Genomic DNA, 72,089 nt, shown 5'->3' with positions numbered 1-72,089 from the left:
AATATGTACAAATAAAATAGAAATAAATAAAAATAAAAATTAAAAAAAATGGCTAAATTAACAAATAGCAAATTTCACTCTAGTTTTCAAATAATTCCCCGGCAACGGCGCCAAAAACTTGATGTGTGCTACTTGTGTTAGCTACAATCTAAGGCACACCTATCGATGCAGTCTAGCACTAATGGCGAGTATCAAGGTCGTATTCCTCGGGAAAGTGAAAGCCCAGAGTTACTCCTTTGTTCTTTGTTATATTAACCTAAAATGAATGATGAATAATTTCTAAACTAACTAATAGCTACAAGCTAAATTCTAAGGGAGATGCAGGAGTAATTGATAAATAAAATAACCAAGACAAGAAAGCAAACCCAAAGGGAACCTAAACTAGTTGGCAATCAAACAAATGATAAAGGATTGGTGAGTCTAATTATGCTACCCGTGGACGAACTCTTAACTGAATTCCTAAATCTAATAACCTAAAGTTGGAATCTCTTCTTAACGATTGATTCTTAAATTAGCATTAAGCTTTAATCCGCCTCTATTAAGCTTTGTTAATTCTTAATCCGGCTAGTTAATTATCCTTATCTCTAAGCGATTATTAACGAGTTCTTGCTATTCAAAATTCCCATTGCCAAATGGACTTCTCAATCACACAAAGCAATATAAACATACAATTCACAACGTCTCATGAATAATGTATTATCTTATTAATATTGAAAGCAAGAAGAATACAAAACTAACCCAAACAATCCAACAATATAATATCAAGCCAACATAGTAAAGAAATCCCAATGGATTTAATAAATCTAACTAATCATGTTCATTATCAAAATCCACAAGAATTCAATTACAACAATGAGTAAAGGTAAAGAAACTCGATTACACCCTTAGATGAGAGTAAACAGCCCCAATTCCTCTTGCTCGAATTGAATCGATTCTTGTTCCTCTTGCTCGATTTGAAAACCAATCAACGAACCTCGCCCAATCTTCAATCTTTGAAGGGAATCCGATTGAAACCTTGATCCAAGTCTCCTTTTCCCTTGGTTCCAGCTCAGAAAACCCTTAGAGAGAGAAATATTAGGGTTTGGGACGTTCTCTCCCGCTCTCCTTCTTTCTTTCCTCTCTTCTTTCTTTTAATTAATTCCCCATGTCACCGCCAACACAGTCGTGTTGATGCCCGTGTTCCCAACACGGCTGGTGTTTATGCCCGTGTTACTCTTTGTGGCTGTGCTCCCTAAAAACTTCTTTTTCTTTGTTGTTTGATGCACCCAACATGGCCATGTTGGTCCCATTCCGCTTCCTCATGCGCTTAGCTTGTTTCGGCAGCTTCGACGTCCAGTTATGCTCCAATTCTTCCCTTTTTCATTCTTTGACTTCTTTTGGACCTAATGCACACAAACAGACACATAGGGTGAGTGTTGGGACCAATTCACATCCAAATGTCTATAATATCAATCTTAAAAACCTCATTTAGATGTGTGTATTTTACGCACATCACATCGTATGGCAGAAAGTGCAGATCTCCTATGTGTTGGAAAGAAATTGGTAAACGGAAGTTAGGAGAACCAGAGTTGGTTTAGATACCTTAGAAAAGATCCCTATTATCTATGAGAGACTGAAGATAACTTTTAATAAGCAGAAGAGTTATGCGGATTCGAAAAGGAAGTATGTAGAGTTCAGTGTTGGGGAGTATGTATTCTTGAAGATATCTCTTATACAAGGTGTGATGCGGTTTGATAAAAAAGGCAAGTTAGCCCCATGTTATATGGGACCCTTCGAGATTATCGGCAGAATTGGAGACATAGTATATAAGTTAGTTTGCCACTGAGTTTCTCGTATGTACATCCGATATTTCATATATCTATGTTGAGAGAGTATGTTTCAGATCATTCGCACGTGTTGCAACCTCAATATGTGGAAGTGAGGAAAAACTTAACTTTTGAAGAGCAACCAATTATGATCCTGGACACGCAAGTTCGCCAACCTCACTCTAAGGTTATACCGATGGTTTATGTGTTATGGCGGAATCATTCTATCAAGGAATGTAATTGAGAGACCAAGCAAGAGATGAGAGATTCCTACCCTCATTTATTTCAGTATTGAGGTAAGCCTTATTCATTCTAAAATTCTAGGATGAATTTTCTTAAGGGCGAGAGAATGTAATACCCGTAAATTTTTGAAATTTAATTTTTATTTATTTTTGGGGGTATTTTAGTAAATAAATATTTTTAGTATTAAATTGAGTATTTAATGAAATATTTTAATAATCGAGTAATATAAGTACCATTTAAATTAATATTATCTCTTAATTATATTATATAGATTTTTTGGAGAATCTTAAATATAGTTTTGTGATTTTAAATAAATGAGTCATTATACATTTATTTTTAAAATACTCAATGAGCCTACACTAAAGTTGGTTAGTTTGGGGGTAGGAATAAATATTGATATATATATATATATATATATATATATATATATATATATATATATATATATATATTCGGAGAAAAATGGATAAAATATTAAGAATAACGATTTTTGGTAGCGAATCAAAATGAAAATTTCCTACAAAAAGGAAAGAAAAAAAAGAAGAAAGAAACCAAACCCCCCCCCTTCTTCTTTTTCCCCATATATACCACTCTCTCAATCATTTTCCACCATAGTCACCATTCTCTCCACCAATCAGCCACCAAACCCATTTCCTTCTCCTGCTTTTTCACCAGCGCCACTCTCTTCCTCCATTAGTTCGCCGGAAAACGCAGAAAAGTTGGTAGAGGAGTTGCACTTCGGCTGCCACCTCTAGAATAGCCTCTTGCTGATCTTATTTTGAAAATCTGACATCGAAAACGGACTCTCCACCACTGGAAACATTAAGAATAGCCCTTCCCTCTATTTTTCTGTCGCCGGAAGCTCTATCCAAGACTCATTTGAGTCGAAACTTTTCGGCCTCAATTCAGTGGCTTCTAGTGAGATTTCGAAAAAGATATTTACATATCTAGACTCCACGCATCTCAAGCTTCACGTAGGCACCTCCGAATTCGAATTCCGACACTGTTGACTGTACTGACTTTCGGACCCGGTGTTTTCTCAATGCGCAGAATTTTAGATTTTTGCTCGGTAAAATTTATTTAGATCTTAAAAATCATTAGAAATTAATAACTCCATTCATCATTAATTATAAATAACTAATTAATTTAATTTAATTAATTGACAGTTTAACTATAAATATTATGAATTAATTAGTGAGATTAATTATTATCGATTTTATGATAATTGCGGTTGTGAATAATTAAATTAGATACTAAGAAATTATTTTTGGGTTGGTTGTGGAATAAATATTAATGACAAACTGACTGTTATTAATTGTGATCTGTGGTATGTTGCAGAGTAGAAAAAATAATGCAGTTATGGGTGACCCGACTCCTGATAAATATGTAATGAATATTTGAAGTGTTTTTAGCAGGTCTTGGACCCGTTTTGCTAGCGTAAACATTTGTATTTTATGGGAGGTTCTGCCGAATTTTCGGTAGAATTTTCAAGTGGAGATCAAACGGGTTTCTTTAGGCAGTCTAATCTAGGAGTTTAGGCCTATGATGAATTATGAAATGATTTATTAACCTAGTTATCTTAATTATTTTCGTGAATAGATAATCCATCGGCTCAATCAGCTCCACCCGAGGTGTAGGAGCAATTAGTGAAAATTCGACAGAACTATGAGTTAAAGTCATATAATCTATTGCATGTGTTATGATTCGAAATTAAATGCAAATTCTATTTACTTAATAAATATTATTATCTCCAATAATAGTATTAGTATTACTATATTTATTTTCGTTCTTTCCAATATTATTATTATTATTAATATTACTACTATTGCTTATTGTCATTACATTTACTATTAATATTTTCATCATTGTTACTATTATTAACATCGCATCATTAATTTATGTTCGTTATATTGGCGTTATTTAATTTTAGTATTTATTGCCAGATCGAATAGCATTATAAATCTTTATGTGTCATGTTACTTTAATTTTTATTGATGCTAAATATGTATTGTGGCTTGGAATGAGGCAATGGTAGAACATGCCACTTGATAGGCTACATCAGGATCGCTTGCGCATCAGTGAAGATTAGAATCAGGTAATAGAGAAATATTCGGTGATGTGCCCTGGTCGAGCACAGCTCTCTAGGCTTACAGGATTTTGATTTCCCAAAGAAATGTCCCTGGTTGAGCGTTACTCTCTGGACACCGACTGTATTGGAATGAGAGAGCCGAAAGGCTGCTAGAACTGGGGGTTTAGGATTCTGTTGAGGTACTCGTCCAGGATGTGTTAAAATTGCATTTTTTTTTAATTATGATAGGACAATGTATTTATTATTTTGTGATATTTTATACTATCCAAATAATTATTTTATATTTATATTATTGCTTTAATTTAGACTATATGATTTTAACTCACTCTCGAGACTAACAGTTTCAATTTAATATTTCAGGTGTCAACTAGGTCTTCTATAGCTCTTCTCCTTGGCAGCCCGCCTTCCTCCTTCTTCGGGCTTAATGTAATTGAACATTATTTAGAAATCTAGATTCTCCGCAATAGTGATTGTAAAAGATTTTATTTACTTTTGGCATGTTAAACCAATTGAATAGGTGTTAACTAATTGTGCTGACGGACTCATTAAAATATATAGTATTTGTGTGGTTGAGTGATGGCTCGCTAACACGTCTAGTAATCTACAGGCAAGTGCACCTATCGAATGTAATCTAGCTATGGCAAGTATCAATGTTGTATCCTACGGGAACTAAGAAACTACTGCTACTATGCTATTCTTATTATCTAACCGATCAAAAAGTGGTGAAGATTATTAACTAAAAAATGATTAAGAATGCAATTGAAAACTAAATTTTTAATAAAGAGAATGAAAGTTGAAAATGCATAATAAGATGAGTTAACCCAATTGGGGATCACTTTAGCTAGTCGGCTTACAAACAATAAATTATGAATTGATTTATTAAGAATTGCGATCTGTGAATAATTTCTTAAATGAATTGGCCTCTTTCTCGAGTTAATCAATTCCTAACCCTAAAAATCTAAAGTTGAAATCTCTTCCTAACAATTAATTTCAGAATAACATTAATCTTTAAATTACCACTAATAAGAATGTCTAGTTCTTAGTCCAGTAAGTTATTGCACTTATCTCTAAGATGCAAATCACCTAATCACACAAGCAGTTATTCAAACTCAATTGAATTTATCAATTACAAAGGAGTTCTCATATTGATTCAACAATGAAGAAGAAATAGTAAATTTTATTGTACTTTAATGAAAACTACAATCTTAAATCAACAATCCAATCAATTAAGCACAAAACAAGCCTAGCATGGCTAAAGATCACCCCCACATAGGTTAAATAGAATTAGTTACACATGTTCATGATTAAACTAAAACAAGAATTGAATACAAAGTAGACAAGAATCCAAAAGAACATGAACACCCTTTTCTCAAATGGTGAGAAGCTATCCCCTCTTGAATAACTCTATATCCAAACTCTACCGCTCAAGATCTCTTTCTTATATCCTTTGAATCTTTAATCTAATCCTTAGAGCAGCTATCTTGATGATGTTGAAATAGAATTCGTCTTTGTTTTCCTCTTCTTGATCGTTTGGAAGTTAGCTCTCAAAGTATGTCTTGAATACTCCAAAGTTCTCTTTCTATCTTTTTTTGTATGCCCTGCTCTCTTTCTTTTTCTTTTGTTTTAACTTAGGTTTCGACCAGCACGGCCTGGATCCATGCTGTGTTGATCTAGAAGTGTATGTTTGGCCTTGTTCAGCACGACTTGGATTTGGGTCATGCTCCTTAGCACAGACATGCTCCTAGGCCGTGTCACTCTCAAAAATCATATTGTAAATCGCTTATTTTTGCCATAGGTAAGGCATTTCAGCATGCCCTTTGACCCTGACCGTGCTGCTCAGCACGAGCGTGTTGAATAGTCTAAGATGCCCGATTCATCCGTTTCTTCTCGATTCTGGTCAGATTTCCCTCTAATTTTGATGATGTACCTAGAAAAACACCTGAGACACAAAGGAACTAAAATAAGGTGATTTTAATACAAGACATATAAATTGCTCTAAAAATAACTCAAAATCAAGCATGCAACATGTGTACTATCAAGGATATCATTGAGTTTTGGTAATGAAATATTGTTATAATGGATAAGATTATATTTTAATTGAGTTATTGATTATTCAGAGTTGCTACAGGTTTCAATGGTCTTATGCCTACCCATTCTTTAGTGCCAGTCACAGGCCCACAGATTAGGTCGTGACAGCACCTGAGGAGATACTCCAAGAGTACAAAAAGTGTCAAGAAGACGATGACAAGTTGTTTGTGTATTGTTAGGAAGTATGACTTCCGAACTATAAAGACAACATGAAAATATGGATGTTCAAACTATCATCTTACATTTGAAGAAAATGTTTGATCAGCAGTCAAGGACTGAAAAGTATGAGACCTCAAAGGAATTGTTCCGATGCAAGATGGCCAAAGGTGGATTTGTGAATGCACATGGACTAAAGATGCTTGGATATATTGAACATCTAGGGTATTTTCATTTTATGATGACCATGAATTAAGCATAGACTTAATTTTGCAATCTCTACTTGACAATTATTCGCAGTTTGTTATGAAAATTCATATGAATAAGTTGGATACTACAATACCAAACTTATTAATATATTTAAGACTGCGGAGGGCACCATAAAGAAGTAAAAGGGAGCAGTTATAATGGTATAATATTCTAAGGCTACTAAGAGTAAGTCTAAGAAGAAAAAAGAAAAGAAAGCCCATAAGCCCAAGAAAGCCTTAAAGGCTATTGGAGGTATCAACAAGGATAAAGAAAAATGTACTATTGTGGGAAAGGAGGACAGTGGAGAAAGAACTGCAAGGCTTATCTCGCTGCTTTGAAGGATAAGAAGCAAGAACCTAGCTTGAAGGCAATTGTTGCCATTTAGTTTAGTTATTAGTTTTATTTTTCTTACTTAGAATTTAATAATTGTTATTAATTCTTTTCCTAGAACAATTGTTGATTATTATTTCATTTAATAATATTTGACAATTATTTATCTTATTTAGTTAAATGATTTAAATATGTTTCTAGAATATCATACAAAAGGTTGTATGAAAGTAAGAAAAACATAACCCTATTGCAAGAGAACTAAAGTAATCCTAAATAAGCATAAGGATTATATTAATCATATTAAGACAAATAAGTAACATAAATAAGTTATGTTTATGAATTCAATATTATAATCAAGTTGTCTTTAAGAAAGACATATATGTCGAACTCCTAAGCGATACATATGATGTATGCTTGTTTTAGGAAGAGTTATGATAAAGTATCATATCAAGATTATATCATGATATGGAATACTTGGATCATCATTGAATGTCTATAACTTGCAATTACCCAAATTGATAAAGTTTCATAAGACGATGAAACCTAACTTTGTGAGACATAGTTATATCAATAAAGAGTATTGTAAGCCTTCTCATAGGATATATATACTCTTATAACCATTAACTCCAATATGTTCCATTTATGATATGATCATAATAAAGTCTATATAGGATATAGACTAGTATGTGATGTTTAGAAGAAACATACACAATTAGACAAAGCTAAAAGGCTTAATCTAATAAATAAAAGTTTGTGAGATATCCAAAAAGAGTTTTAGAATATCAACATTATCATACTCTTGAAACAAAAGTGTTAATTTAGAATATGTTTTCTTTCAAGAAAAGGAGTTTTCTGAAAGAAGTAGTGGGAGTTTGATAGATCTTGATAGAGATCAAGATAAACAAACTAGCATTAATATGGAATATAGCTTAAAGATGTTTAACATAAGATGCACAACCTTAAGCTGTTCATATACACAACTTTTAGTATGTAATAGGATACAACATATTTATAAAAAATGAAGATCTCTTATGGAATATGTAATTATATCTCTGTTACACTAAGAACTAATGTTTGACATTAACTCCTAAAGTTGGCATCAAGCTGTAAGATTTTATTGTGGATACTATATTGTTTAACCAAGTGAAGACTGTGATGGACCCATCTAAATGGATTAGATCCATTAAGGTGCAAGCGAGTTTTTTGAGAAAAACTAATATGGATGTCTTTGCACAAAGGTTAAGCAAACAAAACTTAATAAGTTACATACTTAATCAAATAGTTGACTAGTAATGTAATTATAAGTATCAATCCAAATAGAATAATCAAGTGTATATGCAGGGGTTAGTGGGAGTATAATAATGTTTCCTAATATTGTATGTTGTGGACATATAGATAAAGAAGTGACAAATCATTTATCATGAGTCTACCAAGAATTATAAATTCATAAAGAGTTAGAATATGCAGTTTAATTTCTTGGATTGAGATCTATAGAGATAGATGTTCCAAACTAAAAAAATGTTCTAAATTTTGAGTCCATAGACATATGTGTTAAAGGAGTTTAACATGGAAGAATTAGAGAAAGATTCTTGGCGATGTCTCATGACATATCTCTTTCTAAAGATATGTGACATAAATACTCATTGAGAAAGAGGTTATTAATAGAATGATTTATGCGAAAGCATAATATTCTATTATGTATATTGATCATGTTATATACTGGACTGTATGGCTATTCTAGATGTGGATTGTGAATCACATAGAATAAACTCACAAGATATCCAATTCATTTATATAAGAAAAGCATGAGTTTTGGAAAGAGTTCTAAAAGGATCATTCTTACAACTTAAGCTCAATACATCTCATTATATTTGAGGCAATATATGAGAGATATTTGGATCTTAATATTCTTTTTCAAAAATAAAGTGTGGTTCTTAAGTATTATTGATCTAATGAGTTAGATAGATAATAGAGCCATTTTCAAAGAACTAAGGTCTCATTTGCGATCCAAAAAATTGTATTGAAGCATTATCAATAAATGACTTATTAGTATATTATAAAGATAAAATAAATACCTATTGAGGATAACAAAGTCGATCCTCCAACAAAGTAGTTTTACCTAGAAAGAATATGATCATCACAAGAAAGAGTTGGATACCATGATGACTAGTTTTGATTGTGCTTTAGTGCAAGTGGGAGGTTATTAGAGTATGCCCTAAAGACAAAGAGTTGTCAGATGATTTGTGTTAATTTATGCATCACAATTGATGGCATACAATTATACTAAAGGCATTGTTCGACTCTAATGGTATGAGTAGTCGGGTATTGTTAAAGAATAATCCAAACTATTAGAGATAAACACTATGGAATGTAAACACAAATGTAAGAGAAATTAGAAAGCGAGTTTATAATGATGAGGTTCTCATTACATACGTTCCTAAACTTTGTTCATAGTTGACGTTTGATCAAGAATTAGATATTAATCGTTGGATATTGATCAAATGCTTGAGACTACTATAATGTATTATCACTTACTTGTGAAGTAAGCAATTTGTCTCATAAGATTGAGGAATAGGGATCCCGAGATAAGCATATGGTGCTTGTTACAAGAACAAGTTCATTGAACATGACCTTATTAAGTAGTCCATATGGAATCTACCCCAAGTGTCTATGGACAATACTCTTATGACAATCATATAAGACGTGATTCTTAGACTTAAGATAATAGTATATTATCTTATATGAGGTTTATTATACTTTGATGCTATCTTATGTTCTCCTATCTATGGAGCGCTCAAGGGATATTCATTGGATATACTAACATCATTCCCTTCCAAGCCTGAGATCTTAGCAGCACTTAGAATTTTCTTTACAAAATACGAGGCTTCCCAATTAGGCCTGAACTTCCCTCTGAGGTCGAATATGGTAGTTCTTGTGTGTTTCAACACCAAGTCACTGGCTCTAATTTTCCTAGGCTTTATTTTCTTATTGAATTCCCTAGCTATCCTTTTCTAGTACAGCTGCATATGATCAAGGGTGGGCCTTCATCTTCTTTTCATCGATCAGAGCCAACTGTTGGTATCTCTGCTCAATCCACTAGCAATCTAGTATTTCAGCCTCCAACACAACTTTCAAAGATTTCAACTCTAACTCAACGGGCACAACTACTTCAGTTTTATAAACCAAAGATTATGGAGTCTTTCCTATTGACGTTTGCTCAATTGTTCGATATCCCCAAAGTGCAAAAGGTAACCGAATCGACCAATCCTTATGATTCTATACCATTTTCAAGAGTATTTTCTTTAAGTTCTTGTTGGCTGCTTCCACCGCCATTTGCTTAAGGTCTGTACAGAGAAGACATGTAATGTTCGATCTTATACTCTACTAATATTTCTGTTGTTGCACCCATGAGCTGCATATCGTTGTTTGTCACAATGTGATGTGGGACCCCATACCTGTATATCAGGTTCCTCTCTATAAACCTAGCCATATGCCTCTTCCCTATAGTAGTGAATGATTCAGCCTCAATCCACTTAGAGAAGTAGTCAATTGCACCAACTATATACCTATGACCATTCAAAGAAGGCTTTATCTTTCCGATGATGTCGATTTCCCAAGCTGCAAAAGGCCATGGAGATGTCAGATTGTGAAGTTCAGTCGGAGGTATACGACTCAAGTTACTATAGAGTTGACACTCATGACATTTCATTACTAGAGCTATACAATCCTTCTCCATTGTTAAACAGTAAGATTCCTAGTGCATAACCTTTCTGGTTAATACTATGTCATTCATATGAGGCCCGTATACCCCTTTATGCATCTCCTCTATTCTAACCTGCGATTTTGCCTTAGTAACATATCAAAGCTAGACCTGAAGTCATCCTTTTATATAATATCCTTCATGGTTGAGGTAGTTTTTGGGCTGTGTCCGCAGTGCATACCTTTCCTTCACAATCGTTTCCTCAGAATATTCCTTGTCTTCTGCAAATCTCTTCAAATTGCAAAACCAAGGCTTCCCTTCTGGTCCCATCTGGACTTACATTATCCGGTCTCCCTGATAACAAGGTGCTCCTGACTTCACAATCACCAACGACTTCATTGGAAACTGAAAAGGGTTGTCCCATATGGATGATAAGGTAGCCAGTGCATCCGTCATCTATTTCTCATCTCATGATAAGTGTATGAATGAACACTTAGAGAAGTTGCAAACCAAAGTCTTAGAGTACTTGACATATGGCTTCAACCTTTCTTCTTTCACATCCCATTCTTTAATGGCTTATTGAATCACATAGACCATCAGTTACTTTGCTCCTGCTACCATAACCGCTTTTAATCTAAATAAACATGCTTCGTACTCCGCCATGTTATTTGTCACTTTAAAGTCCAATCTCTTAGCCATTGGCAGCATTTCTTCTTCTAGCATAATCATAACTATTCCTAGCTTTGCACCTTTTGCATTCACAGCTCCATCAAAGGACATCTTCCATTCCTAAATCTCGATTGCCCCTAGATTTTATCAGGAAACTCCAGATCCTAAGGGTCGTCTCCCTTGATTGCATTATGAGCTAAGAATTCTGCTACAGCCCTACCCTTGACTACCTCCTCAATTATGTACTCGATGTCAAACTATGTTAGAAGCACCAACCATCTTGCCAACTTTCCTGTAAGATATGAAGCTTCGAATAAATACTTTAGTAGGTCTGTTTTTGAAATTTCTTGCACTCTATAAGACTAGAAATAGTGTCTCAATTTCCTCATAGTCCATATCATGGCTAAACTCGTCTTCTCGACGAGGTCATATTTTGACTCATACGCCAGTAAATTCTTACTGAGATAATAGACCGCATGCTCCACATCATTGGCCCACACTACGCTACCATTGCCCCAATGGCTTCCTCTTCCAAGGTCAAGTATAGAATCAATGGCTTACCATCCTTCGGCGACTTCAATACTGGCGGCTTCATTAGATTCTCTTTAATTTGTAGAAGATCTTTTAACAGTGCTCATCCCACACAACAGGTTGGTTTAAAAGCTTGAATATGGGAACACAAACCATTGTGACCTTGAAAATGAGCCTGTTGATGTATTGCAGACGTTCTAGAAATCCTCTAACTTCTTTCTCTATGTTCGGCGTTGGCCTTTACCTTGTCTGGATCAATCTCTATTCCTCATTGGCTCACTATGTGCCCTAGTAGCTTCCCTGATGTTACTCCGAATACGCTCTTCTTCAGATTAAACCTCAAGTTATACCTTTCCATTCGTCCTAAGAATTATCAAGAGCATGTAAATCCCTTTTCCTTATTTTAGATTTTACCATCATATTATCTACATACACATCCACCTCCTTGTGCATCAAGTCGCGAAACAAGGTAGTGGTCGCTCTCTGATAAGTTGCCCTGCACTCTTTAGTCCAAAAGGCATAACCTTATAGCAGAGTGTACCCTATTCAGTGATGAATGCTATCTTCAGCTTATCTACTACTGCCATCATGATATAATTATACCCAAAGAAACCATCCGTGAGAGAATACACGCACTTGAAGCGATACTATCGATTACCACGTCTATGTGAGGAAGGGAAAAATAGTCCTTACGGCATGACCTTGTTCAGGTCTCGATAATCCACACACATCCTTACTTTTCCATCTTTTTTCAGGACTAGGATGATATTCGCTAACTATTTAGGATAGTCGACTACATCAAGAAAATAAGCTTTTACTTATTTGGTGACTTTTTCTTGGATCTTCTCTGCCCATTTCAGCCTTAACCTTCTCATACTCTACTTAATTAGCTTGATGTGTGGATAGGTTAGAATGTGGTGCTCCGCTATTTTCCTATCTAAGCTTGGCATATCGTTACTTCTTTTCTTTTCTCTACTACTTTTTCTAATTCTTTCCTTTCCTCAGGAGTTATATCATAAGCTATCAAATATTCCTTGGATTTGCATTTGTGCTTAAATTAAATGAACCAATTCGGATGAAATTAACGTTAAACATGCACATGTCATGATTATTAAAATGCACATTACCATCAGGAAAACACATTGCACAAGTAGGCAAAATCGAAGTTTATATCATTAATCTTAGAAATAAAAGAAACATCATCCTCATATAGATGAGATGTGATTACATCATCACAAAATACATCAATGATATGCTTCTCTATCAGAGCAGCTAGCTCTTGTTGACTTAGCTTTTAAAGCAGAAAAATGAACTTTTCCAATTTCAACTCCTCTACCTTGGTGGTAACCTTCTCACGGATCTCCTTGATGCTTGTTGATGATTAGGTTCTTAAATATTTCAAATCCTGACACCTCAGTCCCAGCTACTGTAATAGGTTCGGGTTTGCCCTCATTTTCATCCTCATAATAACACAGCCCGTGTCGAGTTTTTTAGCCTTTAAAGTCTGGCAGCTCAGCGATACCCTATTGATTCTTTCCTAGCCCCATTCCAAGCATGAAGTCCATTTTCTTGAACATGATGGCTACTTTAGGATCCATATAGTCCTTATAGAAAATAACAACTTGGCATCCGATAAGGGCTTCCAGCTCCTTGAAAAATTCCTGGACAGCGAAAAAATTTTACCACCTTCGACGTTGACAGTCACTATTTTGCCTTCATTAGGGAACTTAACCTTTTAATGTACAGTGGAAGGGACTCCTCCCAAGGCATGAAACCATGGCCTTTCCAATAACAAAGCTCTGAGATAATGAATTCTACCCAAGATTCAATGGAATCCATTTTTACCAGTACTGAAAATATCCTTTTCATGACTCTCTTCATTTCGTCATAGGCTCTTAAAACCATATTCGAAGGTTTTAAGTCTTTCGCAGTCATCCCTAACTTAGGGAGTATGTGAAAGGGACACACATTGATGGCTGACCCATCATCCATCATACATGGAGTTCTTTTTCCTTTAACCTCTACTGCTATAAAGAGAGCCTTTTTGTGCTCTCTTCCTTCAAGTGGTAGTCTTCGTCCGAGAAAGTGATTATTTTGGTGGTTTTGTCAATTACTGTTTTGATAATCTCCTCAAGGGTAGCCACTATGCTAATACTTATACCAGATAAGGCTTGGATTAGAGTTTTTCTATGATTCAATGAGTGCATCAGCAGCTCCTAGATATCAGTCATCTTCTTATCCTTCTTTAGTTATTCTAATAACCCATTGTCCCCTTCTTTAGGTGCTTTCACAACTTGTTTCAACTCTTGAACTCTTGTGTCTTCACTCTTACCCCTTGGCTCGGCTTCTTTGTCGGAGGCATTGTCTGCCAAGATATCTTTTGCCCTAGTGTCTTGGACTTCACACTCATCCCTAAAGCTGTACCAGAAGTTGATGGCCATAATGGACTTTTTATTACCTTCCTTCCAAACCTCCAGAAGGCAAGGCTCACAAGCTGCTTGATCATCGCCTGATCCCCAACCATTCAGCACAATATTCTCAATTCGAATGTCAGCCAAAGAAGGCCTTGAATATTATACCTTAAATTCAAATTTGCTCGAGGTCTGCCACTATAGGTATTCATATTCACACCGAGGTTGTTTGACTTGCCATTCCCCATAGTCTATTAAGTCTTGAATCTCGTGCCTAAGATGGTTGCACTGATCCGTCACATGCCCAAAAGCTTGGTGATAGTCACAATATTGTCCATTGTGAGGATTATGACTACTTTTCGGTGATCGGGGCTTAAGTTTCCCGCTCCATTTTAGATGTTGGAACACCACAGATAATGGTGCCCCCAGCTCGGTGAAGGTTCTTTATGGGCTGTTTGGCTCTAGCTTTGGCTCGGGTTAGGATATGTCTTGAAAAGAGTTTATGACCTCCTCTTCGCTGAAATCAGGGGTGATCATGGAAACTTGGTTTGGGGGTGGTGTGTTGTTATAGTTTGATAAGAAATTTCTTCTAGTACTGGGTTGGTCTAGGTCAGTCAGTTTTCCAATATCGATGAGGTCTTATATTTTGTGTTTCAGTCGAATGCAGTTGTTTGTATGGTAGTCAGGTGCTTGGTGGAGTTTATAATAACTATTGGATTTATAACTGGGTGCATTAAGGTTATGTGGGTTTTTGAGGGTGGTCGGTTGGAGCATATGCCATTTTATACCAATCTCTTAAAGATCTTCAAGAAATATTGCTTGAAGTTGGAGAACTTCCTCGGTTGCTAGACAATATTCACATATGAAGTCTTGCTCCCTCTAGCCTAATAATTAAGCCTTTCTCTAGTTCATTCAGTCTTTCTCTTATCACTTTTAATTTCATTATATAGGTCCATCATAGTCTTTGGGTTCATCCTTTGAAGCCTTTTGACCCATCCTAAAAGAATATTTCAGACCACCATACGAACTTGGTCCTTCAGAGGGCTTGTTCTTCATCAACCTAGCCTTATTCCTCCACCTGGTCAAGAAATCAAAGAAGGACTCATTTAGCTTCTGCTTGGTGGATTCGAGGTCCCTAATTGACACTTCTAATTGAGTATTATAGTCCTATTGCTTAATAAAAGAGTTACATAAATTGCACCATTCAGCTTTGGTGGATTTTTTTCAAACCATGATACTAGTTTACAACAGGTCCTTCTAGAGACAATATAAAGAACTTAATAATTTGGGGCTTACTTAGTTGAGTAGTTCCTATGATGGTGACATACTGCTTTAGATGAACCTTCGGATCACCAGTCCTGTTGAACTTGTTCTTTTCAGGCATCCTAAACTTTGCAGGCAGCTTGTCTTCCCCGTCAGCACCAATTCTTCTAAATCATAAGTCGCTCTAACCCTTTGATTTCCAGCATGCCTTGCATTTTATCAAGCCTAGCACTTAAGCCACTCACAGCTTCATTAGTGACAATGCTAGTCTCCCTTTTAGCTTGGTCCAACACGAACTCATTAAAATCCTAAAAATTCTATGGCACACTTCTCCTAGTATGATCTTCAGTATTGCCATTGGCAACAACTGCAATAGTGGTAGCAGTTTCAGCAATAATTATGGCTGAATCAACAATTAATAGAGCAATTGGGGCTTAAAGCAACAGGTGGGGCTTGATTTGTAGCCATCCCAGCCAAAAGTTATTGAAGCTCCTATAAAATCACACCCCTCAGATTGCCGATGACAGGATTCTTGAGGATCTCACACCCTCAGATCGCCGATGACAAGATTCTTGAGGATTTTAACATCTTACTCATTAGTTCTTTCATTGGCCATCTCATATGTAGCTTTAATCTCACTAGTGGAAGCTTGATATCTTAGCTTTTGAGGAGCTCTAGTATGGTTCAGATTCTTAGTAAGATAAGTATTTTATCTAGCATTTCGCTCTCTTACCTTTTCCAACCTAAAAGAGTGTCTATATGGCTAAAAAAGTAAAGAGTTAGTGTGATGCATGTGATGCATGAGATACATGATGCGCGTGATATGCCCAAAGACAAAGAGAAAAGTTCAGTATTGCCATTGGCAACAACTGCAATAGTGGTAGCAGTTTCAGCAATAATTATGGCTGAATCAACAATTAATAGAGCAATTGGGGCTTAAAGCAACAGGTGGGGCTTGATTTGTAGCCATCCCAGCCAAAAGTTATTGAAGCTCCTATAAAATCACACCCCTCAGATTGCCGATGACAGGATTCTTGAGGATCTCACACCCTCAGATCGCCGATGACAAGATTCTTGAGGATTTTAACATCTTACTCATTAGTTCTTTCATTGGCCATCTCATATGTAGCTTTAATCTCACTAGTGGAAGCTTGATATCTTAGCTTTTGAGGAGCTCTAGTATGGTTCAGATTCTTAGTAAGATAAGTATTTTATCTAGCCTTTCGCTCTCTTACCTTTTCCAACCTAAAAGAGTGTCTATATGGCTAAAAAAGTAAAGAGTTAGTGTGATGCATGTGATGCATGAGATACATGATGCGCGTGATATGCCCAAAGACAAAGAGAAAAGTTAACATACAAAGAGTTATTATACAAAGCATCCCTCCAACCTTGTTTCTCCCACACACAGTTCGTAGTGATTTTTTCTTTCCTAAGATTTTGGGTATAGGCTTTCTATCGACAAGGAATAGTAGGCCCAATTATATGATCTCAAATCTAATATGACCTAATTAATTTATTCAAAGCATGGCAAAACCCACTAGGTCTATATTGATATTAAATTTAGCCCAATTACCATCTGATTAACTTAATGGACTACAATTTTCATGTTGTGTCTAATTTTTAGGGCCTAAAAAGTCTATGTGTTCTGTTTTAATTTGGCAATCACATCATAGCTATTTGGCATATATCAAGTATAAAGGCAAAAATAAAAGTACAGAAAATTAAATCTAGCTATTACAACTCCTTCTATAACTAAAAAAAGAAAGAAAAATGCCTAAAAACTAAGAAAGAAAAATGCCTAAAAACTAAGTACAATATATAAACACTACTAAAAATACATCAAAAACTTGTAAATCGGGTCAAAACATGCACAGCCGATCGGCTCTAGGGCTTTAAAAGGTCATTCTGCAATTTTACTTTGGTTTTTCACACTAAGGAGCCAATTTTACATGCATAGAGGATAAAACAATAATTAAAATATGTAAAATGTGATAAGAAACATAAAATAACATAAATCTAACAAAGAAAACCTAAAAAAATGTAAACCCTAGAAATCAAACTGACAATATACAAATATTTTAAGATAGATTCAAAATTTCAGTCATATAACCCCAAAATCTAATTCAGTTGCATAAAATACAAATTAATTATGTTCCCCTAATCATTTAACTAATCATATTCAAAACCCAATAAAATCACATTATCAAATTCAAAGCCCTACATGTTCCTATTATCATATTCAAAATCGAATAATCAACATGTTAAATCGAGAGAAATCCTAATCTAATCATGTGAATTATGTTATACATCCAAAAAATAAACCTAATCATGCTTCTAGATTCATAAATAAATATAAAGAAACCAGTAGGAAAAAGGAATATTGATGATGTGGATGTGGATGTGGGGGAACTCTCAGGTTGTCACTATAGGTTGTCACCATAGGATGCTATTCTGCGAGTCTCAAGAGACGAGGAAGCAGTTAAATTGAAGATTAACTGAGAATCCAGTTCTGCTTGAGATCTAAAAATTATTGTTTTTCTAAGAAAAAGAGTTTCCTAATCTAGAGTTCTTTTTTAGTGACTTTTAAAAGACTTTCTGTGTTTGAACATAGGGTTTTCTCTCAAAAAGAAAAAAAAATCTTTATATATTGAAAGAGTGTTGTTAATGCTTGATGATCATAGCTAATAATGGATGAGTGTTGCTAACCCTAGATTTAGGGCATAACAATGCTTATATAGAGTTAGGGTTTGGTAAAGAACAGAACGATAAACTTCAGTTATTATTTTAAAAAAAATATTCTTTTATCAGTCAATAATATTCAATAAATTTTTTTTAAAATCTCAATAATTATCACAAATACTTTCTAGGAATTAATTTTTATATTTTAAGGCATTTTAAAGTTAAAATACAAGTAAAACAACATTGAATCTAAAAAATGGCCAATCGGCACTTGTAGAGTTGATTTGGCTCTATGCTCAGCTAATCAACTCTGTGCAGAGCCAATTCAACTGTACGTAGAGTCGAATGGCTTTGTGGATAAAAAGTTTGTAAGACTTTGATAACTTGGTCCCTGAACTTGCAAAAACAACCATTTTACTCCTTAAAATTAATTCTTTTGAAATTAAATTCAAATTGATTCTAAAAAGTGAATTTGATTTAATTATTCTCAACCTTAACTTGGATTCGTCTGTCCTCAATCTTCAAAAATTTGAAAAAGATAATAACTTTTACCATAGGATTTTTTGTAATTCCATCGATATAGATCCGGAAATGGATGCACAGGCCATTTGTATATTATACCAATGATCAAAGGGCAAATAGTCTAAATCCAAACCTAATTAACAGTTATTTAACGAGAATTCTGATAAAAAAAATTTAATATAAAATTATAATATAAAAGATGAAAAAATATAATTTTTAAATATTAGAAAGTAATTAGTATAAAATAAAAAATATAGAAAACAAATAGTAATTATCTAATTTATAAATATCCCAATAGAAAAAAAAAAGTGAGAAACCGAATAAAAAGAAAATAATTCTACTTATATTGAGAAGAGGACTGACCTGAAACCACTATCGGTGAGATTGAGGAGTCGAAAAAAACAAAAAGAATGGCAGAGGCGGCAGCACCTACCTCCCCCGTGGATCCAATCTTCCACATCCTGAAAATCATACCCTACTCCATCCTCCGCCCACCTCGGCTCCGTCTGAAGCTTCCTACATTCACACTCCCTTCTCCTTCGACTGTCTTTGCCTTCGTCCTTCTCACCTACTTCATGGTCGTTTCCGGCATCGTCTATGACGTCATCGTCGAGCCCCCTGGTATCGGATCTACCCAAGACCCTTCTACCGGATCTGTCCGACCCGTCGTCTTCTTGTCTGGCAGGGTCAATGGGCAGTACATAATTGAAGGGTTGTCTTCTGGGTTTATGTTTCTTCTTGGTGGAACTGGTATTATGCTTATGGATCTTGCTCTTGATAAAAATCGTGCTAAATCTGTTAAGGTTTCTTATGCTTCTGCTGGGATTTCTTCCATTGTTATTGCTTATGTTATGAGTATGCTCTTTATTCGTATTAAGATCCCTGCTTATCTTAGGTGATAAGCTCGTTTTATTTATTCTAATTTTTTGTTTTTAATTTAATGCGTTTTCTTTTAGACTCCAAACAGTGATTAGTAACGTGAGATTTACTTTTGAACTTTCACTCAATATCTATTCACCCCTGTCACTCAATGTTTTATTGATCAAGTAATTTGAGTTGCTTATCTGATGCTTGCAAACCATTTATGTCTAACAATTTCAGAAAATTGTATTTTTATGGGTCTGCATTTTTATTTTGTTAAAACCAAGCAAGAAAAACACAAGCTTGATGGGATTGGTGTAATAATGAGTTGGGTGCTGTGAATAGTGGCTTGTTTAGTAGTACTTCACTTCTTTTAGCTTATGTTAATGTTGTCAAAAGTTAAGTTTTATCTGTGTTATCCTTGAAACCCATTTGTGAGATTAAAGGTTTAATCATCTTCACAATGAGCTTGGGGTTGCTTTAACACTATCCTCAAGAAACCAAAGTTGGTGGGAGTCGCAAGTCATTGAAAAATATTGCTAGATTTTCTAGCATTTTTATTCTCATGAGGATTTAGTTCTTAGACAAAACTAAATTGCTAAAGCATCTAACAACTCATTTGGTAGCTTCTTAGAAAGCTAAGATCACGACAGTGCTTTTTGACTTCTAGAGTGGATAAAATTCTTATGCGGTACCTCAAGTCCGTGAAGGTAATTTTAGACTAGTTTTAGATTATTAACCTTTGTTGCGGATCCTGATTACAATTCTCATCCTTAGGAATATCTGCTAAGTTATTTTCGAGGCATTAGAACTAACCTAGGCATGCTATATAAATGGTTTATACTGTTCATTGAATATGCACTATATGTCTTCTAGAACATGACATGTTCAAGCTCAAGTTAAAGCCTGAAACCAAGTACTAAGTTTGAGATTGACTTCTTTTCCGCTTTTGCTATAATCCATGTGTGCGCCAACTATACACTGCTGCTTAACTGCACTCTAACTTGAATCCTGCACCTACTGCATTAATGTGCTCTAACTTGAATCCTCAGTCTTGTGTGTACGGGGTTACACTTAACTTCTTTCACCTAGGTTTTATCTATTAGAACTGTTATTAGCAGAAACTGTCACAAGAAGTAATGTTTTCTTATGTTTGGTTTCCCATTTCATCCATGACTAAAATTAAAGGTAAATATTGAAGACAGTGGGAAGTCTCTTTTCATTTTTAATCTCCAACTCATTCCTTTCCATTCCAATACAGTAAAATTTCTTTTGGAACTGTCATATGCATAGTGAACACCATGTCTCTCTCTCTCTTTTACTCCATAACCTCTTGTTAGAGAGAAACTGTTTCAATAGTTGATTTTATTGGCATAAAACTGAACTGTATCATATTGTTGTTGCATATGTTAACTAGAGCTTCATAACTCTCCCAAAGTTTCATATTATAGTTTGTCAGTTGGAATTTGATAAATAGCAGCTTAGGACTATCTTATTCTTTGAGATAGGAACACATGCTATTCCTTCAACCCTCGAACATCTTTCTTCCCATCAATACATTTTAATTGGTGTTTGGAAAAGAAAAATCTAGGACAAGGGTCAAAGAATGAAGGGAAGGAGCATTTGGACGGAAAGCATTGAAAAAGAAAAAAAAACTCTGCAATTCTGGTTTAAATGTCTGTATTCTTTCCCATTCAAAAGCTTTCTTGCACGGCCGAACGAGATCCATTGGGAATTACATTTGAGTTGCAAATGAATTTTTATATTTTATATGTTAAATAATATATATTAAATTTTAATACATAAAATTTTTTTGACATGTGTTTTCAAAATTTTTTGACGCATTGAATGGAATTTTATTTTATTTGTAATTTTAGAATTTTTCTATTACTTTAATGATTAATATATTATATTTTTAATTAAACAAAGATTCTAATCCTTATTTTTAATATTATAATTATATTTTTAATGCTATATTTTTTACTAATGTTTCTAATACTATATTAATTAAATAAATTGATTTGCTAATTAGTCAATGATTTTAATTTAAAAAAATATTTTTAATATTATATCAAATAATGAGTTATTTTTAATTATTGCTACTCATAAAAAAATTAGAAATATCAACGACATTTGTAATATTAATTTATGTAATACAAAAAATCAATTAATAGAAATGTCCAAAGATAGTATTTTAAAATAATTTTTGTATTATTGCACTAGTAAATTTTAAAATATTAAAATCTTTTGAAAAATGCAATTAAAAATATCTAATTTATTATTATTTTTAAAAGTATTATAAATAATTATAAAATATTAAAAATTCTATTAAATTTTATTTGTATATTTAATTTTATAATTAAAATAATAACAATCCTCGTACAAACAGTAGTATATATTGAAGTAAAAATAAATAAATAAATAAATAATTGTCTTCTATTATTTATTATTTAATTAATAAATTTCACTTGTCCTATTAAAAAATTTTGATTATTTAATCTTTATATATATTATTATAATTTATTATTTAATTAGTGAATTATACTTATCTTATTATTTTCAAAAAATTTAATTATTTAATCTATTTATGATTTATGATTATTTAGTTAATAAATACCATTTGTCCCTCCATTATATTTTTTAGAAGTTTTCTAATTATTTAATCTATTTCTTTATTTATTAATTATTAATTTGAATCAATTGATAAAAAAGATTCTCATTTACAAAATGTAATAAATATTAAATAAGAAAATAAATAATAAATAATAAATAATTAGAGAACATATATATGTACTATTTGATAAAAAAAGAAAAAATAGAAAAATCAAATAACTAAATTTCAACTAAAAAATAAAAAAACAACTAATTTGCTACCATTTATATTAAATGTTTGACTTTATGAACAACTATATTAATAATACATTGATGACATTTGACGTTTTTCATCAAGTACATTCTAGCAACCTCGTTCATTTGTATCTTTGTATAACATTTTTTCCTCTTAATTGTTAAAAAGATAAAACTATTTTTTGTCATTTTTGTCCTTCATAAAGTGATATTCTATATCACGATATACAATTTGACAAATATTTTCTGATTTTTTTCGGTGTTTAGAGATATTAGTAATGATAATATTTTCTTTGCACCTTTCTTTTTTCACATGTATGTAGAATAAGGTTTAATTGTAAACATAAATTTTTTTGAATTTATATATTGAGAGAATTATAGAAAATTCGGTGATAAAATTGATGTTCTTTCTAAATCATACAAAGGAATGAAAGTTCAAAGTCTTAGTTAGGATTGCACGTTGATCGAGTCAAAAAGTTATTTCGTGAAATATTTTCAAAGATTTAAAAAAAAATATCAAAATTAGGCCAAAATCGATTGAAATAGTTAAGTTTGAGTCCAAATTAGTTGAATAGTCAAAATGGGATCTAAATTGGAATTTTATGGCTTCCACCTGTATAGCCAATCGGCTATACACAGAGTCGATTGACTGTGCACAGAGCCAAACAGTTGTGCACACAGCTGGTCGACTATGTACTTAGTCGGTCGGCTATAGACTATATTTTTATAAGTAATTATCGATTATTTTGAAATTTAAACACCCGTAGGTATTATATTTATTTTTTTAAAGAGATTTTCTTGGTTTTTATTGATATTGTATAAAAGTTTTTTTATGTATCGATTATTATATTTGATTTATTGAATATTATCTGAATTTAAAAAAAAAATCTCTTTATTTATTGGTTAGGAACATATATAATACACCAATAATTATTTGTAATCATTTTAATTATTGATAATTAACTTGGCACTGATTCTTGCTCTTAGGGTTTCCTCACCTTTTCTATAAATATAAAAGGGAACTCTAAGCTAAGGGATTGGCGTTATTGGTAAGTTTTTGGCAAATACACACTAGAACGAACTGTGATTTTCAAAAAACCTAAACACTTTGGAAGACACTAGTTCCTACTATGTTTTGAACATGCATCTCCTCCTCCTAAAAAATTCAAGAGACTGCACAAAACGGTAAAACTCTAAGACTTTCTCTATCACAACCATCCCATCATATTTACTTTTTATTCTTATGATTACTGCTTTTGTTATTTGATATGATTAAATCTATATTTTCACATGATTAGTTTTAGATCTGTTAGATTTTGCCATGATAAATACTGATATACATGTTTAGAATTTTTAATTCGATTTTACCATAGTTAAGATTCGTTGATATTCTAATCTGCTTAAATTAAAATTGTTGTTCAATTGTGTTTTAGGTTAAGTTTCCTTATTTGATATGTTATATGATTGGGTATGTCTATTTAGCCAGTTTGTACTTTTAATCATCAGTATGTTTAGGATCTTTAGTTTTTTTTTTTTTGTTATTCAAATGAATGTTAATTAATTTGGTATGATAAATGATTAAATTTCATATTTGTTTTGATTTTGCTAAAATTATAGTCTAGTTGCCTTTTTACCATATGTTTCACATGCTAGAGTCCAGTTCTTATGTTCTAAGTATTTATTGTTATTAGCCTAATGCTATGTCATAAAGCACAAGGCTTTAATTTTGATCTTGACACACAAATTGAGATCTTGATCTAATGTCTCCTTGAGTTTTGTTGTTGCAGTTTGATCAAAGCAAAGAACTTAAATATGCCTTAAAATCATAATAGCATCCTATGCAGGCGCAACGGCGAAAATGTGATGTTTGAGGAGAAAAAGTTTTAAAGACTTAAAATCAAAAATTGCGACCGCACCAAGTCAGGCGCGACCATGAAAATCAAAAGTTTCGAGGCAGAGATGAAAGGCTTGCAAAGTCAAGAATCGTGCCACACCATAAGCAGGCGCAATCACGAACTTTATAGAAGTTAGTAACCATTAGAAACTGCCAACAGTCATTTCAAAAGCCACCAATGCCTTGTTGCCATGTCAGATATCCGTTGGAAGCTTTTCATATTTCACGACCGCGATTGCACTTTGACAGTGCATTTAGTGCACTATTCTAAAGCAAACTTTGGTGAGTTTTTGGGGATATATGAGTAACGGCTCTTTGAGGTTTTTATGATATCAAATGGCCATTAACAGTTGATTAACAACCTCCAAAAGCTTACATTATTGTGAATTCAGTTCTATTTTCTTGCAATTATTTCTAACAATCTTGGTTGTTGTAAAAGCTTGAATGATCTAGTGAGGTTTGAGTGTTAACCAAAACAATTGGGTTTGGATTTGAGATTTAGCCTAGGTAAAACTCTTGTGAAGGTTGTGTGTGAGCCATAAAACATAAGTTGTAAGGTTTAGTATGAGCCCAAAAACACTAAGCTAGGAGTGAGCTTGTAAAAACTCTATTTGTAAAGATTGAAAGTATAGTGAATACCCAACTGAAGATTGGAGAGTGGATGTAGGGTTTATTAACATCTGAACCACTATAAGTCTTGTTTTCTTCCCTTTTGTACTTATTCTTTACCTCTTTTAATAATTTTTTATTTTCCATCGTTCCTGCAATTCACCAATTCAATTCCCCTTCTTGGTTCATAAGGGCAAACAAGTGGTATTAAAGCGTGGTTCTCACAAGTCAACTTAATTGTGTGAGCTAAAGATTCAGTGGCCAATAAAGGTATCTACCATACTTTGATAGATCTGATTATGCCTATTGGATGTACAAGATTGAGATATACTTGGATAGCGACATGGTGGATGTGTGTGATTGTCTAAGAAAGGAATAGAAACTTCCAACAAAACAAGAAGATGGTGTAAACATTCCACTTAATATAGATAAATGGGTGGTGCTCATAGGAAAGCCAATATGAAGAATGAAAGAGCAATAATCATCCTTCTTAGCTCACTCTCTAGAGAGGAATGTTTGAGAGTTCAACACCTCCCAATCGCTTACAAGATATAGAAGATGTTGAAGAACTACCATGAGGTATAAAGCAAGTCAAATCCAAGAAGATCCATTTACTTGTGGTAGAATATGAACTCTTCAAAATGAAGCCAAAGACCAACTAGCTTCTCACCATCATCAACAGTCTTCGAAAATTGGGTAAGCACTTTGAGCTTGTTGATATCAACAACAAGATCCTCAAGGCATTACCACTAAAGGACTATGGTTCAAGAGTAGTAAATATAGAAGAAGCCAATAAGGACTTGGAAAAGTATATATGGATTAGCTCATTGGGAAGTTACTCACCATGAGATGGCTATTAGAAAGAAAGAAGAGCAAGAAAAAGAAAGGGAATCAAGAAGAAAACCATTGGCTCTCAAGAGCTCCATTAAACAACAAGAGAATGAAAGCTCTAGTGGGTTTAAATCTAGTGAAGACAAGGATGAAGAACTAGCAATGCTCTCTAAGAGGGTCAAGGAGATCATGAAGAATAGAAGAAAAGAAAAGAGACCCTTCAAGAAGTCTTTCTCCAACTCTAACACTAACCCAAATTTCAAGAGAAACAAGAAAAAGAAAAATGATTTCACTTGTTATGGATGTGGGAAGCAAGGACACCTCAAGACCGATTGCTTCAGGAGTAAAAACAAGAAGAATTTTGAGAAGGAAAAGAAGAAGAGGAAAGCTTTTAAAGCCACATGAGATGACTCCTCATCAAGTGAAGATGAAGATGAAGAAGTAGTCAATCTATACTTCATGGCACAAGAGGATGAATCAAATTTAGGTATATTTTATATTTCATTCTTGTGATGATCTTGATTGTGATAGTGATTTGCATTGTATGGATGATGATGAATTACTTGAAATCATGAATTTAAAAATAAAGGTTTACAAAGAAAAATGCTCCAAATTTAAGCAAGATTTAAATAAATTTCAAAAGCAAATTTCTTTGTTGACTTCTTCAAATGATACTTTAAAGAAATCTTTGAATGAACTCTCATCTCAAACACCGCTTTAAAATGTCTTTCAGAGAGAATGATTCTAAAGGTGGAGGTTGGGGAGTTGAGAAGCTCAATCTCAAAATTTCATAAGAGAAAGGAAGCTTTGGACACCTTAACTGTGTCTCAAAGGCCTTCTTTGATCAAATATGGATTAGGCTTCAATGCTGCATGATCATCTACCTCATCTCTTTCTACTCTTAAATTCATTAAGATCTCAACACCATAAACCTCTTCAATGAGGGTGTTGATAAAAGGGCCAAGGCATACACAAAAGCAACACCTCCCAAAAAGAAGGCTAAAACTTTCCAAGTTCCAAAGATTAAACCAAAAGGAACTAATCATGCATACATGTATAAAAAAAGTGCTAGAAACCATACATCTAGAACTTGTCCTTATATGCATAATAAAATTAAAGGTGCGTGGGAACCCAAGCCTCAAGTAAAGAGACGCTTGAACTAAAGAAAAGTCAATCCAATTTTCCAACGTCACTATTGTATGAGGAATGGTCATATAAATATTTTTTGCTACATTAGGAAGGCACATCTCCAATTAGGAGAAACCTTCATGGCTAACCCTCAAGGACCCAGAATAATTTGCATACCTAAAAAAAAGAAACTTAATTTCACTTTTATAGGTATGCTTCAAGTCAAACTTGAAAGAAGTAGATTGACATGTGGATAGTGGTTGCTCAAGGCACATGACCGGAAAATGTTAACTTCTTCTCACACTTAAAGAAGATTGATGGAGGAAAGGTTTTTGAAAACAATGCCAAAGGTAGTAGGCATTGGCTGCATTGCTAAAAAAGAGCCTTCTCTTATTGATAATGTTCTTCTTATTGATGGTTTGAAGCATAACCTAATGAGTGTAAGTCAATTATGTGATAAGGGTAACAAGGTCACCTTCGACCCTAAGGGTTGCCAAGTCACTTCTTAGGAAATGACAAGAAATTTTTTAGGGGAGAAAGGTTTGGCAATATATACACAATTAACTTACAGAAGATTGTTAATGAGTCTTTTGAGTGTCTTGTTTCTTTTAGTGAAAACTCTTGGCTATGACATAGAAAGCTTAGAAAGATGAGTTAATGATTAGATCGCCCAAAGTGAAGCTTATAAAGGAAAAGACTTATGCACCTTGCGAAATGGAAAAGCAACAAAAAGCCTCCTTCAAAGTCAAAAATATTATAAGTACATCTAGACTTCTTCAATTAATTCATAAGGACTTATTTGGCCCTGTTAGAGTTGCTAGTCTAGGAGAAAAATATTATGCATATGTCCTTATTGATGACTACTCTAGTTTACATGGCTTAGTTTCTTAGCTCATAAGAATAATGCTTTTTAAGCTTTTAAAAATTTTACAAAAAGAGTTCAAAATGAAAATGAATTTTGTGTTTTCAAAATTAGAAGTGATCATGAAAAAGAATTTGAAAATACTTTTGAATTCTATTGTGATAAAAATGGTATTTCTCATGATTTTTCATCTCCTAGAACACCATAAAAATGGTGTTGTAAAAAGGAGAAACAAAACACTTGTAGAGATGGCTAGAACAATGCTCATGAGTATAATTTATCCACTTACTTTTGAATCGAAGCCATCAATACATCGTGTTATTTAATAAATAGAGTTTTCGAAAGACCCATTTTGAACAAAACTTCTTATGAGCCATGGAATGGAAGAAACCCTAAAATTTGATATTTAAAAGTATTTAGATGTAAGTATTATATCTCAAACACTAAGGACAATCTTAAGAAATTCTCATCCAAAACTAATGAAGGTATATTTCTATGCTATTTCTCCTATAGTAAAGCTTATACAGTGTTTAACAAAAGGTCTATGGTAGTTGAGGAGTCAATGAATGTTGTCTTTGATGAGTCTAGTACACTTCTCTTGACAAATTTGTAGGTGACTTTGAGAAGCTTGACATTAATGATGATGATAATTAAGTGAGAGAATATTCTCAAACTCAACTTCAACAAGTTGAACCTCCTCTACCTCTTGAAGAGGAAATACCATACTGTTTTTACTTATCAAATATTCTTTAAATGAGTGGGCTATTTCCATGACTGCATCAGCTAAAGGATCTTTTTTAGCTCTTTTAGTTTTTTCTAGAATTTTGAGATAGCGTTCTTGAAATCTTTACTATTCCAAATTAATATTAAACTGCACTTCATTCCCTTCTTGATCCATTGCTTCAGTAGCATCTTTAAATTTTTTTGTACCATCTTCGGTGGCTCTGTCGCTCCCGCATAATATGACAATATCATCCAAATTATTTATTATTTATTTTGATAGTTATGTGCTTTAAGAAATGTCTAAACAAAATTTAAAAGAATGAGAATCAATAAAAAAGTAAATAATCAATCAAAATTTTTACAACTGTATATGATAATTAATTTCACCTATAAAACTCTAGAATTCATCTTTTATACTTGTATAAAAAGAATCACATAGATAAATATACAATAGATGGTCAGTTTAAAAAAAATAAAAGAACATCTATATATAATAAAATCATAATGCAATAAAACTACCATACATAAATAAAAAATCATTAGTAATCATGATGTAACTTAAGATATTCATTTCATTTCACAATATCATCTATTGTGAAACCCACCATCTTCTTATGTCCAAAATTAAATAGCTCCTTATAATTTATTAATGTGTATCCTCTCTACAAATTAAGATGATAATGCATCCCTCGGTAAGGAGCTAAAAAACCAAAACCATTTGTGTACTTTGCATCCACAAAATAATACCTTTGTGGTTTGGTCTAATATATAAGTCGATCTTTATATTTTTTTATTACATTAAAATTTTATTGAATTTTAATAAAACTAATTACTACCTCATTTCCTGCTAGTCGAATGACTAAACTGGTAATTTAATATTATAATTGATCTTTAAACTTATTATCAAGTGTTAAAACTCATTCAAGATTAATTCTATCGTCAAATTAAAGTAAAATCTTATTTTAAATATAAATTAGTGTTAGTGTCTAATTAAAATAATAAATTTAACATTCTTGTCTTGCTTTAATTTTTTATGTTTAATACAATAAATTCAAACAAATTTAAATATTTTAAAACTACCTATGCTTATAATAATATTATTAGATTAGTATAGAATTTAATCTTAGTTATTAATATGAAACAAATATTTCTAGTTAAAAATATCATTATATTATTATATTATTATTATATATTATAGTTAAATTATATAAAAAGTAAAAATTAAGTTAAATAATATAAAATAAATATAAGTATTTTTAATATGTTTAAATTTTTAGAATTAAATTATGCTAAAAAAATATTAAATCTATTATTTTAATTAGATACTAAAATTAACTTGTGCTAAAAATAAAATTTCACTCTAATTTGATAATAAAATTAATTTTAAACGAGTTTGATACTTATAATAATTTTAAAAATTAAATTATAATTTTAAATTATTAGTTTAGTCTTTCGACTAATTAAAAATGAGATAATAGTTAGTTTTGTTAAAATTCAAAGAGATTTTAATATAATAAAAAAAATACAAAGACTGAATTATATATTAGACCGAATTTTAAAAAATAAATAATATTTTTTTTAAATTAATTATAATGTTACAATATTACAATAATATAAATAATTATTTTTTATCATTTTATAAAATAGTTATTTTGATATTTTTCTATTGGCTATTTTATTTTATAAGATGATAGAAAAATATCATTAATGTTATTAAAATATCAAAATATTATAATTAGTTTGAACCATAAATATAGATTATAGGCTATAATCTATAATTGTCTCAATTTTATGAAACTCGAATAAGGTATCAAATTAACAAAATAGAATTGACCATTTTATAATTTATAATTATCTTGGGAGGACAAAAACAAAGAAAAGGAATTGATATATCCATGAAAGGAAAAAAAGAATTGGCAATTATTGCATGCAATTCCAGCAGCAATGTCTATTTCTTCAATTCCTCTCCTCACCCCTCTCTCTTCCCCGCCCTCCCTTCCTCCGCATTTCCACCGTTACGCTATCTTCCGCCAAAATAAAAGGCAGCCTGTCACTAGTAACTGTGCAACGCTGGCTGCCAATTTTAATAATAATGATAATTCTGGTATTGAAAGGAGCCAGTCATCTTCTTCTGTTAATAGAGAGCCTATGGTGTCTCCTTACAACGTCCTCATCACAGGCTCTACAAAAGGTTCATTTCTCTTCTGATTTTTTTTTTTCTCAAAATTTCCCTTTATTATTATTATTATTATTCCATGAAATTGAAGTTGAAATTGCTTTTAAAGTGTTGATATAGAAAAGATACGAAATGAAACTAAATAGCAACCTGTGGTTTCTATTATCTTTAATGCTATGTTTATTTCATTCGAAAAAGAAAAGAGAGAACGTTAAATGGAAATGATAAGGTTGATAGAGATATTTTGGTTTTATGAAATATGTTCCTAAACTAGTGTAGGATTCATTTAGAAATACTATCTATTATGTTAGAATTTAGTTTAACTATAACCAATTCCATACAAATTTAATTAATTGAATTTCATATTAACTTTTCATTCAAAGCACGTAAACTTTGGATTTGCAATGAATTCCATAAATTTTATGGATATTAACCAAACATAACGTGAGCTATTATTGATGGGGATTGTTAAGGCTCCTGAGTTCTTAAGGTATCATTTGATTAACATTAATCTTTTTCTTTTTAAAATAATGTTGTAAATTAAGAGTATGAATTCCATTAAGGGCGAATTTTGCATTGAGTTTTGGAAAATGCTTTTCCAACCTCAATTTTCATTTTGAATATTTTTTGTTTTTTTTCAAAAAGCAAGTTAATAGATGCTTTTCCTAAGAGCAGGTTTGGAAAAAGCAGTTTATAAATAGATTAAAAAATCAATATTATTAAATAAAAAAATTTCCAAATCTGCTTTTTGAACACCCAACCGTAATTCCAAACACACCCTAAGTTAGTTAAGCTGGGAATGGTGCACTGTGTCTATAACTCTGATTTTTGTTGGGTGTGTTTGCAAGTAGGACTTGAGTTTATTATAAGACCATTTATAAGAATTATAAGCTTAAGGAAATGAGATTTGTTGGAGTGTTGGGTTAATTTTGAAGTAATTTTGCTTTCTGAATTCTACATTTGTCATTTACTTTGCAATTTTGTTGGTGTATTGATATGCAAAAAGATGTTGTGGAGAAGCTGCATAGCAAATCTGCTTCTAGAAACTAGAGGTGCAATATTTTTAAAATTTGTCTCTCCTTTGAGTTTGAAATTGTACAAGTGCTAACTCATTTACTTATATGGAGAAGTAAAATGTTATAAAAGGAAATGGAAATGGGGAAGAAACAGAAAGGATGTCGTTTCCACTTAATATAGCTGGATAGAACTGAAAGATGTTAATTCCATTCAGTCAGGTCAAGTGCTTTTAGTTAAGTTCTGTATAGTCGAGGGGCGCATGCAAGATATATTCTTTTCAATACAATAACTTTTTCTTGTTTTTGTAATGAGATGGCTAGATAAGTTATTGTTGAATTATTTTACCTTCTTGCCGCTCCTTTTGGAGATCTTCAACTTTAGTTTGACCACATCATCGTAGCATTTAATTTTGATACTGTAAGCAGTGCTGCGAATTTCTGGTAGATCTTCAACTTTAGTTTGACCACATCATTGTAGCATTTACTTTTGTTACTGTAAGCAGTGCTGCGAGTTTCTTGTAATCTTAGGTAAATGTACTTGATTTAAATAATGATGTCTTCTAAATTATTTACATTTAAAGCTTAGAGTTTTTGAGTGCCAAATTGGATTAATAACCAGAGTTCATTAGGAGTAGAATCTCTTAAAAAATGCCTATGTTGATATCGATCTCATCTTCTAATACAGCACTGACAGTAATTTTTATGGTGGTAGATTTTCATGATTTTACTTTTAAGATTGCTGTTTTGCTTAGAAATGTGAACTCACTTAGCTGGTAAGTGATTTATGTTGTACACATGCTCTCTCTCTCTCTCTCTCTCTCTCATTATCTCTAATCAATATCTTACTTTCTAAGTCATTTGTCAAACATTTGGCTTAACTTCAGGAATAGAACCATTATGTACTAGTGAAAAAGGTTTAATGTCTTAAATATCTATGTTTCTTGAACTGGTAGTTGTTTCTGTCAAATGAGATTCATTTGTTATGCATAATTCAGGAATAGGGTATGCTCTAGCTAAAGAGTTTCTCAAGGCTGGTGACAATGTCATGATTTGCTCAAGATCAGGTAAGGTCTCGCTTTCAATGCCTATATTGAAGTTTTGTGGACTAAATATTTGTGTAAAAGTAGTAGTTTTTCAATATCAATTTGATCTATTTCTATAAATGAACTATGCACCAGGATATTGACACTCTATGATTTTAAACATGTTCAATTAAGAGTTCAATAAAATTTAAACGGTGCTAAGTGCGATTAGTCTCTTCATGTGGAATGTGTAAAAAGCAAAGTGTACAGTCCCAAAGAAAGTGATTGATGTATATTTTTGTAACTTGTTATGGCGCAATATGTGTGTGCAGATGGCCACATACTTGCGGTGCTGTTTGAGGAGGTTAACATGCATTTCCTAGTCTAAATATTCTAATTCCTTTTACATTTTAGTGGACATCATTATAGCTCATGTTTCTGTCATGACACTTGTAAGGTTCAAAATGCTTTTTACCATTGGGTTGGGGACCAAAAGCTTATGCATATTGCTAAACTGTGGAATCTACTTTAGAGGTATCCTACATCCATAACTCAATAAATTCTAATTTAATAAGTATAGATTTAATTCATATATGCCTAATAGGTGGAGAATTTTGACTTTATGGATTTACATGCTAGATGCATAATGTTCCTAGGCAACTGGACTAATGAAATTTTTTGATATATTGGAAAGGAATCAATTGTTCAAATTGCAAGTGATGGAAACCTTGGTAGATATCAATAGGGAGGTAAATAAACTACATCAAGCAACCACTGAGGAGAAGCTGAGAGAAGGGAGATTGGGATGGTTTGGATAGCTGCATTATAAATCAGGTGGAGCACAGTGAAGTTGTAAGAGATCATAAGGTGAATGGTAGTCCTAGGATGACATAAGAGGAAATAGTGAGAAGGGGCTAAACATCCAATTGAAATGGAGGAGAAAAGTTAATATGGCAAATCCAATAGATTTTAGGGAATTGTTTTACGAGCTACTATGAAGTGGGGACAAATTGTTGCATTTCTAATTTAGTAGACATCTTCATGACAAAGAGCTTTAAGACACAGTAAAAGGGATTGAGATGAATTCCTTGTTATGTAGCTTTTATTTTATGTAGAAGTTCTCCAATTTGCTTTTTTGCAATTGCCATTCATGTGTCTGTTCCTCTCAAAATACAATATTCATTACTATTTAGACTGGCTGGTGATAGTGATAACCTGATGAATGATGAATGATGAATTAATTTTTCATTAATTGGGATTAAGTGCCTTGGAACCTCTTCTTGTTTACAGGATTCTTTTGGTAGGAGCATGGGGCATTTTTGAGATTTGTGAGTTCTTTCTAAAAGTATGGCGAATGTGGGGTAGGATAATAGGGTTTGTGGTTTTGTTGAGGGAAGTGTGGGATTCTCATATTATTTTCTTTGCTCTTGTTTGGATGACTGGGAACCATGGAAAGATAATTATTTTCTTTCCTCTATTCTTTCACTATTATCTCTCCAAATTAAAGAGATTGTTCTTAGAGGAAAGTACTTTGTTTTCAGTTGCACTTTATTTTCCACTTCTTCCCAAAAGAAGAAGTAACTTTCCTCTCCAATTTACTCCATATTTTCGTTTCTAACTTATTTATATATGGTTAGGGAACTAGGACTATAAGGATTTAACTTGGATGTGATAAATCTAAACTTATCAGGTCCATGCTCTTGGGCTTGATATCTCTAGAGCCATGAAGATCGTAAAATAGTTAACTTGACATGTATTATACCTGTGGCTTGGATCCTAACCATGAAGTCCCTTTTGATCTGAACGCATGTAATAGTTGTGCTTGACATATTTAGTTATCTATCAAGAAATATTCTGAGCTAGCAAACTACCACATGGCTAGTGTTCACTATTGTTTTTTGACAGCTGAGAGGGTGGAATCTGCTGTTCAGAACCTGAGAGAAGAATTTGGAGAGCAGCATGTGTGGGTACCTCCTCCATGACTTATTCCCCTGTTGTTGTTTCTTATATCTTTTTCTCCCTCCACACAGTTGTTATTTTCCTTTGTTTTTCTCTACAGGGTACAAAATGTGATGTAAGAGAAGGACAGGACGTGAAAGATTTAGTTGCATTTTCACAGGAAAACCTCAAATACATTGATATATGGGTATTTAACTTGGATGTTTCTGGACTTCATTTCCAGCTACTCTATGCTTTCATATTGTGTGTTAGACAAAAATATCCATATACGGTTGACATAAAAAATTGCTTGTCAAATACAAACTTTCCTTTCAAAAATGAGGATAGCCTATAATTATTTCAAATGATTCTTTTTCTTTTTTGAAATGTTTTAATCTGGTTATCTGACCAGTCTTAGTTTGGTTGTTACTCTTAGTGCTCATGTTGAGATTGATGCAGATCAATAATGCAGGATCAAATGCATATAACTTTAAGCCTTTGGCAGAAGCTTCAGATGAAGATCTTATGTAGGCATTAATATGTTTTCTTTTCTATTTTTTGCTTTTTGACTTTTATTACTTTGAATTTATTTATTCCTTGAACTTTTATGCAGTGAAGTTGTCACTACAAATACCCTCGGTCTAATGATATGTTGTCGAGAGGTAAAAGGTTCTTTTTGTTCTTAAGTGGCGTTTTCTGGCCTATATCTCATGAATGACGATTTTCAAGGCAATTAAAATGATGTCGAACCAACCACGAGGGGGTCATATTTTCAATATTGATGGAGCTGGTTCTGATGGACGACCAACCCCAAGGTATTTCTTTTTGATTTCCTTCTTCAGCATTAACCCTTTTAACCTCAGAAATTGCCAGTTCCTAATACATTTAACGTGCTGCTGCTTTGCTGTTATTTGTGAAGTGATATGATCTTCTTGGACAGACTATTAAAACAATATTGTTGTGGGCTAACAGGAAACTGATGTATATAGAATATTAGGTTATAAACCTATATTGCATCCCTGTTCTAGATGATGCTTAAAAAACGTTATGCGACATATGTTATGAGCCATTTCTGCACTTCTGGCGTTAATACCTCCACTCTTTCTAGCAGCCCTCAGTAGTGTGATGCAAATACTTATTTGTTTGTCTTTTTTCATGCTACCACCATTAAGGCCTTGATCATTGATAGCTTGGTGAATCAAGTTGTTCATCACTAATTGAAAAGGATTGGGAAATGATATTTGATTATAAATGAAACTCTCTGCTAGACTATGGCAGCCAGATTTACTAGAATAGTAGGGTTATCAGTTTGTACTCTGGATCTCAAGTTATATAGTGCCCTAAGAGCTGCACATGCTCTCTCTTTATTCCAAGTCACCTAGATGAAGATGAATGAAAATCTTGTTTTAAATTTGTCTGTTTAAATTGAAAGTAATTGATCAAACATCACGCTAGCAGCCCAAGTAGAGGCATGGACATGATAAGGTGATGTTTGGGACCCTCAATCCCACTAATGGGTTCTGGATTGAGTCTTCTGTGAGATTGTGTGAAAAGGAGGTCCTTGTTCTGTTACCGTGTGCTCTTTCCTACTTCCTGTAGCCACTGCCGTCACAGGTTGTTATTCGTGACCATTCTGCAACTGCTACTTCCGCTACTTGGTTCTTTAGTTGAGACAACTCTGCCTGTATTACTCCCTCTAGGTTAATGCCAAAAGTCACAGCCTCCACATATTAGTTACATCTTGTAATATTTTCTATATTACGTCCATTTCCAATCGATGCATCTTCGTTCTAGGACCAATTTTATGTATGTTCTTTTTTATCTTCATCTTGTGACAGGAGTATGATGTGCCTAATGATGTAGAATAGAATAGACAAAAGTAGAAATGAAGGACAAAACAAATTAGACTGGGGGGAGGAGAAAGAAGATGAAAATTAGGATATACATAAATGCGCAAAAAAAGATGAGGACTTTAGGAAAGAAGGGAAGAAATGAGAGGAGAAGTCTAGGAACAATTCTAATGGCCACCGGAAGAAAGCATCAAAAGGTGCAATAAAGGGCTTCCTACCACAAAGTAGGAAGCATAACATGTGCAGTGGTGTGACTAAGAGCTAACCAAGTTAAACTTAACCAAATCACATGTTATAAATCAATATGGCCAACTTATTGTGCTTCGAGTTCTTAATAGCACATTATTGTTTGCCCAAAATGGAGTTTCTGAGATGAGCTTAAAGTTTAGGCCAAGAAATTTATAAAAGCCTCATTCTATATAATAAAAAGAAAAATTAAAGGAACTTATGAATTATTTATAGAATGAAAGTCATTAATTTGGTTTCTTGAGACAATAAAACATAAAACTATCCAAATCTGAAAATTTCATAAATAGAACCGTACAATAATTTTAAATAAAGGAACCATTATAGCAAAATGCATCACTTCAAATGAATAACTTGGTTTTGACTGAAAATATTCACCCTTGATAATATCTATTTGCCTCTTCATACTGTCAAGCTATTGTAAGTAGTAACTGCAGTTTTCAATTTTCAATCTAGAGTTTGTTGACTATCAATCAATTGTTTGTTTCCTTTTTTCCCTTAGATTTGCTGCATATGGGGCAACCAAGCGTAGTGTGGTGCATTTAACAAAATCATTACAGGTACATGCTCAACTTGATTTGCAAAGTTGATTGACTTGCAAGCTCAGTATGGTGCATTTATGTTTGAAATTAAATATGCAATCAGTATGGTGCATTTATGTTTGAAATTAAATATGCAACTATGTCACATATAAAAGGTTGAATTTTGCAATCCTATACTTAATTAATGTTAGAATGTTATCTTCATTCTAACAAAGGAGGCCATTTGTTAAAAATTGGAAGCCATCATTGCCTTAGTTATATGTTAGTAGCTACGAATATTTTTTCTTTTTCATGTTGATTGCAATGGGTAAAGGTCACATCTGGGTGGAGTCCTAGAATTCCTTTTTCTTGGGGAAGATACTTAAAAGTCACAGTCTGCTGTTGCATTTTTGTAAAAAATTGTGCGAGAGATTATACCATCAAACAAAGCTTTTCTCCATGTACTCCACAGAACATTGGCTGTTTAAAGTAACCACATGGATTAACATTAATGCCAAAAATGGTTTAGAACCTTTGATATAAACAAACACGATTTTTTCTTTTATTTCTTTTGACATAAAAGTTCATAATGGGCCACTTCTATTACAGTGTGCTATTTTTGAATGAATGCATTTTTATCTACAGAATTTGGGATTAAACTGAAACAAAGTTTCAGTTATTGGGAAAAGAGTTTTAGAGTCTAGTGGAGGAAGAATGATGTTTGCGCCATGGCAGCATCTAATACATGAATAACAGTATTGGAGAAAACTGAAGACTAGGTTTAGACACTAAAATAAAAGTATTCAGGCAGCTCACCTTATAGATAGGCTGCATCTAGTGGCAGAAGACAAACAGTCAACGTGCTCAAGTGACTTTTTTTACGAAATGGCAAAAGGCTTATCTATGAAAGCTATTAACTTTCTTCTGGATCAACTTACCTCCTAACATGCTCAAATATTGACCAAGGCCATCCGAAATCTATGATATATATATAAAGAAGGCCAAGTTTTCCCATAAGACTTCACGTGGTAGAATTTTATGAAGTCATGTCATGTTTTTTTCCAATGAGAAAATAACACATGACATATTTATAAAAGTGTTAGTTATAATATTTATAAAAAAGTTAAATGTGATCTTAAATGCTAATGGTAAAAGTTTTTGACTTATTTAAATATAAGATCATTATGTTCTTAAAATGTAATTATAATAAATATAATAATTATCAAAGCTATTACTTATTAATAATAAATCTTATTATCTTCCAAATAAAATATATATTTATATATATAAAAATAAAAAATAATAATAGAATAGTAAAAGAATAAAAATTATAAATGTGGATCATAAAAAGTTTAAAGAAATTTGTGACACGTTTGAAAATTTATTGGTTGAATATAGTAATTAGAAAAAAGTTTCAATTTATATGTATGAGATATTAAAAAGTAATAATAATAAAAAAAACAAATAGCAAGAAACGTAACAATTTGATTTTTTAAAAATAATTAGTATATGGACATATGAGAATTTATTAGTATAATGAAATAGATACAAAATTGAAGTTGATAAATATATATACTTCTCATGTTTATTTGCCTTAGCATATAATAAATATAAAAATTTCACGAGACTATATTATTTGATTTTTATAAATGACTAATATAGATGTTAATAGAAATATCATAAAGATAAAAGTAAAACTTATATTTTATACTATATTAGTCATTATAAATAACATTATATAATAATATGTAAAATTAAAATTTTAAATATAAAATAAATAAAATAATCATACAATAGCATGAGCAAATTGCTAGTTATATTATATGTTCAAGGATGCTTTTATACCATCCATTTGGGGATTGTTTGTCCAAGACTGTGATGTTCAAATTTTTTGATTTGTTTTAGAGTGCAGATGGTGAAGGTTTCTTTAGACAGTTTGGTTAGTTCATGGGTATATATGCAGTGGAATTGAATATAATGGAGGTTGATTGTGAGGATGAGAAAAATATTTTAATGTTTGTCCCGATTTTTGATAGTTTGGTGCAGATCTTGTAAGCTGGTTAATATATTACCAAAAGTTGGTTTTTGTAATAGTTACTATTAATACAGGTTTTCAACCCTTTTTGCCCTTTCACAGGCAGAATTGCAGATGCAAGATGTTCAAAATGTTATGGTGCATAATTTGTCGGTATGCTTGCTTCCTTCAAGTTTTTTCTTTTTACATCAATATATTCATGTTGACATGTTGAGTGCTATTATTCCAAACATCTCTTCTAGGTCCTTGTAATGGTCTTGTAGGATCCTTTTTGTTGTGATGTCAAATCTCCTATAGTAGGCATTGCTATCTGATCATGTTTTAAATTTCAACTGTAGATGTTCATATCTTTTTCACCTGATTTGACAAGCATGTCCATCTGATGGTGTTTTTCAATATTTAAATGACATTGGAGATGGAACGCATTCGCATTCTCATCGATATTCATAGCAAAAAAGAGAGGGCTCGCCTGTTCTCTTTCTATGCTCTAGAATTAGTGTTGGCTAAGAGTTTCCATTTATAATTAGGTTAGTTTCACTCTCAGTGGCTAAACTTATATCATAAAATTGAAGCTGCTAAATTTCTTTTTTCTCTTCAAAATCATTGAAACATTTAATTTTGTCAGTCAAATCAGGAAAGTTAAATTCGCTGAAATTTAATAAGAGAAGACTTGGGTAACAACCATTGGATTTTGAACATATTATGTGCACCTAGGGGACCACCCAAAACATTCTCTCTTCTTATTCTCTCTTCTAATTGTAGAAGAGATAGGAGAGAGTTAGGATAAAAGAGTTGCAAAATAGGGAAGAGAGAAGTGTACCTGTCGGTGGAGTATAGCTAACGGCGAGTACCAAGTGTCGTATTCCCCAAAGAACGTGTGAACCTAAACCTACTCAATCTTCTCTGTTATCTAATCTTAAAAATGGCGTTGAATGCTAAATACAAAATGAACTAAAGTTACTCTAATTATTATCTAACTACGACTACTAGGGAAGGATTAATTCAAGTTAAGGAATAACCCCTTAGGAATAACCCCTTGGAATTCTTGTCTCTAGGGAATGGAAACTAAAGATGGAATTGATTGATTGAATTCAATTTTCGTGGGAAAAGCTCTACGCAATTAACACCTTTCTCAAGGACACTAACATCTTAACTTAGATTAATTAGGTTGAAATCTCTTCCTAACTCTAATTATCCAAATTAGCATTATGTACCATTTAACACTATTGAGAGTTGTTAATTCTCAATCCGGTAGAACGAACACCCTATCTCTAGGCGAATTCAATTCTAGGTTGCAAAGGACAATCCAAATGTAAACGTCTTTCGCAAGAACATTCAAATTCCAATAATCATTCAACAAGATATGAAGAACAAATCAATAAGCATTTCCATTGCAAACCAATATTGAAAATCAATACATTCAATTCAAAAGTTAAGTATAAAAATCCCTAGATAAAGAACCCCCAATGGGTTAACATGTTTAGCTAATCATGTTCATTATCAAAACCCATAAGAATTCAATTACAACAATGAGTAAAGGTAGAGAAACCCGAATACACCTTTGGATGAGAGTAAACAGCTCCAATTCCTCTTGCCCAATCTTGAATTGATTATTGTTCCTCTTGCTCGAATTGAAACCAATCAATGAACCTTGCCCAATCTTCAATCGAAGAGAATCCAATTGAAACCTTGGTCCAAGTCTCCTTTTTCCTTAGTTCCAGCTCAGAAAGCCCTTAGAGAGAGAAAGAATAGAGTTTGGGACGTCCTCCCTTCTCTTTTCGCGTTTCCCTCTTTTCTTTCTTTTAATTAATTTGTCCAGCTGGCGCAAACATGGCCCGCTTTGGTGCCCGTGTTCCTCTTCAGAACGTGTTGGGAACACGGCCAGCGTTAAAACCAACACGGCCGTGTTCAGCTTCCTCATGCGCAAACTTGACTTGTTTCGGCAACTTTGACGTCCAATTCTGCTCCAATTCTTCCCTTTATCACTCTTTGACTTCTTTTGGACCTAATGCACACAAACAGACGTATAGGGTGAGTGTTGGGACCAATTCACATACAAATATACATAAAATCAGCCTTAAAAACCCCATTTAGATGTGTGTATTCTACGCCCATCAAATCACCCCACTTAGCTCATTGCTTGTCCTCAAGCAATCAAAAGTAAAATAAGGAAAATAAACCACGAAGGAACAACACTTAAACTGATAAACAAGCTAGAGAGCCCCTGCACATATCCTTAACAAGCATAAGTCAAGCAAAAAGAAACGAAGCAATCAATTCAAGTATCACAACCAAGATGCTAATGATTCACAAAATACTATCTCAACAAAATTATTCAGAACTAACTCCTCACAAGATTCACTCTAAATCACTCAAAGTGTTTAAATGGTAGTGTTTAATCGCTCAATGCATCAAATACTGCCTTGCTTACTATATGCTTGCTCTTAAATCCTACTCCTACCACTTATGGAGACTCAACAACCATGTCAAAAGGTCTTTATAAGGGTTGTAATGGGGATTAGGTAGGGGTAGATAGATTTGGTAAAAGTTGAACCTATGATGTTCTGCAATGAGATAAATGACCTGCACACAAGCCACAATAATCACAAGGGATAAACAATGAACAGTAGTCCAAGGTGGGAAATAGGAATTAAGTCAAAATGTAAACTCCCAAAAGCAATTAAACAATATATAAGGGAAGAAACATTCACATAATAGAGTGAATTTCTTTTGGATTGATGGAAGCTACTACAAGTTTCCAACGCTATTCCCAAGATAAAAATTCCCAATAAAAACAACTCATATGCAAAATCATAACCCAAAACAGAATAAAACTAAGTGGTAATGAAATATGATAGAAATGATGAAAGAAGGGGTTATCTACTAGAATGAAAAACCTAAGTGCCTTTATCATACTAAAGTGTTAAACTCTCATTGTGGCCCTCATTAGCATTACCGAGCAAATTCTAAAAGTAAAGACAATAATTGACACTTTCAACAAGAAATAAATAAAAGCATATAAAGTGTATGCTTACAATTGAGGCTCAATTTCTCACAAGTGTGCTTTTTGAGTAGGTTCCAAACAAAAATCATCAAAACAGAATTAAATAAACCAAAGCAATTTAGTGCAAAACTCAAACTAATTAACTTACATTCTTTCGCAAGACTCAACACTATCAGTTTTACCCGATCACATGGACATAAACAGGATTTCAAAAGCAAGTCAACAGTAAGAGCATCGAAATAAAGTGAACTTTTCAAAATTTTACAAAAAATTGCACAAAGAATAAATAAATAACTGAGATGGGATGAATGAAATACGATATATACACTAGAAAAGGATCCAAATTTTATATACAAGAAAAATAAAAACAAAATAAAAAACACACAAGATAAATAAAGCTAAAAGATAAACAAAATACAAGAAAACAAGTGTATATAAATATCATTTACCCTACACTTGAAGGACACACTGTCCTCAGTGTACAAAAAAAAAAAACAATATAAGAAATGAAAAAGGAAAAAGAACTAATACTGTCCTGACTATGGCTCCGGAGGGAAAAGAAGTGCATCATCAGGGATATCAGGGCGCTGGCTAGTCTGTGGTGGAGGAGTGGCTACTCGCTGAGGGTCGGAAGTAGTGTCACCTGCAGGAGCTGGTGGGTCAGCAGGAACAGTGTCGGTAGGAGGCTCGTCAGGCTGCTCTGGTGAAGGATGCTCAGTTGGAGAAGAAGGGTCAGCTGGATCATCCGCTAGAGGGATGTCAAAATGGCTCTGTACTGGAACCCGGCTCCGCGGACTGGCAGGGGCATAATCTGTAGCAAAAATATCATCAAAAATATTAGTGGCCATAGAGGCCTCTAACCTACCTCCCTGCTCAATCAGGGCCTGAAGCATAACCCTCTGCCTCTCAAACTGAGCCATCATCTGGCTCTGAAACTCAGCCTGACACTGTAAAAGGTCTTGCTGAAAAGCCTCTACTCGAATGAAGTGCTGCTGCTGCTCCTCTGCCAACCTCTGCACTCTAAGCTGCAGCTCTCTAAATTCAATAGGGGAGACTCCTAAAACAGCTGAAGAAGACCCAGAAGGAGCTGGAGTAGACGGTCTGGAGGAAGACTCTGGAATATCAGAAGAAGGAGGTGGAACATCCTGTGTACCAAGGGCTCGTGGGCCAGGTCGCTCCTCTCCGCGTGCTGCCAAGAGAGCACTCCTCAGTCTATACTCTGGTCCTAGCGGACCCCGCCTACGAGTCACTATCCCTATACTAACCAACTGGGGAAGTCCCAAAGTCTCCATCACCCCCAGCTTTGTCAAGTGTGGAACTGCCTCCTCCAAAACCCCTAAGCTCCTAGCCAGCGAGTAATGTAAGTCCCAAAACAGAAAAATACTTTCTTTGAGTTGTTACAGAAGGCACTGATCTGTCTGGCCAACCAGTATCCCATGTCGACTGACTGGCTCTGGTGCATGCCGTAAAGTATAAACAGGTCCGGCTGGGTTACTACACCACCGCTGTCTCCCCTGCTAGAGATGGTCCTAGTCAGCTATGCATGCAAGTACCGATGTCCCTCAGGCAAGTTAGACGCCTTGGACTGGCTGGCACTGTACCCCTCAGCGTCATCAGAAATCTCAGCCCACATCTGCAGATATGTGGTGTGTATACAGCCACTATATACCTCCCCAGCTACATCCTCCTCAGTCCACAAACCCAAGTGTACCCCAAACTGCTGTACATTCATCGTGAAAGTCCGCTCTGCTAGTCTGAAACTAATAGCATCCGGCTACTGAAAGTCCCGCAACTGGCTCTGCAGAAAGAAAGTGCTAGCAAACTCCACAGTCAACTCCCTATACGTCGGCTCAACTATCTCAAAGAAAAGCTAAAACGGGGGTGTCTCAAGGTATCGGCGGACTGCAGTTGCAAGTCCGATGGTCTCTAGTGCTGGCCAGTCTATCCTACGCCCCTTTCCCAAATTTTTGTGCCTCATCGACTGGTATCTTTGCTCGAAGGTGGGCTGCCCGTGGAAAAGTAGGAATCTATGGCGCTGCGGTGGTCTAACTGGGCCTGAACTAGTCGGTGCAGCGCCTGAAGATCGAGAGGAAAAGGAACCATCGGTTCGCCTCCTCTTGTAAACTCCTGATCCTCATCTAGTGGACATGGTACCTGAAAAAGAAATTTTTAGTGCTAAGGATCAACGAAATTTTGGCAGCATAACGGCATAAAATGGACAAAACGAACGATTTAACTCAATAAAGTTAAACCGTTCAATGCCTTGCAAAGAAAATTCAATCCACAACACTGGCAACCATGGTGCTAACCAATTAAATTCTCAATTCATCCATATCAAGTCTAAATTCGTCATAATCCATCACAAGGCAAACCAACAAACGAAATAGAACAGACACACTCAGAATTGACAAAATATGTCAGAGCCAATTGTTTAGCGACAACCAATAATAATAGAGGAAAATAAGGAAAGCGTACCTTAGCAAAAGGAATTCAGTGCACAGTCGGGCCGTGTTGAATGAACTTAAACGTGCTAACTTACCAGTTTGATGAAAACACCCGTGTTGAGGCAACACGGGGCCGTGTTGCCAACACGGTCTGGCATAAATGCCCATGTTACCTTCTGTGCACGTGTCCATCTTTAATTTAATTTTTCGTAAATTGAACACGGTCCGTGTTGAAACAACACGGGGGCGTGTTGCCAACACGGTCCAGCATAACTGGCCGTGTTACCTTCTGTGAACGTGTCCCCTTAAAATTTGTTTTTCTGCAAATAGAACACGATCCGTGTTGATTAACACGGTCAGCATAACTGGCCGTGTTACCAACATGGCCTTGGACACGCCCGTGTTGAGCTCCAGAAACTGCAAAACTTGAGATTTTCAGCACTTTCTCAATCTTTCTCACCTGCACAACCAATAAGTCCTCAACTCATACACTCAACATACATAAAACTTAACAAAAACAAACTGTAAAACCTAATCAAACTAAGTTCACACATAATTCAAACCAAAATCAATACCAAAAATGGAAAAACTAAAGAATTAGAACAAAATTAAAAGAAACAAGCTTCTTTAAAGTCATAAGCTGGACTTCAATCCTTTTCGAATCAGAAATGGAGCGCCAAATTCACACGCTCCTCCACATCCAGTGACCCTCCAAGATAATGCTTCAACCTTTGCCCGAGATAGGAGAGAGTTAGGATAAAAGAGTTGCAAAATAGGGAAGAGAGAATGCATATTTGGTGGCTTGCTAAACACCCAAAATTATGAGCACTATCTACTTAAAACCAAATTACTGAACTAACTGATAGTTAATTTTGTGTTGTTTGGTTTTGAATATACACTTTTTGGTTAATTTGGCCTGCTTTTATCCTTTAAGAACTGAAATAACTTAATTATATACTATGGTTAATTTTTAAATTACTAATAGTAAATTTATGTAATTTTATATCTAAAAATATTTGGATATTGAAAAAAAAGGAAACCTAGCAAAAATATATCAATTTTATTTTGGGAAGTATGTGGGGAGGAGCAAGCACATTTACAAAAAAGCCCATGTTAAATTCTTGCTTAATATTGTTGTATAAGATTTAGTTAATTGATAATTTATTGATTAGTATATTAATTAGATTTGTATAAATTAATGTTAAAAGAAACATAAATATAAATATAATATTCTATTTTCTAAAGAAAAAATGCTATCTTTAAGGACAAAGAATCATTGTTTAATTAGGACATAAATCTTCTACTATTGATAGTAAATCTTATAATAAATCACCAAAATGTAATCAATTTATATTTTTTTTAAGGATAAAGAATAATTATCTAATATGGAAATTAGTCATATATGTGAAGAAAAAGTAAATTATAAAAATCAATAACAAGAAAAAGAATTCTAATTTGGTTTAGATTTTATCTTTTCCATTTTAGTTAAGAGTATTTACAAGATTAGATCAGGAGTTTATGATATACAATGTCATCAGGTGAAGAAAAAATGAAAATGTTAGAGACAAAAAAATTAATTTGTCTCATCCATATAGGACATCTTGGTTTTGTTTTTTATGTTTTAAAAATAATAAGAATAATAGCTAGAGTACATCATGATGCTTATGTCAGTAGGCTTATCATTTTTCATTATTACTTTGATTTTGGATACTAATTCATAATTATATTTCTTAATATTTTTAGGCAACAATACATATAGGTATTATGAGATTTTTAATGGTTTTATATAGTGTATGAGTCACGTGCAAAGCATGTACATAAAAAACTATGAGATTTGTATAATGTACAATTCACGTGCAAAGCACGTTCATTAAAAACTAGTTCTAATAAAATTCCAAAACTGAATTAACTGATTGAGCCAAATTATATTATTTCGGTTTGATTTATTCAGTTCTAATGATTATGTTGATTATCTATTTATTTATTTTGATGGAATTGAAGGCAATAGTATGCAATTTTTTTGTCGTATATCTTTCTCCATGCAAAATATTCTAAAGATATATTTTACTTTTCTTGTATTGACTCGTTCTCCTTCTCTCACTTGGTTTGTAGCCTGGAATGGTCACAACTGATCTTCTCATGTCTGGAGCCACTACAAAGCAGGTCAAGTAAAGGGTCATTCATTAGTTGGCATCTCTATTCTATGAGCATCTGATTGATATTTTTCTTGTCCTTTTTCTTTTTTTGCAGGCCAAGTTTTTTATTAATGTTTTGGCAGAACCAGCTGAAGTGGTACTTCTTTTTTTATCCTAAACTTATGAGATCCAACCTGCTTCTAGGTGGTTTGAATATCAGATGATTGATCTGTTCACAGTATACAGAGGCCATATAGTTATCTATTGTTAGTACTATATCATGATAAGTCAAGTATGTTAAATAATTCAACTAAAATTCTGCAAGTTAGACTTCCAATTTTTCTTTATATAACATTCAAACAAAAGAAATATGCACACTCATGGCCTATTACTTATGAGTTCATTTGTTAATTTTGTCTTAACATGAGCGGGATGCAACAAGTAGACATTATTGACATACTTGACTTGCCTGAACATTTAGCTTCACTGAACCTTGTTTTATGTTCCTTTTATCCTTTTTAGTTGTTGGGGTGTTTCTTGTCACAGGTTGCAGCATACCTTGTTCCAAATATCAGATCTGTCCCTGCCAATGGATCAATGAGACCCACTTATATCCGCTTTCTGACAGGCATAAAAGCCTACTCACAGATTTTCTCAGTTGAGTGAAAAATTGTTTGTTTTTGTTGTTTCGAATACTCTCATATGTAATGTCAAATATGCATTTTATAATCATATTTTTTCTTATTTCTTTTTTGGCTTGTTTTTTTTCCTTGGCAGAGACTAGCTTTTGGTGCCAGAAGAAACAGACATGTACTTGAAGATTGAAAACCATTAGTAGGGAAATTTTTTTTCTTAAGAGAATTAATTACGCTCTCTATGCGAGTTACTCTATCCAGCCGATTCTTCCTTTCTCTAGGTCAATGGCATTTGCCTACAAGCCATGGCTTAGCTCACAAAAAGTTCCGGACACTCTACTTTGGACATCTGGAATCCATTGTATCATGTATTTTGTATTCACAGACACAATTAAGATATATTGATTGTGTTTAGCATCCAAATAGTTGTGCAGATGAAATCGAATTTAACCTTTTTAAGTTTTAACTAACTTATGAATCAAGTAGTTCTTTCTGTCAGGAAAGTGATTACTGGATTTGGAAAATAGGCAATTGAATGCAGGAAAAAGTAATAACTAAATGTTATTGATTCAGCTGTGAAAAGTATTGAAGTTATATACAAAATGACCCCCTAGAGCTTAAATAGCATGCCTTGACAAAATTGGCATGATTTTGTGAAAGATTTGTCTTCTATCCTAATCCATGTGTTTATGTTATTAACCAAAGGAAATTGGACCCAGTAAATTTGGGTTTAGAATTGAAAACCAGTATAACAAATAATGATGATAGCAAATAAGAAGCTCCATGCATGGTTGGGCCTTTAGCCCTGCTTTCTGGGTTTGTTGGGTTGTATATTTCTTATTTCAAAACCCTTGTTTGATATATTTTTGAGGCTTCGGCTCCAGATTTGTGCTCTATATTAAGCCTTTCAAATTTGTACACGTCCCCGATGTACACGTTTTAGCATTATGGCGTGTTTAATGCCATTGCCAGCAACGTCTTTCTACTGTCACATTACGCTTTTTCTCATAATCGTTACATTTTTCCGTTTTCTTTTTTAAAGTTTGCAGTTTTACTTTCTCCATTAACGTTTATACGCTTTTTTTTTTTTCTTTTTCTTGGAAGGGAATTTGCATAGTGGAAAAATCCTCTTAGGTCTCTAAATGGAAATTAATGCTACAATAAAATATGATTTTTAATATTTTTTTCTTTCTTTTTCTAAAAAAATTCATTATAATCAAGACCAGTTAATACCAATCTGGACTCATTAATAATAATAAAAAATAATAATAATTAACATACATTTAGGTCCAAACACATTTTTATGAATCAATATTTATAAATAAGGCTAAATTGAGTTTAAAATTAAAATTATTTTCAACCAATAAAAATCAAATAGCATTTGATTAATTTGAGAAAGCAGGAAAAAATAATTAATTGTAATGATTTATTAGTTAAAATTCTTTCAATCCCCAAAATTCATACCATAAATATTAATTTACTAAGATACTCCTAAATATTAAATAAAATAAAAATTTTAATATCTCATTTTTATCAGTATATGCATCTTGTTTTACCACGTTGAATTAGCAATTTTAAACAATTGATGCCTTATTCAATATCCATTGCTTCTATTGAGTCATTTGATGAAATTTTTGCATGGCTATTTTAGTATGTTGAGGCTGGTGAGATTTTTCATAATATTGAGTCATTGAAACTTTTTCTGTAATATGATATTTATATAAATTAAAATAGAAATAAAAATAATATAATATATTAAATTAGAATAATTTAAGAGAAATAAAATAACTCAAATATAATTAATGAAAATATATTAGAATGTTTAAACATATATCGAAGCATTTAATGTTTCAAAAAAATTAAATTACTAAAGTACCCTAAAAAATAATATATAAACAAAATAAAAATTCATATTATTACAATAAATAATAACACAACCATATTCAGTATATACCTCCACAAAAAATAATCTTAAATAATCTACTTCATTTTCCTTTAATATATATATAAGATTGAAAAAAGAAATAATAGGTTGCATTGACAAATTGATTGATATTTCTTATGAAGAAAAAAAGAGAAATTGATCCAGAAAATCACGTATAGAAACATGAAGAAAAAAATTCATTCAACCTTGAGGGTTATGAAAACCTATTTTAATGGTCATAAACAATTGAGTTTGGCTAACAATTTCAATTAAGTGTTTATATGCAAGAGAAGAGGAATGGAAATCTCTTATTCTCTTATAGTAAGGCAGATGCACGCCTATGAATTTTTATTCACGGTCGTGAATCTCACTTTCCCAGCCATGAAAAAAAGTTCTCAGCTGTGAAAAATTTAAGGACCAAAATAAAAAGGACAGAAGCATTCATTGGGAGGCTTCCCAGCCATGAAGATCAAGATTTACGCCCGTGAACAATGATTCTACCTGTAATCCATGAAGAAATCTTTCCAACCGTGAACGGAAGCTTCCCAGCCGTGAATAAATCTTCACACCCGTGAAGAATTTCTTCCTCACAAGTCCAGTAGCCTTCACGGCTAAAGTTCTCAGTCGTGAAAGAAGATATTCCTAGCTGTGAATAAAGATTTCTACCCGTGAAAGATGCTTTCCCAGCCATGACGAATTTCAGTGATATGAATCAAGGTTACCATGAGATTCCATTGCAAAGGTATGCACCAAAAGGTCCAAAATGGAAATGCAAATCATGTATGAAAATAAGAGTCTAACCTTATAATGAAGCATTGAGTCCATTTTGAAGAATAAAAGCCATTTGGCTATGATTAGGCTTTTGGGCTTAATTCATATTTTTATGGGTTCTTATCTTTTGGGTTTTAGCTTAAGTAATTATTTTAGTTTATTTTTATTTAATTAAGGATTATTTTATTAGGTGTGAGTTATATGTGTGTTGTGTGGAGTTACAAATGAGTGCACATGTTTAGTTGTCATTTGGAAGTTACAAAATGAGTGCTATCAATGTAAAAAAACAGCCACTTTTAATGAGTTTTAAGGGGAATTAAAGGGAAAAATGTGGGGAAGCTCAAAAGACATCCATTTAGGTTTCTTTCTCTTGTTTTGGCTATAAATATCAAAGCCAAATCCATGTGTAAAAATAGAATTGATGAATGATAATCTTTATTTGCTCTTTGTGAGTATTTTTGCTTAAGTTCTTGCATGAACTTTGAACTTATCAAACTATTTTTAGTTTGTGGCGTTCTCTAACCAAAATCTTGTGTTTGATTCATAACTTATCAAATCATACTTGGTTTGTGGTGTTTGAAGTTGAATTCAAGTGCTAGTTTCATTGTTGGAACTAGTTTTTCCTAACTTCACTTGAGGAGATCCTTGGGTTTTGGAATCATCTTGATTTGAGGGTATTTTCTTGTATTTCATATGTATCATAACTCATTAGTTATTGGGGTATATGGTTGCTAAGATGATGATTTCCTATCATTTGGTATCAGAGCTTGCTTCAAGTTGAGGTTTGCTTATCTTTGAGTTTTGTGTGTTATTGAAGTTTCTCATCTTCTTCACTTTTTCTTTATTTGTGCTGAATTCTTTTTGTTTCAATTTTTTGTCCTTCTAAGTAATCTTTCTTTTCAAAGTTTACATCTTTGTGTTCATAAAGTAAAACTTCGTTATCCCTTGCTAAAAAAAAATAAATTGTGTTGTTCATAATTTCTTTTCATTTGTGTTATTATCATTAAAAAAATAAAAAGAATCAAAAGATCAAACAAAAAGAAAGTTTGGACGACATAGAAGTCCTATTCTATTATTTTATTTTATTGCTTTCTTGTGTCTAGCTACTTTAAATTTGGCCTTACCTAACAACTTGATCTAGACCAACCTTTTTTCTTCACTCCATTGAATTGCCATAATCTGATTTGGTTTATTTAGGTGATTAATTCATCTAAGAACTTAAAGCAAAAGCAAGAGAGGTAAAAGGCAATAGTGGTGAGACTAGTATCGAGAAAAGCCAAAACTTTGAGTGAAACACGAGTGGTGTGACATTTTAATTGAGAGAAACACGTGAGCGAGTGTTTTTGTGAGGCTATCCTAACTTGTTTTTCAGGTTTTTGTGCAATGTCAAAAGAACAAGTTTCAAGTAGTGTTGGAGCATCCATTGAGCAAACTTTGCAAGCAATCAAAAGGAGTTTGAAAGAATGTATAGGCGGATGGATGATGTTGTTGAAAGTGTGAGAAGGCAAGGTGAAACTATTACAAGGATTCAAAACGAGCCTAGAAGAGAAAGGCAACTAGCCTTTGAATAAGAGGATTATGACGCTGAAGATGACTTGGAGGATGACCAAGCAACCACTTTTGGTGGAGATGACCATCCTAGGAGACACAATAGGAGATCAATGCAAGATGGTGTAGATCGCAACCTAGACAGCATCAAAATAAAAATTCCTTCCTTTCAAGGAAAGAATGATCCTGATGTCTACTTGGAATGGGAGCAAAAGGTGGAGATGATCTTCGAATGCCATAACTATTCGGAGGAGAAAAAGGTAAAACTTGCTGCCGTTGAGTTTTGTGATTACGCTAGTGTTTGGTGGCATCAATTGTGTAGGGAAAGGAGACGAAATGGAGAAAGACCCGTAGGGTCATGGATGGAGATGAAATGCATCATGAGAAAGAGGTTCATTCCTAACTATTACTATAGAGATTTGCATCAACGATTGCAAACTCTAAGGCAAGGAACCATGAGTGTGGAGGAGTACCACAAAGAAATGGAAATGGCTATGATTAAAGCAAATATGGAGGAGGATAAAGAGGTCACCATGGCAAGATTCTTGAATGGTCTAATCAAGAATATTGCTGATCTTGTAGAGTTGCAACATTATGTGGAGCTTGAGGACATGGTGAATGTGGCCATGAAAACTGAAAGGCAACTCAAGCGAAAAGGTGCAAGTAAGTTTGATTCTAAACTTAATTCGAGTTCTAGTTCTTCTAATTGGAAATCGAATTGGAGTAAAAAGGATGATAAATTTGCTAAGCCTAAAGTGGATGAGAATAAGAATAAAAATGAAATAGGCAGCAAAAACAAAGTTAAGAATCAAGCTAATCAATCTAGAAGCTTGAAGTGTTTTAAGTGTCTTGGACACGGTCATTTTGCACGTGATTGCCCTAATAAGAGGACCATGATTGTTAGAGATGGAATTATTGAATCTGAAAGTGAAAATGAAAATGATGATGAGAATGATGACATGCCAACTTTAGAGGATGTTAGTGATGTTGAGTATGCTAAAGGGGATGTGTTAGTAGTACAACGCATACTTAATTTGCAATGTAAACACGATGAACATGGAGAGCAATGTGAGAATTTGTTTCATACTCATTGTTTAATTGCTAATAAGTTGTGTAACATGATAGTTGATAGTGGAAGTTGTACTAATGTTGCTAGTACTTTGCTTGTGGAGAAATTGAAATTACCAACTACCAAACACCCAAGGCCTTACAAGTTGCAATGGTTGAATGATAGTGGTGTTGTGAAGGTAAATAAGCAAGTGCTAATTTCTTTTTCCATTGGGAGATATAAGGATGAGGTGCTTTGCGATGTGGTTCCCATGTATGCCGGACATGTTTTATTGGGAAGACCTTGGCAATATGATAGGCGTGTGATTTATGATGGGTTCAAGAATCGATATTCCTTGACTATTGATGGACAAAAGTTCAATCTTGGACCATTACCTCCCAAGGCTAGTTTTGATGATCAAGTGAGAATTAAACAACAATATGAAGAGCTTGAATCTTCATATGGGGAATTAAAGGGAAAAACGTGGGGAAGCTCAAAAGACATCCATTTAGGTTTCTTTCTCTTGTTTTGGCTATAAATATCAAAGCTAAATCCATGTGTAAAAATAGAATTGATGAATGATAATCTTTATTTGCTCTTTGTGAGTGTTTTTGCTTAAGTTCTTGCATGAACTTTGAACTTATCAAACTATTTTTAGTTTGTGGCGTTCTCTAACCAAAATCTTGTGTTTGATTCATAACTTATCAAATCATACTTGGTTTGTGGCGTTTGGAGTTGAATTCAAGTGCTAGTTTCATTGTTGGAACTAGTTTTTCCTAACTTCACTTGAGGAGATCCTTGGGTTTTGGAATCATCTTGATTTGAGGATATTTTCTTGTATTCCATATGTATCATAACTCATTAGTTATTGGGGTATATGGTTGCTAAGATGATGATTTCCTATCATTTGGTATCAGAGCTTGCTTCAAGTTGAGGTTTGCTTATCTTTTGTGTTTTGTGTGTTATTGGAGTTTCTCATCTTCTTTGCTTTTTTTTAGTGCTGAATTCTTCTTGTTTCAATTTTTCCTTTTAAGTGCTCTCTGTTTTAAAGTTTACACCTTTGTGTTCACTAAATAAATTTTTATTTTCCCTTCTTGTTAATCTCTTTATGTAGTTTTTTTTCTTTTCCTTCAAATTTCATATTATATCTTTTGTTCTTTCCTTCAAACTTCTTTGTGGTTCTTTATTTTTATCTTTATTTCATTCATAGACACGAAAAAAAAAGAATGTTTCATGAAGCTGAGTTCATTAGACAATGTCGAAATCTTCGTTATCAATCTTATAATAAGATGTGGGGTCAAAGAAATAATCGTTATGAAGAGTGTAGACAAAAATTTTATTCTTCTAAGCCTAAACCTAAGAGGTTAGATAGACAACCAAGTCAAGTTTTTATTGATGAATTGTCAAAGGAGAACAAATCTTTAAGAATCAGTTTTGAAGCATTTAAGCATGGGCTTGAAGAGTTCAAAATGTTGACTAACACCTTTCTTAAGCATCTCAAAGATAAAGAAGATTCTAAGTCATCATTGAAGACTAACATCAATGGAGTAGATGAGGTAAATTACTCTACTGAAGTCAATATAGATTCTGAAGACGTAATAATTGAAGATGGCGAGGAAGACAATGATTTGCTACCTCTAAATAAATTCAACAATGAAGAGTTTGTTGTTAATGAAGAAGCAATGATTCAATTAGTGAATAATGAAGCTGACCTTTTGAGCATGTTGGATTTATTGGTACTAAAAATATTATTTGTTCTAAAGATCCTCTAATCACTATTGCGAAGAAATTGCAGGTTGATGATGGCATTCTATTACCGTTTGATATTATATGTTTATTTCTTTCGCAATATTTGGGCAAAATTTGTGACGAATTTTCTTTCAAGAAAGGGGGAATGATATGAATCAAGGCTGCCATGATATTCCATTGCAAAGGCATGCACCAAAAGGTCCAAAATGGAAATGCAAATCATGTATGAAAACAAGAGTCCAACCTTATAATGAAGCATTCAGTCCATTTTGAAGAATAAAAGCCATTTGGCTATGATTAGGCCTTTGAGCTTAATTCATATTTATATGGGTTCTTATCTTTTGGGTTTTAGCTTAAGTAATTATTTTAGTTTATTTTTATTTAATTAAGGATTATTTTATTAGGTGTGAGTTATATGTGTGTTGTGTGGAGTTACAAATGAGTGCACATGTTTAGTTGTCATTTGGGAGTTACAAAATGAGTGATATCAATGTAAAAAAAACAGCCACTTTTAATGAGTTTTAAGGGGAATTAAAAGGAAAAACGTGGGAAAGCTCAAAAGACATCCATTTAGGTTTCTTTCTCTTGTTTTGGCTATAAATATCAAAGCTAAATCCATATGTAAAAATAGAATTGATGAATGATAATCTTTATTTGCTCTTTGTGAGTGTTTTTGCTTAAGTTCTTGCATGAACTTTGAACTTATCAAACTATTTTTAGTTTGTGGCGTTCTCTAACCAAAATCTTGTATTTGATTCATAACTTATCAAATTATACTTGGTTTGTGGCGTTTGGAGTTGAATTCAAGTGCTAGTTTCATTGTTGGAACTAGTTTTTCCTAACTTCACTTGAGGAGATCCTTGGGTTTTGGAATCATCTTGATTGGAGGGTGTTTTCTTGTATTCCATATGTATCATAACTCATTAGTTATTGGAGTATATGGTTGTTAAGATGATGATTTCCTATCATTCAGACTTTTGAATCTGGATTTGGTGCTGAAGTTTCATAGCTGTGAATAATGATTTCCACCCGTGAAGCTGCATTTTTGAAGGTTGTTGAAACAGTTATATTTGTATTTAATGAGGGCGAAACATCTCTATTTCTCTTAAAATTATAAAAAATTATTTTTAATAGTTCTAGAGTAAGCAAGAGCATTTACTTGAGCCTCCAATTGTAATATCTCTAAATAACCTCTAATTCTTCATTAAATTCATCTTGTATTGAAGATTCAAGAGAAAACTTGAATCTTTAGGTAGTTGAGTGATTGATTCTTATATTCAAAGCTCAAAAAGGTTAAGTTGAGCACTTGGGTAAGGGATTAATTATTCTTGTAACTAAGATTCCAAATCTTAAATTGGGTTAGAGTGTGAGCTTTGAGAAAACACTTAGGTTTGTTATTAGCCTTATGAAAATAAACTCAAATAGGATTACGTCGTAATCCTATTTGATAGTGAAAATCTCAACAGGATTCTTGAGGAGTGGATGTAGGCAAGAGTTAGCCGAACCAATATAAAATTCTTGTGTTGTGTGTTGTGTTGTGTGTCTGTGCTTCATTCCTTACTTGTTTAGTTTCTACTTTCGGTTTTTGATTCCAACCAATTCACCCTTCCTCTTGGTTTCCACTAGAATTGCATTTGGTATTAGAGCATTGGCCTTCTTCAATCAAAGATTTAATCATCTTGAAGTAAAGATCCATGGAAACCACATCAAACCATGATGGAATAGGTCAACCATTCAATAAGCCTCCCTTTTTTTATGGAAACGACTACCTGTATTGGAAGAATCGCATGGAGATATTCCTTGAGAGTGATGGAATTGACCTGTGGGACATTGTAGAAGAAAGAGTGTCTCTTTCAACAAAGAAAGAAAACGATATTGAAATGCTCAAGACAGAGAAGGAATAGTCTTTGGAAGAAAGGAAGCTTTACTCAAGGGATAGAAAGGCTATAATATCCTCTATTGTTCTCTATGTAGAGAAAAGTATATTGGAGTTAAGCATTGTGTAGGGGTGGTTTTGGGAGCACAACCAAGTGTCTCTAGCGACTACGACACTACAAGGCTTTTCAACTTATTGGGAACCTGCTAACTAGTCATAGAGACTAGCATGGAAAAAGAGAGTCGCCACCTAGGTAATTCTCCAAGACACATTATTTTTATACATAGTATTTTTTTAGATGATCCAAGTTACTGGACTCAAAGAATTCATTCCTTTACATGTCTGAAATCTTAGCAACACCATTGGGCATGATTTTCTTCACAAGGTATGAGCCTCTTATATAGGCTTGAACTTTACTCTCGGATCGAACGTAGTAGGTCCCGTATGCTTTAACACCAAATCACCAGCTCTGATCTGTCCTAATTCCACTTTCTTATTGAATGCCCTGGCTATCCGTTATTGATACAGCTGTATGTGATACAAAGCTTTCATCCTGTTTTCATCAATCAAAGCCAACTGTTGATATCTTTGTTCGACCAACTGATACTCTAGTAGTTCAGCCTCCAGCACAATTCTTAGAGTTTTTAGCTCTAGCTTGACTAGTAAAATCGCTTCAATCCCATAAACTAAGAAGTACGAAGTTTGCCCCATTGACGTCTGTTCAGTCATTCGATATCCCCAAAGTATGAAGGATAATCGAAACAAGCAATCCTTGTGATTCTATACCATATTCGAGAGTATTTTCTTTAGGTTCTTATTGGCTGCTTCCACAACACCATTTTTCCGAGGCCTATACAGGAAAGACCTATGATGCTCGATCTTGTACTATTCTAATAAATCCGTCGTCTCACCTATAAATTGTACGCCATATCTATCACAACGTGATGTGAGATCACATACCTATAGATTAAATTCTTTTGTAAAAACCGAGCCATATACTTTGCTTCCATAGTAGTGAATGACTCAACCTCAAGCCACCTAGAGAAGTAGTTGATTGCTATGATTATGAACCTATGGCCATTTGAAGGAGTCTTTATCTCCTCGAGGATATCGATTCCCCAAACTGCAAAAGGCAAAGGAGGCGTCAGATTGTGAAGTTCAGTCAGAGGCAAATGACTCAAGTTGCTATTTAACTGGCACTCGCTGCATTTCCTAACCAAAGCTATGAAATCTTTCTCTATCGTCAACCAATAATAGCCTTGACACATAATTTTCCAAGTCAACACTATATCGTTCATATAAGGCCCACATACCCCTTTGTGCATTTCTTCCAACACCACTTGCGCTTCTTCCTTAGTCAGACATCTGAGATGGACACCTAAAGCCATTCTTCTGTACAGTACCCTATCATGGCTGATGTAATTTCTGGCCTAAATCTGCAATGCACACCTGTCCCTTACATATGCCTCTTCTGGATACTCCATGCTTTCCACAAACTTCTATAAATTGTAAAATTAAGGTTTCTCCTGCGGTCCCATATGGATCTCTAGACCTTACAATCACCAATGAATTTTTCGGAGCTATGCAGGGTTGTGCCATATAGAGGAAAGAGTGGCCAACATATCCATTATCTGGTTTTCATCTCTAGGCAAGTGTATGAATGAACACTTGGAGAAATTACAAACCAAAGTCCTGAGATAGCTGACATATGGTTTTAATCTTTATTTCTCCACTTTCCATTCTTTGATGGCTTGCTGAATCACTATGATTGAGTCCCTGTAGACCATCAGTTGCTTCACTCTTGTTACCATGGCTGCTTCCAATTCATACAAACATGCTTTGCACTCCACCATATTATTTGTTACCTTAAAGTCTAATTGCTTGACCATTAGCGGCATTTCTCCCTCAAGTGTAATCAAAACTACTCATAACCTTGTACCTCTCACATTTATTGCTCCATTGAAGTACATTCTCCATTCTTGGATCTTGATTGCCCCTAGATTCTCATAAGGAAACTCCAGATCTTAAGGGTCATCTCCCTTGATCGTATTCTGGGCCAAGAACTCTGCTACAGCTCTTCCCTTGACTACCTTCTTGGTATCGTACTTAACGTTGAACTCTGTTAGGGGCACTAACCTACTAGCCAACTTTCTCGTGAAAGATAGAGTTTTAAATAAGTACTTTAGCTAGTCTATCTTCGAAATTGCTTGAATCCTATTGCTTAGTTAGGTTAAAATTAGCCATATTAGATTTAGGGTCACCAAATTGGGCTTCTCCATAAAAAGTAGTTAATTAGGCCTAATAGGCTTGATTATTAAAGCATAACTTGTAATTGACTAGACTAGGTAGGCATTGTACATAATTAACTAGTAAATTAGGTTAACAACTTTAAGTGTTGGGTTGGGCTTTAATATTAGACTTAGGCGGACCTCACATGTTGTAGTGCTTAATGCGTAGAAATATTATGCTGCATTTATAGGGAATAGCTCGTTAAATACTAAAATTAAAGAAAAATATACACAAATAAGAAAGTTGGCTTCCAGAGCTATCTCTAGATTTGTGACGTAAGCTTTCTTATGGAATTGAGAAACGTCACTCATTAGTAAAAATGTCCTAGTTACTTGGGTGGCTACTCCCATATTTGCACTGGTGTCTATGACTAGTTAGTGTATTGCCAATTAGGTTGAAAAGTCTCACAGTGCCGTAGTCGCTAAAGACACTTGGGTGCGCGTCAGAAACTGCCACCCACAACAAGTTAATAGAAATCAATAAAAGAATTTATCCCGGTTCAATACTATGACCTACATCCAGTCCTTAAGGATTTCACCTTAAGATTATCTCCACTATTTGACTCTATTAACAGCTAGATCAAGCCTTAGAAGGTTCTAGTGCTAAGACACCTCATATAGTCTGAGATTTCTCCTCTCTGACTAACCCACATAAGCGACTAGGCTTTTGTCAACATCTCAATTTCTTTCTTAGCTGCAAATAGACCCCCCACAGACTTTTAGAAGGGAGGCTGTGTCACCCTACAAACTATGAGCTTTAATACAAGGTGCTTGAAAAACTTACAAGAGATTTTCTCTTTTGAAAGCAATAAATATAATTAAACAAGAATTCCTATATGGACCATATACAGTTTTAATGCTAGGAAAACTAATTTTGGAAGATCATAAATGCAAACACTCAAGAAAAGAATATGACGATGAAGAATGATAAAGCTTTTATGTTCTTAAGTGTTTTTGAAAAGTAAATGCTATTCTTCGTTACTGATTGGTAAGTGAAGCCTTTATTTTTAGAGTAATAAAAAAAACTAGTTGTTACAAATATTTTATGAAGAGTTAAAATATATGCATAAAGAAACCTTTTTCAAAATTTGCTTTAAAGAACTTTACAGATGCTGATTTAAACACCTAACACACTTTATAGCTTTATGTCAACAGTTAGCATAAAGCTGTCAGAAAAAGCTTGTCACTGTGGCAGACAACTAAGTATAGGGTTGCTTCTACTTCACCCGATCTAAACTAGCCATTTGGATACATGTGAGAAATATATAAGTGTGTGAGAGATGATGTGTCAGATTAAATGACAAATAAATACCTTAAGGATACCAATTGGATGTCCGATCCAAAACATATATCTAAAAAATTTGATATCAAAGAAATAAGACTTTTTGCTTTCTAAATCACTTTGAGAAAATCAAAATACATCTTTTCATGATTTAGAATCAGAAGAAGATTAGAAATTTTACGATGTGTAAAAATCTTTATTTTAGAAAAGCCACTTGATCCATTTAATAAGATATCTAAGACACACACATTCCTAAATGGAGATTGTTAGTACATAGATTTCTATTTGAGGCGTCTTGTTGTTGTCTTTGATTAAGGTAGATGTTTGATAGAGCTCTTCTACTTTGCCAGTAATCTTACCCGATCCAATTTTCTTCCTGCATTATCAAATATCTATGTACACAATATAGAAACATGCAAGGTTTTGTTATCATCAAAATTCAGATTATTAGCTTATTAGGGCTAAAAATCTCCCCTTTTTTTATGATGACAAAACATACTATCTTAAAACTTGAGCACACTTCAGATGATTTTCATTTTGCACACTATATAGTTAGATGTCTTATTCCTACAGGTTAGATAGCTGAAGAAAGATATATAACCAGTATCAACGTTCAAGCTTATTTATAACAGTTATGCAAGATATAAGAGGCAGCATAGTACTGGCAATAGATTAAAAAAAGCTAGTTCAAATTGTTCTAAGGCATGCTCCCCTTGAACAAATGTCTATTTTTGTTCCTGCAACAAAAATTTAGGATAGCTCCCCCTGAGCTTATCCAACATGCAACAAATATATTTCTTCCCCTTTATGTCATCAATAAAAAGAAGAATACTTAGCATTCATAAAAAAAAAATGTTCAAATTCTTAAAAGCTTTTTAAAGACTTTGAGATATAAAAAGAAAAGGTGAAGTAGTTGGCTTCGAAGAATAGGCTTACGCTGATATATGCTTTCTTTCCCTTTTTGGTGGTCTTGGAGACCTTGGTGCTCCCGACAACCTTCTCTTTCACCTATTCCTCTGCAAGCTTGACCATCTCAAGCTTGATCTTCTTTAATTCTCTCTTCACCAATGGAGCTTACCATGGTTAGATAGCTGAAGACTGATATATAACCAGTATCAACATCTCACTAGATTCTCACTTTTAGATGCTTTCCCTTTTCTTTTCTTTCCAGCAGCAATGGCTTTCTAACGGACATCTTCTCAGTTTGAGATGAGAGGCACTTAAGTCTTTCAATTATGTCAAACATTTCCTTCCACATTGATGCCTGGCTTTCCAAACTCATTTTGAATCCCTTGGCTAACAGAGACTTAAATTAGTAAAACTCTTCTTTTAAGCTCTTCTCAAAAGCACTAACTGTCTTCTCCAAACCACTCTGCCTCTTATGAATATCCCTCAACAAGTGATAGACATTTGAGCTGGGTTTGAGATCCATGCATAGCTGTTGTTTCGATAGTGTAGTTAAATGACTATTGAAGGCAACGATCATCATGCTCAGCAGATTGCTGATTGAATTTTTATCACTTGAAATTGCAACATAAACGTTTGCCTCTACTTTGCTTTTTCTTTCTATTCCTTCTCGCTCTTTTCCAATCAAGTTAGGACTCTTTTCTGACTCATTTGATTTTTCTTCCTCATCATCAGAATTCTCATTAGTGCTAGATGTCTGACTTTTGGTTCCCTTAGCTAATTCCTCTTGGGCATTTGACGATTGCTTAACAGGCTCCTCTTTGACCTTTTTGAGCATTTCTTTTCCTACTAAGTCCTACTGCTCTACTATGGCCAAAAAGTCCTTGTTCAAGTCAATTAATTCTTTCTTTCTCTCTTCTTCAGATGCCTCAATCTTTTCTTTAAATTTCTCCTTCTCACTAGTAGACCTTTCTTTTTCTAGTTCCTTATTCTATGCACTATTGCTATCAGACTCCTCGTCCACTAAACTTAGATGTCTCTTTGTTATAGTTTTACTCTTCCTTACCTCACATGTTCATCCGAGAGTTTTCCATTATGTTTCAATCAACTCAACCTCATTATTTTCTCTGTACTTACTATTGTTAACGGTGAACTTTTCAAAGACATTACTTAATAATAATTATGTTCCATTTTTAAAAAGAACACCAAAGTACTTAAACAACAGAGTAAGATACATGCTATATAGCATACCACTAGTAGGGTTTAGATTTATCGTTATGTTCAATAGTATATAGAGAAGGTTTCACTTCTGTTTCTTAGCTATGTGCCACATGATATTTAAATCTAGTTCAGTGACATAGTCTAAGCTACCCATTCTTGGAAAAAACATTAAGCTATGAACTTGTGCAACATTCTACCATGAAGACCATAGTCAGTAGAAAATTTCTTACCAAGAGTTGGTTGATTGGGCTCAGTTCTTAAATGAATCTCTTCTTGTCGTACCCAGGGATTTTATGTCATTGGTGTGTTCAGTAATTTTTGCTTCTCCACTAGTAAACTAGAAATTTGTCTAACAGAGTTGGAGTGATTTCCTTTGGCGCACCATTTATGATCACCTATACCAGTTCATCTGTCACTTTCATAATTGATATATAGAATTCTAGTGTAAGCTCCTCAAAGAATTTCTCATTACTCTGAATAAATGGAACCCAACCTTGAAACTCGAACCATTCGTTGAACTTTAAAGCTCTATCACCAAAGATCTTCCAATAAAAAACCCTAGGTTGCACCATCTTATATTTCTATGTAAGGATGGAGATCTCAGGAACTTGGGATTTCTTTTCTGTTTTAGTTTGTCTCGTTGAGGTAGTGGAGGTGCTAGAGTCTTTTGCTTTTCTAGCCATGTATTTTAGATGAGTGAAGAAAAAGAAGAAAGAATTTTCTTGCTTTAGTACAGAGTAAGAACGAAGAATTTGGTGTTATGTGAGAGAGAGATAGAGAAGTAGAGATATTGAAATATAGGGCTTGGGAGAGAGAGAAAAATCGAGATAAGTGAGAAGATAAGGATTTTCTCTTTCTTTTTGAAATGGAGATGGAGATAGGAGTCTTAAATACCCAATAGTTACTTCTTTTTCTATTTCAGACTTTAATAATCGTTCCTCTTTTGTCGTGCACTCGCTCTCTATATCCATGTCAGTTTTCTCTGTCTTCCACAGTCCTCTTTCTCCGCTTTTTACTCAACCATCAAATCTTACTCCCTTTCCTTTCTTCATGCTTTATAACTTAAAAAAATAATTTTTTCTTTATTTATAAAACAAATTTTCAAATTTGATTTTGAGCAAAAAAAAAGAAATTTTAATTTTAATTTCTTTAAAATAATTTGTCAATGAAACAACAAAATAAACACATAACAAAAATAATGTAAGGGGGATTCATATTATTATGAGAATTAAAATTAAAGCATTCGTGTGTCTAAAAGTAATATGTATGAATTTATCATTTGAGAGAAAATTAAATATGAATTAGCTAGATTGAGTGCCTATTCTAAGTGATCTTCTAATTTTGCAAAATTGATGTTCAACAAGAGGCTTAGTTGCTCATCTGATGAAACAAATTTTAGTTGGATGTCTCCCTTTTGCACGCAGTCCTAATGCAACCAATCAGGTGGTATGTTCTATTATCCTTTCATCTCGAGTCACATTTCACATATAGCATCAAATAATATTAAAAATAATATGGTACTCAAGCAATCATAATGTTATTCGATTTAATATTAAATACTAAATATCATCGGTTATGCGGACATAAAATTTAAAGTGCAGTAATTGCAATAATAATAATAAAACAATGATAAATAATAATAATAATAATAATAATAATAATAAAATTAATAATAATCATAATCATAATCATAATAACTATTAATCGAATATCGTAGCATTTAGATTTAGACATGATATATATGCAGTTGATTATATGACTTTAACTCGTAGTTCTGACGACTTTCTCAAGCTGCTCCTATGCCTCTGGCGGAGCTGGTTGAACCATCGGATCCAATTATGGAAATAATTCAATCAATAATAAAAATATTTTATAATTAACCCTAGACCTAAACTCTTAGAATTAGATTGCCTAAGAATCCCGACTGATCCCGACTTGAAAATTCTATCAAAAAGTCGAAAGAATTTTCCATAAAATATAGACATTTACCCCTGTAGAACGAGTCCAGAACCTGCTCAAAATACTTCTAACAATCATTAAATATTTCACAGGAGTTGGGTCACCATATCTGCATTAATTTTCCAACTCCGTAACTCATCACAATACAACTTTATAATATAATAATTTGATTGGTTTAACTTATCAATCCCAAAAGCCTTTCAAATAATTTTTCGGTATTTAATTTAATTATTTACGGCCACACTTATCACAAAATCGGATAATAATTAACCACTATAATTAATCCACAATATTTCTATAATCAAGCTACTAATAAATTAAATAAAATTATTTATTTATTTATAATTAACAATTGATGGACTAAATATTTTATAATAATTTTTACATACTATTTTAGGTCGAAATAAATTATACCGAGCTAAAATTTTAAAATTATGTTTGTTCGAAAAACACTAGGATCTGAAAGCCGATACAACCAACTGTGTCGGAATTTGAATCTGCAGGTGCCTCCGCGAACCTTGAGACGCGTGGAACCCAAATACGCAAATATCATTTCATGAATCCCACCGTAAGTCACCAGATCGAGGTCGAAAAGCTTCAGCTCCGGTGAGACTTTGATACAACTAAAAGTGACGAGAAAATAGAGGGAAAGGATGCTCTTGAGGTTTATGGTGGTGGGGAGTCCGTTTCCGATGTTATATTTGCAAAACAAAGACGACAAACGGCTGCTTTAGAGGTGGCAACAAGGTGACATCCTCTCCCTCAGTTTTCCGATGAGCTAAGGTGGAAGGATGGTGGCGCCAATGTTAGGAGGAAGGAAGGAAGGCGTTTGGTGGCTGGGATGGTGGTGCAGGCAGTGGGGATGGTGAAAATGGGGAGGGGCAGGTGGTTAAGGCTGATATGCGGGTGAAGGGGAAGAAGAGAAGAGGACGGGGAGGGGTGATATGCATAGGGACCTAAGTGCATTTTTTCCAAGTAGAGAAAATGCTCCTTAATTTTCCCTTAACCACTTTTTGTACAGAAACATTCTTTTTAATAAAATAATAATAATTATAATAATTATTATTATAATAATAAAATAATAATAATTATAATAATTATTATTATAATAATAAAATAATAATAATAATAATTATTATTATTATTATCATATACACTCCAATGATTATTACTCTCATAAATTGACACTAGTTTAGACTTATTAAAATCATTAATACCAATTTTTAATATAATTTAGGTCCGTTTATAATTTAAGAATATATATTCATATTAAAATTAATATAAATAAAATTTGACTTATTTATTTAGAATTACAAAATTATATATTTGAAATTATTTAAAATTAATATAATATAATTATTTGAAATTATTAAATTAATGGTACTTATATTAATCGGTTACTAAAATATTTTATTAAATGTTTAATTTAATACCGAAAATATTTATTTACTAAAATATTTCTAAAAGTTAAATAAAATTAAATTTTAAAAATTATGGATATTGCAAAATTATAAAAAAAAATTCTATTGATATCAGCTACGCAGAATTTGAATTAGGACTTGACCCCATAATTTCTTATAAGAGTTTAGTGTTAAGGTTAAATTTGATATATGCAGATATACTTATTGATCATTAATTATGATTTCTAGATTCTCCAACGATCCAACTAGTTGAATCGAAGTCTTGGCAGTAGATTGGAGGTTATGACAGCTTTGTAAATTGATACTATATAATTTACATACATACTAGTAAGTCCCACTACATACTAGTAAGTCCCACCATAATTTCTCTAGCACTTTGCATTATGTTTATCATGCTGTGAATTTTTTTATATATGATTATTATTAATATATAATTATCTATATTATTGAAATATTATTATTACATGTAATATTACTTATTGTTAATATTATTGCTATTATTCATATTATATTATTATAGATGCTAGCGATGTTTAATGTTACTTTATGTCAATAAATTAATATGATATGATGTTGGGATGAGATTATATCATATTATGCTATTTGGTGGACGACATCAGGACCATGTGTACACCAGTGTTTATGAGATATGATATGAGTTGTGTTAATTCGAGCATAGTTTTGTTCGCTTATGTTTATGAGACTTGGCATTGTTATAGATAAGATCTATGATGGAAGAGTTATCTCATATGGGCGTTGACATTTTGGATAAGATGCCAGATTAGAGTTAAGGCCCCTAATTAGAGAACTATCTCATTTGGACAGTGATACTATTGGATTAAGAGAACTTGAGCTAGTAGATTTAAGGACTAGGTGTGGGTGGCGGTTCTGGGCGTGCACCCAAGTGTTTTTAGTGACAGTGACCTTGTAAGACTTTTCAACTTAATTGAGATCATTGCTATCTAGTCATAGAGACTAGCGCAAAGAAAGGAAGTTGCCTCCGGGTAATCACCGTGACACTTCTTCTAATTGTGTGGCATAACTAGATTTCTTAAGAAAGCATCGCTATATTTAGAGATTGATCTGGAAACTAATTTTTGTAATTGTGTATTCTAACCTTTAATTTTATTAGTTAATAGTCTATTCTCTACAAATGCAACATAATATTTTTACACTGGCCTAATTCCATCTTATTATTTAATATAGTTAACTACTCAATTACATGCAAAAAACCCACTTATTCTAGCCCATTTTTACTTTATTTAAGTCCAAACTTACCAGCCTTTAATCCTAAATGGGCTACTTCTTGCACGCTAAAGCATATTTTAATTTTCTAAGTCTAGATGGGTCAGTTTATTAATTAAATATGAAAAAGCCCATCTAAGTCTAGTTACATTTTATAATTAGGTCCAAGTTACATCTTCTTAACCTAATGGGCTACTAATTGCATGCTAAGGTCCAATTTTAGGTTTAAATCTATATGTGTTTTTTTTTTTTTTGCAATCACCCATCAAGCAGATATTTGTCTATTATTTTACAGTTTACAAAAATACAAAAGAAAGCAAAAAAGCAAGAAAATGACAAAATTACATCTATAAACTCAAGGATAAGCAAAAACTAGCTAAAAAAATTGACTAAAAGAGCGAAGCTGTCAAAATTGCACAAAACTGGGAGCCAGGGATGAAGTGCCACCCAGCACTGGGGCAGAACCGAGCAGCTCTATGGCTTTTTCATGCAATAGTTTTTTGGTGGTTTTCTCAGAGTTTTTCAGGGAACTGAGTTCAAAAATGCCTCAAAACAATGATCATACATGTAAAAAGGACAAATGATATGGAACCTCCATAAGTAAGTTTGAGAACCCCTTTTGAATTGTAGACACTAATATATTAACATGAAAATCCCTAAGAACAATTCGGTTCCACCCCTAAGAAAGATTAGAAAATAGATTACTTAGAAAGATGATTAAGAATTAGAATTTAGAAAACTTGTTCCTAATTTCCAATTTCAGAACACTCCATAAGAAGATGAAAAATCTACTTGAATATTTCTTAAGCATGTATTCTACAAAAGAACACAAAGACAAAAGCAAAACAACTTTTAGGTTTAATAACCAATTATCATTCAAACTCAACTCAACTCCACAAATCAAAATTCGTACTAGTCTTATATAAGCTTTAGAAAACTCTAAATCTTAACTAATAAGGATTTACATCTTATCTAGGATAAAGATAACTTTTCTAATAAAAAGAGATAAGTAAAACAAAGTCCTAACTAGGGCAAATAACTTGTGTACCCGCCCAACTTAAGTAAAGAAATCTTAATTTACTTAGGTTATGCATATGGGCCATAAAACATAAGCTAAGTTAGGCCCAAAGTCTTCATATGCTCCAAATCAACAACTTTGGTCTTCTTGAGCCCGAATAAAAGATTAACTAAGCCCATTGAACACTTGGACTTGTAGTACATTAAGTTGAGTTGGACTTTCACTTGAACTAAAGCCTTGAACTCCTTGTAATTCCTCTTGGGCCGAATTCACAAGGTCTTGCATATGTTGAATTAAGGCTTGTTGATAGTTCTTGGATCTTGATCTAATTATTAGGCCTTGAACTAATTGTATTGGGTCTTTGGCCTAAATACCTTGACTTTGATCTTAGGCTTGAAGGTTTGGCCGAACTCTTACATGCTCTTGCTCATCTTGTTCAAGTCCATCTTCATAAAATCCTTGTGATGATGGTTAGTCCATATCATTCCCCTCTTCTCAAAAGGATTCGTCCTCGAATCTAGACCATCACCTACATCAAAAGGACTCAAATAAACAGTATTAAAGGTAGCACTAACATTATACTCACATGGAAGGTCCACTTTATAAGCATTATCATTGATCTTTTCAAGCACTTAAAAAGGACCATCTCCCCTTGGGTTCAACTTAGACTTCCTTTGATGTGGAAATCTCTTCTTGTGAAAGTGCACCCAAACTGAATCACTAGGTTGAAATATCATAGGCTTTCTTCCCTTATTGACATGATAGCTACTTTAGCATTTTGCTTTTCAATCCTCTCCTTGACTTGCTTATGTAGCTTGTGCACCAAATCTACCTTAGTACTTGCATCAATACTCACAAACTTATTAGGGGTAAAAGTAACAAATCAATAGGAGGAAGTGGATTAAAACCATATACAATCTCAAATGGAGAGAAATGTGTAGTACTATGAATAGCCCTATTGTATGCAAACTCCACAAATGGTAAACAATCCTCCCAAGTCTTAACATTCTTTTGAATAAATCGCCCTAAGCAAAGTAATCAAAGTCCTATTAACTACTTCAGTTTGGTTATCGGTTTGTGGGTGACATGTAGTAGAAAATAACAACTTAGTACCAAGCTTTCCCCATATCACATGCTAAAAATGACTCAAAAACTTAACATCTCTATCATTAACAATGCTTTTAGGTATGCCATGTGTCAGCACCACTTTTCCGAATCCAGATATCGAAGGAAAAAACAGAAAACCTTATGATAAAAGTTATTAGTTTCTCGGGTCTCTAGAGGTGAAGAATAGGCGAATTAGAGGCTAGGGTCGAGGTCAATCTAGCTGGAATTATCTTTTTGAAATCAATTTGGACCTAATTGTCATAAAAAATTAAGTTTGAGGGTCAAAACGGTAATTTTTATAAAAAGGGACTAAAATGCAAATTTCAAAACTTCCTCTAGTTAGAGCCTATCGGCTCTATATAGCCAATCGGTCTTCATAGATCGAATTGGATTTTAACACTACAATGTCTTTTTTTTCGGATGATTTTACTTCGAGACAAATTCTAGAAGGTTTCATTGACGATAATCATTGTTTTATCGATAGTTACTTAAGTTTTAAATAAATAAAATGGATATTTATCGATATTTCCTAAAATTTATCCATTTTTTTAGGGTTTCCTTTAAAACCCTACCTCTATAAATAGTAAGAAGTGTTTAAGGTTTCAGAAAGGAGGTAAGAATTAAAATTCGACCGTAAGTGAGATTAAGAGAGAAGAAACACTGAGAAAGAAGAAAAAAGAGAAAATCAAAAGAAAATAAAAATAATTTAGTTAATATTCGAAGATCCAAGCCACTTAAAAAAGAGTGATTTTAGGAAACAAGTCACGTAAGAAAGATCATTTTTGGAAATTTCTTTTCAATTGACAGAAGATTTTACAACGCTAGATCCAGCTCTAGATTCCTAGCCAATCTTTTATTCAACTGCATCCTCATCACCTGAGACTCGTAGATGCAACATCCATGGTGACAACCTGAGGGTTCCTTCCACCATACATCTGCATCCATCATAAAAATTGCTTCTTTCATTTCTTTTGTGTTTCTTTACATTATTTGTTCTTAGAAGCATGATTAAGGTTTTGATCTTTGAAAAATATGATTAGATTAGGTTTTTTATTAATATGCATAAAAAATAGGATTTTGAATCTGATATTAAGAACTAAGTTTTTTTTAGATATGTTGTTTTGCCCATTAGGGTTTTAGATTTGATTAAAAACATCTTGTAGGGTTAATATTTAGATCTATTAGTTAATATGATTAAGTAATTAAGCCTGAATAAAACATGATTCTTTTTGTTTTGCTAATCTTTGGTTAGTTTATAAGATTTAGGGTTTTAGTGATTTAGGATATTTTTGGCTTTTGTAACTTTTATTTTGTTATTTTTTATCCATTTTATCTCATTCTAATTAATTTTTAGCACTTGTGCATGTGAAAAATCAGCTCTAGTGTGCAAGACTGTACTGGTGAACAAAGGAAAACTGATCGAAACTTGCTTAAGGACCCTAGAGTCGATCGGCTCTTCATGCATAGCCGATTGGCTGATCAAGCCAGACACCTTATTTTTTATGTACTTTTTGGCATATTTCGATGTATTCTCAGCCTCTATATAGTTTTAGATCTTTCTAGTTTCACAATCGTAGTTGTAGGCGGGTTGTAATAGTTAGGGTTTTTCTTTATGCTTTGTTTTTTTTTTATTTTTCTTTATTATATGTTAACCCAATATATAATTAAGTGACTGATTGATTAATAAAGGCCACATAGACTTAGGGCTAAAAGTTGATCCAACATAAATTTGGTAATCTGATAGGTTAATCAACCTCAACTAGGCCTAAAACCCTAAAATCCAAGTAGACTAGTGGGCTTTGGCATGTTTAGCCAGGGTTTAAATTTAGTTAGGGTGAATGGGCCTTTTCATAACAAGTAGTCCATTAGGCTTAAAGGTTGGAATCCAAAGTGCACATAACAAGTAATTGGGCTAGAATACGCGGACTGTATATATAATTGGTTAATAAGCTAGATTAGCAACTTTAAACATGGGCTGGGCTTGAATAAAATGGGCTAGACTTAGGTGTATTGTGTGTTATTTTGGCATGCCTGTGTATAAATTGCTTGCATTTATAGGGAATATTTTGTTAAATAATAAATTTAAAGACTAATATACACAAAAAAGGAAGTCAGCTTCCGGATCCATCTCTAGACTCTGTGGCATAAGCTTCCTTATGGAATCTGAGAAACACCACTCATTAGTAAAAGTGTCCCAGTGATTATCCGGATGGCAACTCCCATCTCTGCGCTAGTCTTAGTGATTAACTAGCGTGTTCCTAATTAGGTTGAAAAGCCTTATAGTGCCGTAGTCGCTAAAGACACTTAGGTGCACGCTCGAAACCATTGCCCATAGTGGCGACTCCACTGGGGATAATAAAAGTTGATTCTATTGTATGTTTATATTTAAATTTATTATTTAACAGATTATTCTTAGATCACTACACTTTCACACATTGTACACATTACTCTCGATAGCCTCGATGGCATCGGCTAGTGGTTCTTTAGTTCCATTCGAATCCTAGAATTGCGACACTAGCTATCATCACTCACAAGTAATGAGTGTATTTTCTTTATCGCATGGACCCTTGAGTAGGAAGACGAGCCGAGGAAGAACACTTTTTGTTTGTGGGAGCCTTCTAAGACTCAGCCTATTGTAATGATCATAGTAATCTCCCCTAGGTACCCTGTTGCTTGCTATATGAGATGTTCTTCCTTGCAAGTGTTTCAAGCCCAAATATTGAAAGGCCTTGGCCTAAATGTGGAACCAAGCCCTAGGCCCAAAATATGAAGGTTTTTATGCTTACATTGAGAAACATCACTCTATTTGATTTAAATATGCTTTAAGAGATTATGGCATGCGCATCGGGCCCGTTATCCCCTGTTGATAGAAAGCCCAAGCTAAAAATCATCAGACATGGTCATAAAGGCCTATGACGAGACAAAAAGGGACGTAAAAAGGACATTTTCAGCACTAGTGAAGACGAGTTCAATTGAATCCTGGGTGGAGTTTACTGTCCTAGACATCCCAATAACTTTTGCACTGTTATTGGGAAGGCCATGGTTCCATGCCTAAGGAGGAGTTCCTTTTATAGTGCATCAGAAGGTGAAATTCCTACATGAAGGCGAGATTGTCATTATTCACGCTGAAGGGGGTAAGGTCGTCTTGATAATCTAGGAAGCTATCAAAAAGGTGGATGCCCTTACTAGATTCCAAGTGGTTGTTCTCTATGAG

General features: G+C 33.4%; 3 protein-coding genes across 9 annotated transcripts; 2 read left to right on the top strand and 1 right to left on the bottom strand.

Annotated features, from left to right (window-relative positions):
• The first annotated feature begins 19,050 nt into the window (after positions 1-19,050).
• LOC8285420 (oligosaccharyltransferase complex subunit ostc) lies at positions 19,051-19,737 on the top strand. Its single transcript, XM_002514404.4, has one exon. The coding sequence runs from the start codon at positions 19,146-19,148 to the stop codon at positions 19,632-19,634; it is 489 nt and encodes a 162-aa protein (XP_002514450.1). The 5' UTR covers positions 19,051-19,145; the 3' UTR covers positions 19,635-19,737.
• Positions 19,738-30,362: 10,625 nt separating this feature from the next.
• On the top strand, positions 30,363-47,935 carry LOC8285419 (chlorophyll(ide) b reductase NOL, chloroplastic). 3 transcript variants are annotated; one of them, XM_048375619.1, is made up of 14 exons: positions 32,680-32,746; positions 33,037-33,068; positions 33,162-33,238; positions 34,610-34,671; positions 34,764-34,850; positions 35,102-35,169; positions 35,256-35,304; positions 35,372-35,457; positions 37,241-37,298; positions 39,397-39,447; positions 46,855-46,905; positions 46,993-47,034; positions 47,424-47,534; positions 47,655-47,935. In XM_048375619.1, exons 2-14 carry the CDS (start codon positions 33,037-33,039, stop codon positions 47,700-47,702), a joined length of 822 nt encoding a protein of 273 aa, XP_048231576.1. In that variant the 5' UTR covers positions 32,680-32,746; the 3' UTR covers positions 47,703-47,935. The 3 variants fall into 3 exon arrangements, with proteins under 3 accessions (XP_048231575.1, XP_048231577.1, XP_048231576.1); XM_048375618.1 differs by lacking the exons at positions 33,037-33,068; positions 33,162-33,238 and adding an exon at positions 30,363-30,681 and having other exon boundaries at positions 32,678-32,746; positions 47,424-47,535; XM_048375620.1 differs by lacking the exon at positions 33,037-33,068 and having other exon boundaries at positions 32,678-32,746.
• Positions 42,726-63,132, bottom strand: LOC125370401. 5 transcript variants are annotated; one of them, XM_048375622.1, is made up of 3 exons: positions 62,356-63,024; positions 44,774-45,202; positions 42,726-44,452 (listed from the first exon to the last, which is right to left on the bottom strand). In XM_048375622.1, exon 3 carries the CDS (start codon positions 43,588-43,590, stop codon positions 42,838-42,840), a length of 753 nt encoding a protein of 250 aa, XP_048231579.1. In that variant the 5' UTR covers positions 43,591-44,452; positions 44,774-45,202; positions 62,356-63,024; the 3' UTR covers positions 42,726-42,837. The 5 variants fall into 5 exon arrangements, 4 of the variants coding, with proteins under 4 accessions (XP_048231579.1, XP_048231580.1, XP_048231581.1 ...); XM_048375623.1 differs by having other exon boundaries at positions 44,838-45,202; XM_048375624.1 differs by having other exon boundaries at positions 42,726-45,202; positions 62,356-62,520; positions 62,619-63,024.
• Positions 63,133-72,089: the final 8,957 nt, after the last annotated feature.

This window comes from Ricinus communis, chromosome 6 (assembly GCF_019578655.1).
Source record: "Ricinus communis isolate WT05 ecotype wild-type chromosome 6, ASM1957865v1, whole genome shotgun sequence".
Lineage (NCBI taxonomy): Eukaryota > Viridiplantae > Streptophyta > Magnoliopsida > Malpighiales > Euphorbiaceae > Ricinus > Ricinus communis.
Note: the sequence above shows the minus strand (reverse complement) of the source record. Positions and strands in the feature narration are given on the sequence as shown.

Coding starts and splice junctions, on each gene's coding strand:
- LOC8285420 (XM_002514404.4), top strand. CDS start 19,146: ATGGCAGAGGCGGCAGCACCTACCTCCCCCGTGGATCCAATCTTCCAC.
- LOC8285419 (XM_048375618.1), top strand. CDS start 30,435: ATGTCTATTTCTTCAATTCCTCTCCTCACCCCTCTCTCTTCCCCGCCC. Junction 35,170..35,255: donor GCTTCAGATGAAGATCTTAT/GTAGGCATTAAT, acceptor ACTTTTATGCAG/TGAAGTTGTCACTACAAATA. Junction 37,299..39,396: donor ATTTAACAAAATCATTACAG/GTACATGCTCAA, acceptor GCCCTTTCACAG/GCAGAATTGCAGATGCAAGA.
- LOC125370401 (XM_048375621.1), bottom strand. CDS start 43,590: ATGGAGACTTTGGGACTTCCCCAGTTGGTTAGTATAGGGATAGTGACT.